Source organism: Oryx dammah, unplaced genomic scaffold (genome assembly GCF_014754425.2).
Source record: "Oryx dammah isolate SB20612 unplaced genomic scaffold, SCBI_Odam_1.1 HiC_scaffold_3, whole genome shotgun sequence".
Taxonomy (NCBI): domain Eukaryota; kingdom Metazoa; phylum Chordata; class Mammalia; order Artiodactyla; family Bovidae; genus Oryx; species Oryx dammah.
In genome coordinates this window covers 96,820,292-96,888,129 of record NW_024070187.1, presented here as the reverse complement: position 1 = coordinate 96,888,129, position 67,838 = coordinate 96,820,292, and the positions used below count along the sequence as shown (strand labels likewise).

Genomic DNA, 67,838 nt, shown 5'->3' with positions numbered 1-67,838 from the left:
GAAAGTGAAGAGGATCTCAAAAGCCTCTTGATGAAAGTGAAAGAGGAATGTGAAAAAGTTGGCTTAAAGCTCAACATTCAGAAAACGAAGATCATGGCATCCGGTCCCATCACTTCATGGGAAATAGATGGGGAAACAGTGGAAACAGTGTCAGACTTTATTTTTTAGGGCTCCAAAATCACTGCAGATGGTGACTGCAGCCATGCAGTCGCATGGTGACACTTACTCCTTGGAAGAAAAGTTATGACCAACCTAGATAGCATATTCAAAAGCAGAGACATTACTTTGCTGACTAAGGTCCGTCTAGTCAAGGCTATGGTTTCTCCTGTGGTCATATATGGATGTGAGAGTTGGACTGTGAAGAAGGCTGAGCACCAAAGAATGGATGCTTTTGAACTGTGGTGTTGGAGAAGACTCTTGAGAGTCCCTTGGACTGCAAGGAGATCCAACCAGTCCATTGTGAAGGAGATCAGCCCTGGGATTTCTTTGGAAGGAATGATGCTAAGCTGAAGCTCCAGTACTTTGGCCACCTCATGTGAAGAGTTGACTCATTGGAAAAGACTCTGATGCTGGAAGGGATTGGGGGCAGGAGGAGAAGGGGACGACCCAGGATGAGATGGCTGGATGGCATCACTGACTCGATGGACATAAGTGTGAGTGAACTCCGGGAGATGGTGATGGACAGGGAGGCCTGGCGTGCTGCAATTCATGGGGTCGCAAAGAGTCCGACACAACTGAGCGACTGAACTGAGCTGAAGCACACTTACACACATATGAGTACTTATTGGAGGAGAAATTCTTTCTATCAAAGGACACTTTAGAGATTCCTGATCCTCAGTTATTATTCTCTTACCGTTTCCTTGCAATGCTTAGTCCAGAGGTAGGTCTGGGTTCCTATGATGGCAGGATATTCACATCACTCAAGATGGTTCATCGTGTCCTCATTGATACATTAACCACACGCTTCAAGTCAGAGGGGACAGTGAAATAAGAAAATCATGTCTCCTGATCTCAAAATAGACTCGAGACACTTAACAGTGGTGACACTTTTATGAATTTCTGCTCGGTGTCTGTTTATTTTTCTCCTTCAAGGAGAGTCCTCTCATTGATATGCTATAACTTGGATAGAATATTTGGAAATTCCTGAATCTTGTACTTGAAGATATTTTGACTTTTTTGATAGCAAATCCTTTATGAGGCCTGTGGTCCTGAGATCAGAGCCAGCTGTCGCAGGGAGGGTCCCTGCTCCACCACACAGGATAATAGCAGTTATTTTTGCTGAATCCCACATTGACAATCTTTGAAGTCTATTAGGGAGGTCCAAGGTCTTTTGCTACCTCAGCCAGCATCACCAGGGCTGATTATATCTTGGTTTTCTCAACTCTAAGAGTCCTTACTCTCAGAGCAGGGGACAAGATTTCTTTCCAACTTCTTAGAACACACTCATAGCAAAATAATGTCCACATTCAATTGCAGTTGATTTGGTCAAGTAGTGTAGACAAAAAAAGGAAAACGGAACAAGTCAGATCTTGAAGTCTAGTGAATCTTAGGCAGCCATCTTCCTTCTATGATGTCTATAGCCAAAGCTCTCAAACCAACCCTCCAATGCCAACTTTAGTAGTTCCACCTTGTCTTTTATATAAATAATCTCTTACTTCCCCCTCCCTCCCCTTTATCATGAAGTTTATGGAGCAGAGACCATAGGCTAATGATGTGTTAAGAGGTTGAACACACTGGTCACCAGTTTTAAGGTCTATGGGCTTTGCCCACATGGTTCCAAAAGTCAACATTCATTGCAGAGCATTCTAGCCTATCACAGAGGAATTCCACATTCACTCATTATTGATTTACTCAGGATCCTTCAGCTCAAGGGGCAAATTCTACTCTTTCTTTGCTCGTAGTTCTTTTACATTATTCTAAGAAAACAGGGATGCATGCAGACTGGGTTTTTTTTTATTAATTTTTTACTGGAGTATCATTGCTTCACAATACTGTTAGTCTCTACTGTACAACACAATGAATGACCCATACATATACATATATCCTCTCCCTTTTGGACTTCCTTCCATTCCAGTCACCCCAGTGCATTAAGTAGAATTTCCTGTGCTATACAGTACATTCTCATTAGTTATCTATTTTATCTCAGTATGAATAGAGAATCTCCCAGTTCCTTCCACCCCCCTTTCCTCCTTGGTATCCATGTGTTTGTTCACTACATCTATGTCTTTATTTCTGCTTTGCAAATAAGATGACCTATACCATTTCAGACTGTTTGATTCTATGTATATTGAATTCTAGAATCAGCAAAATGAATCTATAATAAAAATCAGATCCATGGACACCTAAGGCAGGGTCGAGGATGACTGCCATGGGGCACAAGGATACTTCTGAGGTTGTTGAAAATATTCTATATCTTGACAGGTGTGTACATTTGTTGAAGTTCATCAAGCTGTCCAATTAAATAATATGCTTTTTTTGTATGTAGTATCTCAATAAATTTGATTTTTAATTCCTTCCCATTGCCTTTGGAAATTTTCCCAAGTATCATATCATTCTGAAGATTGAGCTTCCTGAAACTTGGCTTTCAAAAAGGCCACACTTTAAATTTAATCCTCTTCCATCTTTTGTGCATGTCCTTTGATATCTGAATTAAACTCAGATTTTTATAGAGAATTTACTAGACTGCCAAGTTTGTCTCTTCAGATAACTCTCCCTTTTCTTCCTATCCAAGATCATCCATGTTTGCAAGATTTAGAATTGGATGTCAAAGTACTTCTCCCAAACATTTGTCATCTTCCTTTTGGGGGTCTCTATCCAAGAAGTCCTACCATTTATCAAAAAAACTTTAGATCTGCCTTACCAAAGTCTAGAGTATCTATCTGATCACATCCAACTCTCCCTGACTATCATGAACTCAAGATAACTTGGTCATTCTCTTCCCATGAATTCATATCACTTCCACTTCTCTGCCCAGTTCTTTCTTGTGGCAAGCATTTGATACTTACTTCCTCTACTCTGAGAAAACTCCCACTTGAAAACAATTGGTGGCCCCTGGAGCATGGCATTTTTAAATAAAAAGGACCTTATAGATCAGTAATGACCCATTCATGTGTTATATGAGACATCCAAGCTTTTAAGGACTGATGTGTTTGCCCAAGTCAGGCAGTTAATAAAACTCTGCATTGAAATAGCATCTCTCTCATCTCCTGTACTGTTGAGCAGGATGTTCATTTCATGAAAGCAACCAGCTGCTGGATGGATAGGGGCTGAATTTAACCTGTGCAATGGCAACCCACTCCTGTACTCTTGCCTGAAGAATCCCATGGATGGAGGAGCCTGGTGGGCTGCAGTCCATGGGGTCGCTAAGAGTCAGACATGACTGAGCTACTTCCCTTTCACTTTTCACTTTCCACTTTCATGCATTGGAGAAGGAAATGGCAACCCACTCCAGTGTTCTTGCCTGGAGAATCCCAGAGATGGGGGAGCCTGGTGGGCTGCCGTCTATGAGGTCACACAGAGTTGGACACGATTGAAGCGACTTAGCAGCAGCAGCTGCTTACTTTGCCAAGAGGAGTCCTGCTTAGGGCCATACCCCTCCATAGAAGAAAGGACTTCTCTCTAATTTTCATAAAAGTATCATTTGGCTAATAGTAGCTCTGACCTATGATTACATTTTCTTCCAAATTATTTCAAATTTAAACTTTCATTAGAAAAAAATTTTTATTAGGAAGAAATTTTTATTTTGAAAGAATTATTACCTGTAACTTTCATGTTCCTAACAATTCTTATTGAATCATTTTCAAAAGCTATTGTGTGAATTCTTAAGCAATCCAGAACATTCCCAGATTGGATGTCTTTCACTTCAACTTCTTGAGAAACAGGGGCCCAGCTGCAGACCCAGTCCAGAATCTCAGGGCCCAAGACAGCTGGAAACAAGAAGGGCTGACCCAGGGCAACAGCAGGGGAGCCAAGGAAGAATTAAGTCCCTCACCACATAAGGCAGCTTTCAGTTTGACAAAAAGAGCCTAGTCCAAGGAGACCAGAGCTTGATCCTAAGGGAGAGGTCTTGAGTAAAAGACAAGCAGGACAGACAGAGCAGTTCAGAAGCAGAGCCTGGAAAAGCTCCCTGAGACCATGAAATGTATCCTTGGGTAAGGTGCCTCCTTGTGCCTTGGATGAGTCAGGAATAGTATGGAAGACCTAATAGACTAGTAAGGTCAATGCAAAAATGCCGCTGGAGGCCAGGAGGATTCAGTGTGAGCAGATGCCCATGTCTTGGGCTAAGTGGGACAAGACCCTGCAACCAGAGCCCAGGAAGGGCCCACTGGGCCAGACAGAAGCTTGCTGTGGGCCTATCACCACTCCACTCAATGCTATGTGGATGCATACAGCTTCCTTCTCCCAAGCACCATTTTGGCTAGGGGAAGAGGGAGAGAGGAGCATGACTGAAAACCTGAGCTCTTACTCAAAAGAGACTGGATGAACACAAAGTTGCCTCTGGTTACCTTTAAATGGCGAGCTGATGTTTGGTGATCTACCCTCATTCCATCACACCATCTCTCAGAACGAGAGAGAATAGTTATAGAAAAGAAGAATGCCGTGTTTTTCTGACCCTTGAGTGCAATTTACCCCAATACACTGGTCCTTCTGATTCTAGAGGACGTGCTGTGCACAATATCCAGGGATCACAGAGTCAAATTATAAGTTGTCAGTGAGTCTGTAGATGCTCTTGAGGTTGTTTTTTGTGCGTAAAAAAAATTCAGAGGTTACATTTTTTTTTAATATGCATGATCTATGGTGATCTTTATTTATTTATCGCCATGCCACACGTGGGATCGAACCAGCGCCTGTTGCATTAGAAGCTCAGAGTCTTAACCACTGAACTGCCAGGGAAGTCCCTACATCTGTTTATAAAATTAATAGTTGATTTACTAAAGTTGAGTCTAAGAACTTAGTTTGCCTTAGGATTTTAAGTTCAACTGAAAATTTGTATTTTTATTTTATAAATATAGCAAATTTTAAAAACCACTATGAAAGGCCTTAAATGTTATTTGATATTTCTGCTGCTGCTGCTAAGTCACTTCAGTCGTGTCCGACTCTGTGTGACCCCATAGACGGCAGCCCACCAGGCTCCCCCGTCCCTGGGATTCTCCAGGCAAGAACACTGGAGTGGGTTGCCATCTCCTTCTCCAATGCATGAAAGTGAAAAGTGAAAGGGAAGTCGCTCAGTCGTATCCAACTCTTAGCGACCCCATGGACTGCAGCCTACCAGGCTCCTCCGTCCATAGGATTTTCCAGGCAAGAGTACTGGAGTAGGGTGCCATTGCCTTCTCCGGAAATGGCAACCTACTGCAGTGTTCTTGCCTGGAGAATCCCAGGGATGGTGGAGCCTGGTGGGCTGCCATCTATGGGGTCGCACAGAGTCGGACACGACTGAAGCGACTTAGCAGCAGCAGCAGCAGGTTGGTCATAACTTTCCTTCCAAGGAGTAAGCATCTTTGAATTTCATGGCTGCAATCACCATCTGCAGTGATTTTGGAGCCCCCAAAAATAAAGTCTGACACTGTTTCCACTGTTTCCCCATCTATTTGCCATGAAGTGATGGGACCAGATGCCATGATCTTCGTTTTCTGAATGTTGAGCTTTAAGCCAACTTTTTCACTCTCCTCTTTCACTTTCATCAAGAGGCTTTTTAGTTCCTCTTCACTTTCTGCCATAAGGGTGTCACTAGGTCCACCCTAAACATAAGGGGAGGGGGCATGAAATACCAAGGGCAGGATCACTGAGGATTGCCCTAACGGATAGCTACCATAATTGATAACTATGAAAGTGAAAGTGAGCTGCTCAGTCATGTCCAACTCTTGGCGACTCTGTGGACTATAGCCCACCAGGCACCTCTGTCCATGGAACTGTCTAGGCAAGAATACTGGAGTGGGTTGCCACTTTTTTCTTCTCCAGGGGATATTCCCCACTCAGGGATCAAATCCTGGGTCTCCTGCATTGCAGGTAGATTCTTTACCATCTGAGCCAGCAGGGAAGCCCTTGAACCTAACATAATTGATAACTATATTTCAACACAATTGTTTTTCTTTGTAATTCAGTGTGTTTTATTTTTAGTATTAAAATATTTACTCTAAGAAAGGGTCCAAAGCCTTCTCCAGCTATATGTAGCATGTATATAGGCTAAGAGATCCTACTCTAATGCCAGACAGATCAGGGTTCAATCCCTGCCTCACCTACCAGCCATGCAGACCTTCAGCAATTATTTCACCTTTGCAAGCATTGGTTGATCCAACAATAAGATAAAGATAATAATAGTGTAGGCTTCCCAGGTGGTAGTAGTGGTAAAGATCTTCCCACCAACACAGGAGATGTGAGAGACGTAGGTTCAATCCCTGGGTTAGGAAAATCCGTTGGAGGAGGGCATGGCAACCCACTCCAGTATTTTTGCCTGAAGAATCCCATGGACAGAGGAGTCTGCTGGGCTACCACCCATGGGGTCACAAAGAGTTGGACATGACTGAAGTGACTTAGCAGGCACACAGTAATAGTAAGTATCACAGACATGTTGTGGGGATTAAATGAGATCCTGCATATATAACATTAACATTCTGCTTGGGTCTTTTCAGTTCAGTTCAGTTCAGTCGCTCAGTCATGTTTGACTCTTCAACCCCGTGAACTGCAGCATGCCAGGCCTCTCTGTCCACCACCATCTCCCGGAGTCCACCCAAACTCATGTCCATTGAGTCGGTGATGCCATCCAAACATCTCATCCTCTGTCATCCCCTTCTCCTCCTGCCTTCAATCTTTCCCAGCATCAGGGTCTTTTCAAATGAGTCAGTTCTTTACATCAGGTGGCCAAAGTATTGGAGTTTCAGCTTCAACATCAGTCCTTCCAATGAACACCCGAGACTGATCTCCTTTAGGATAGACTAATTGGATCTCCTTGTAGTCCAAAGGACTGTCAAGAGTCTTCTCCAATAGATTAAGATCCAATAAATGATAGCTATTATCAGTATAGAAAACAATGTGTCTAAATCTCACACATATGCGTAGTCTTCTATTTCACATAATTACAAAGCCCAGGTCATGTTTATTAATGATTGTGATCCACTCTTTCCCCCTGTTATAGTCTTTAAATATCTTAAGAAACATATGTGATGAAGACCAATGTCTGTACCTGCTCCTGCACCAAGAAGGCCATGTATTAATAAAACGAAGTATTATTGCACCCAGAAGTGTGAATACAAATGACATCAGTGTAAGAACCAAAAGCTGGGCCTTTGGTTCTTCCATTGGGTGAGGATGTATAACTCAGAAGCTTCTTGCTGACAGAATCTCAAGCCTGACAATTTGCATTTTCAATCAGTAGAACTCCTGCTATGCAGGACATGGGTAAATAGTGGAAGGAGAATTGAGGGAAGATGAGTCTTTCTAACCCACTTCAGTATCCTTGCCTGGAGAATCCCATGGACAGAGGAGCCTGGCAGGTACAGTCCATAGGGTCTCAAAGAGTCGGACACGACTGAAGCAACTTAGCACCCACAATTTTGCCAACTAGCTGTTCATCCCTGCCATTGCAGTTCAGAGAGGAAGAGGCCAGGAAAGGATCGCAGCTACACTGTTATCATATCACCTGTTTGTAAAAGTCCTTTAACAGAGGATACTGGAACCCCGAGAGAAAGTCAGGAATGGTTCTCCGTGTGTTCACTCTTGGGATCTAAAAACCAGGAAGGTGAGTTTTGAAAGAAGCAGTCCCAGTGCTCTTGCAAGTTCCAACCTAGAGAACCTGGTCTAGAAATTGCTGGGCTGCACTAAAGGAGTCTCTGTTCCACCTGGTGTTCTCACCTGACGTGGCCCTGATTCACCAGCATTCACTCTGATCAAGAAGGGGTGTGTGTCACCACGGAGAAGAAAGCACATTTAGATGTTAAGTTTCAATTTCCCAGCAACCAAGAGGGCAAACTAAAAATACTTTGTTCCTCTCTACTCACCACCCATCCCCTGCAAGCTTGCTCTCATTTCCTGGGTACAGTTTTTTCAAAACCATAAGAGAATTGGATTTGAAGTACCTTGATTAATACTGGAATTAAAATTAAACCACTCAGGCAAAGGGTACATGGGATCTCTCTGTATTATTTCCTACAACTGATGTGAATCAACAGTTATCTCAAAATAAAAAGTGTGATTTAAAACACCAAGCTTCTCAGAATGTACTGTGACAGGAAGAAAGAACAATCTCCACTCCTCAAAAAAAAAAAAAGAAAAGAAAACCATTCTGCACCTTTATGTTATTTTGTTAGATGGTCTTCCTCAATCAAGCTACACATAGATGCCATTCTGCACCAGGTGGAAACCTGTGCAACAGAAAATGACATCTGGACTTCCCTAGAGTCCAGTGGTTAAGACGCCATGCTTCCAATGCAAGGAGTGTGGGTTCAATCCCTGGTTGGGGAACTTAGATCTTGTATGCCATGTGGCTAGACACCCCCCTAAAAAAAGAAAAGAAAACAACACCTGCACCTCTATTCTCCTTCCCACTTACCAAACCAACAAGTTCCTTATCAACAACTGTGTGGACTATCTCTGGTGGTATAAACAAGAACTGCTAAGAGTATTTGCCCCAGAGAGGAGGACAGGGGAGGGGCCCAGGAGGAAAAGGAAGATAAGCCTGTCAAGAGAGATCCTTTTAAACTTTTGAATTTTATTTCATGTGTACATAACTACTCCAAAGATGATCCCCCAATCTCACACAGCCTCCGAAGGTCCAGCACAAACATGACCAGCTCTGTGAGCCTCTCCCATCCTACTGGTTTGAACTCAGCATCCCCTTCTGTGTGTTTCATGGCGCAGTAGCTCTCCAGCTGGCTGTTGGCTGAAAAACCTGAGAACTTTTAAAACAAGTGCCCCTGTTTGGGCCACTCCCCAGACCAACTGAATGAGAAGCCCGGTGGAGGGAAAGTCAGTAGGGATGTTTAAAAAAAAAATTCCCCAGGAACAGCGATGCAGATGTAGAGAATGATATGTGATGCAGTGTGGGAAGGGGAGTGCGGGACGAGTTGAGAGAGTACCATGTGTAAACCAGCTAGCTAGTGGGCACCTGGCATATAGCACACGGAGCTCAGCTTGCTGCTTTCTGATGACTTGGAGGGGTGGGATAGGGACGTGGGGAGTGGTGGTAGGAGGGAGGCTCAAGAAGGAGGGAGCATATGCCTACATATAGCTGATTCACTTTGTTGTTCAGCAGGAACTAAAGCAATATCGTAAAGCAATTATACTCCAATAAAAATAATAATAAAAAGAAAAAAAATGTAAAAAAAAAACTTCCCAGGTAATGGTAATGCCTAGGATTAAGAACTTCTGCCCTGTTGCTTTATGGAGCCAAGATGCAAGCACTCGCCCTAAGAGTAAACAGTGAATAAATGGTTACAAAAATGAAAAACACTCACACACGTTTTATTTCATTTCTGTCTCCAGAGCAACTCTGTGAGCTGGGCATCATTGCCCCACTGCTCAGAAGAGGACGGGAAGAGTCACAGGGCTGCAAGTTGCCAAGGATCTCTGTTTCTTTGTACTTCCCCTGTGTCTGACAGTCTTCCCTGAGTCTGAAACTGGATTTCATATTCTACACCCAAATCCTAGCACAGCACCTCACACACTGGTGGTGTTCAACCAGTTTCTCAGCAAAGGGAAAGGGAACAGTCCAGCAGCAGGAAGCGTCTCAGCCATGCAGGGCTCCACCGGCAGCTCACCTGAGAGGCTTCCCAGAATTGGAATAAGTGTGGATTTTCCTGTACCTTACCTGTTTGTGTGTGTCTGTGCTAAGTTGCTTCAGTCGTGTCCGACTCTATAAGACCGTATGGACCGCAGCCCACTAGGCTCCTCTGTCCAAGGGATTCTCCAGGCAAGAATACAGGAGAGGGTTGCCATGTCCTCCTCCAGGGGATCTTCCCGACCCAGGGATTGAACCCGTGTCTCTTACATCTAACCTGCAGTGACAGGAGGGTTCTTTACTGCCAGCGCCACCTGGGAATCCCAGCAGCTTGTTGCTGCTAAGTAGCTTCAGTCATGTCCGACTCTGTGTGACCCCATAGACGGCAGCCCACCAGGCTCCCCCGTCCTTGGGATTCTCCAGGCAAGAACACTGGAGTGGGTTGCCATTTCCTTCTCCAATGCATGAAAGTGAAAAGTGAAAGTGAAGTCGCTCAGTCATGTCCGACTCTTGGCGACCCCATGGACTGCAGCCCACCAGACTCCTCCGTCCATGGGATACTCCAGGCAAGAGTACTGGAGTGGGGTGCCTTGCTTGTTAACATGTATCAAATCACCACAGTTGCATGTTCAAAATGTGTATTCCTGGGCCCTGGATTTACTGAACCAGGATTTCTCAGGATGATATTTAAGGATATCTAATTTTTCAAATATATATTTCTGTTTGTGTGTGCATTGTTTAAATACACATAAAATTCATCACTGTCACCATTTTTAAGTGCACGGTTCAGTGGCATTAAGTATATCCATCCTTACCATCCTTACCATCTATCTCTCAGAATTGTCCATCTTCCTAGGCGGAAATTCTGTACCCATTAAACAGTAATTTCCCAAGCCCCTGGTGACCTCCATTCTACTTTCTGTCTCTGTGGATTTGGCCACATTAGATACCTCATCGACTCAATGGACACGAGTTTGACTAAACTCTGGGAGATAGCGAAGGACAGGGAAGCCTGGCGTGTGCAGTCCATGGGGTCACAAAGAGTCAGACGTGACTTAGCAACGGAACAACAACAAAAAAGTAGAATGACACAGGATTTGTCTTTTTGTGGCTGGTCTATTTCACTTAGCATAATATCTTTAAGGCTCATCCACACTGTATCATATGACAGAAGTTACTTTTTTTAAGGCTGAGTAATATTTCATTTTACATATATTTTCTTTATGTCTTCACCCCTCAGAGGACATTGTGACTGCTTCTCCTTCCACTTCTTGGCTATTGTAAATACTCCACAATGAACATGGATGTGTAAATATCTCTTTGAGTTCCTGTTTTCAGTTTTTTTTGATATATATATATATACACAGAAGTAGAATTGCTGAGTTACATAGTACTTCTATTTTTAATTTTTTGAGGAACTTCCATACTGGTTTCCATAGTGGCTGGACCATTTTAGATTCCCATCAACAACAGGCAAGGATTCCAATTTCTCTACATCCTGGCCAGCACTTGTTATGTCCTTTTTTTTTTTCTTTTGGTAGTGGCCCTCCTAATAGATGAGAGGTGATATCTCATCATGGTTTATATTTGCGTTTCCATGATGGTTAGTAATCTTGAGTATCTTTTCATACGCTTGGCTGTCTATACATCTTCTTTGGAGAAATGTCTATTGAAGTCCTTTGCCCATTTTTGAATTGGGTTTGCGGGGGTTGTTGTTGTTGTTGAGTCTTTTTTTTTTCCCCCTGTTTTTATTTATTTATTTTTTTTAACTTTACAATATTGTATTGGTTTTGCCATACATCAACATGAATCCACCATGGGTATACACGTGTTCCCCATCCTGAACCCCCCTCCCACCTCCCTCCTTGTACCATCCCTCTGGGTCACCAGCCCCAAGCATCCTGTATCCTGCATCGAACCTGGACTGGTGATTCATTTCATATATGATATTATACATGTTTCAATGCCATTGTCCCAAATCATCCCACCCTCTCCCTCTCCCACAGAGTCCAAAAGACTGTTCTATATATCTGTGTCTTTTTTGCTGTCTCGCATACAGGGTTATTGTTACCATTTTTCTAAATTCCATATATATGCGTTAGTATACTGTATTGGTGTTTTTCTTTCTGGCTTACTTCATTCTGTATAATAGGCTCCAGTTTCATCCACCTCATTAGAACTGATTCAAATGTATTCTTTTTCGTGGCTGAGTAATACTCCATTGTGTATATGTACCACAGCTTTCTTATCCATTCATCTGCCGATGGACATCTAGGTTGCTTCCATGTCCTGGCTATTAAAAACAGTGCTGCGATGAACATTGGGGTACACGTGTCTCTTTCAATTCTGGTTTCTTCGGTGTGTATGCCCAGCAGTGGGGTTGCTGGGTCATAAGGCAGTTCTATTTTGTTGTTGAGTCTTAATATTCTAAATATTAACCACTTATCAGATATATGATTTGCAAATGTTTTCTCCCAACCCTGTACGTTGCCTTTTCACTCTGCTGATTGTTGTCTCTGCTGAACAGAACCAAACAGACATTTTAACACTCGATGTATTTGCATTTGTCTATCTTTACTTTTGTTGCCTGTGCTTTTGGAAATCATTCTGAATACAATATCATAACGTATGACAGGTTTTCTTCTAGGATACTTATAGCTTTAAGTCTTATATCTAGGTCTTTAATACACTTTGAGTTACTTTTTGTATATAGCATAATGTTAGGGTCCAATTTCATTTTTGTGCCTGTGGGTATCCAGTTTTCTCAGTATCATTTACTGAAGAGACTCTCCTTTTCCCATTGTGGTTTTGAAGATAATTTGACCATATATTATATATGATGGTTTATTTCTGGGCTGTCTATTCTATTCCACTGGTCTATGTGCCTATTTTTATGCCAGTACTATATGATTTTGTTTAATATAGCTTTGTAATATATTTTGAAATCAGAAAGTATAAGGCCTACAGCTTTATTTTTCCTTCTCAGGAATGTTTTGAATACAAGGTGCTGAGATTTTATATGAATTTTAGGATGGACTTTTCTATTTCTACCATTGGGGTTTTGATGAGGATTACATTAAATCTGTGGATTGATTTGGACAGTGTTCAGTTTTAACAATGTTAAGTCTTCCAGTCTAAGAACATGGGATATCTTCTTATTTACTTACGTATTTTTAAGTTTGTTTCACAGTGTTTTGTAGTTTACAGTGCATGTCTTTTGACTCTTTCAGTTCAGTTCAGTTCAATCACTCAATCCTGTCTGACTCTTTGCGAACCCATGGGCTGTGGCATGCCAGGCTTCCCTGTCCTTCACCAACTCCCTGAGTTTGCTCAAATTCATGTCCATCGAGTCAGTGATGCCATCCAACCATCTCATACTCTGTCATCCCCTGCTCCTCCTGCCTTCAGTCTTGCCCAGCATCAGGGTCTTTTCCAATGAGTCAGTTCTTCACATCAGGTGGCCAAAGACTGGAGCTTCAGCTTCAGCATTAGTCCTTCCAATGAATACTCAGGATTGATTTCCTTTAGGATGGACTAGTTTGATCTCCTTGCAGTCCAAGGGACTCTCAAGAATCTTCTCCAACACCACAGTTCAAAGGCATCAATTCTTTAGAGCTCAGCCTTCTTTATGTTCCAGCTCTTACCTCCATACATGACTACTGAAAAAACCATAGCTTTGACTAGATGGACTTTTGTTGGCAAAGTAATGTCTGCTTTTTAATACGCTGTCTAGGTTTGTCACAGCTTTTCTTCCAAGGAGCAAGTGTCTTTTAATTTCATGTCTGCACTCACCATCAGCAGTGATTTTGGAGCCTTAGTTAAATTTTGACTCCTTTAGTTAAATTTATTTCCAAGTATTTTAATATTTTTGATACTATTAATATTTCAGTGGAATTCCTTTTTAAATTTTATTTTCAGATTGTTTATTGTTGGTACATAGAAATGCAACTGATATTTGTGTGTTAATTTTGTATCCTACAATTCTGTTTGTTTTTTTATTGGAATACAGTTGCTTTACAATGTTGTGTTAGTTTCCATTGTACAGTGAAGTGATTCACTTCACATTCACAGTGAAGTGATTCACTTCACATTCACAGTGAAGTGAATATATGTATACATATATTCCCTCCCTGGTGGAGTCTTTAGAGTTTTCTACATATAAGATAATTACGGTGAATAGAAATATTTTATTTCTTCCTTTCCAATTTGAATGCCTTTTATTTCTTTATCTTGCTTAATTGTCCGGCCAGGACATCTTGTATTTTTTAAATAGAAATGGTTAGAATGGGCATTTTTGCCTTGTTTCTGATTTTAGAGGAAAGGCTTTCAGTTTTTCACCATTGGGGTGTGATCTTAGCTATGGACTTTTCACATATAGCCTTTATTACGTTCAGGTAATTTCCGTCTAAGCCTGACTTGTTGAGTTCATGAAACGGTATTGCTACTGCTGCTGCTGATGCTAAGTCGCTTCAGTCATGCTCAACTCTGTGCAACACCATAGATGGCAGCCCACCATGCTCCCCTGTCCCTGGGATTCTCCAGACAAGAATACTGGAGCTGCCATTTCCTTCTCCGATGCATGAAAGTGAAAAGTGAAAGTGAAGTTGCTCAGTCATGTCCGACTCTTAGTGACCCCATGGACTGTAGCCCACCAGGCTCCTCCATCCATGGGATTCTCCTGGCAAGAGTACTGGAATGGGTTGCCATTTCCTTCTCCAAAAAAAGGTATTGGATTTTGTCAAATACTTTTCCTGCATCAGTTGAGGTAATCTTGTGAGTTTTTCCTTCTTCTGTTAATATAGTGTATTGGATTGACCGATTTGTGTATGTTTAACTATCCTTGCATTCCAGAGACAAATCTCACTTAGACATGGTGTATAATCCTTTCAGTGTGCTGTTTAATTCAGTTTGCTGGTATGTTGCTGAGAATTCTTACCTCAATATTCATCAGAGGTATCAGTCTGTAATTTTTTTTTCTTTTAGTGTGTTGTGTAATTTTGGCATCTGGGTAATGCTAAACTCATAAGGTGAATTTGGAAGGGTTCCCTTCTCTTTCTTTTGGGGAAGAATTTGAAAACTAGTGTTAATTCTTCTTTAAATATTCGATAGCATTCTCCAGCCATTTAGTCCTGAGCTTTTCTTTGTTGGGAGGTTTATGATTGCTAATTCAATTCTCATACTAATTATAAGTCTGTTTAGGTTTTTTATTTCTCCATGATTCAGTCTTTCTGGGTTGTATGTTTCCAGAAGCTGATCTCCTTTCTTAGATTATCCAATTTGTTAGCATATAATTGTTGCAAGTAGTCTCATATAATCCATTTTATTTCTGTGATACCAGTTATAGTGTCTCCTTTTTCATTTCTGTTCTTGTGTTTTGAGTCTTCTCTTTTTTCTCTTAGTCTAACTAAAGGTTTGACAATTTAATGGGCTTAAAAAAAAACCCAACTCTTAATTTTGTCATTTTTTTCTTTTGTTTTTCTATTTTCTATTTCATTTATTTTTGCTCTAGTCTTTATTAGTCATTCCTTCTGGTAATTTGGGGTTTTGCTTTTTCTTATTATTCTAGTTTCTTGAGGTATAAATTTAGGTTTTTGATTTGAGATTTTTCTACCCATGCCAGTATTCTTGGGCTTCCCTTATGGCTCAGCTGGTAAAGAATCTGCCTGCAATGTGGGAGACCTGGGTTCGATCCCTGGGTTAGGAAGATCCCCTGGAGAAGGGAAAGGCTACCCACCCCAGTATTCTGGCCTGGAGAATTCCATGGACTGTATAGTCCATGGGGTCGCAAAGAGTCGGACATGACTGAGTGACTTTCACTTTCACTTTATTTTTAGCAGATAGGCATTTCCCTCTCAGTTGTGTTTGCTGTATCCCATAGGTTTTGCAATGCTGTGCTTTTGTTTTCATTTGTCTCAGTATATTTCCTAATGTCTCTTGTGATTTACTCTTTGACCCATTGGTTCAGTGCTAACTTCCTAGTTTTATGGGGGAAATTTTCTATCTGAGTGAGATCAGGAACAAGGCAGGGCAGAGCTCTGCTTATACGTGGCACAGACTTGGAAGACTCAGGCACTGAGATGCCTACAATCTGGGGAAGGGTCATTAGAACCAGCCATGGAGACCATGTGGCTTGTTGAGCATCTTGACATTATGTGTGTATTTCTGGCTCTGTCCAGACAAATCTTTGGTTTGTGGTACAGTGGCTATTCCCAGAGCCCAACACAGCTGTGTTGGTACCTAATTTTGTTCCCACACTCAGAGAGAATCAACCGTAGGCAGAGAGATGGTCTAGAGACAAGCGCATCAAACAAGTCACAGTCTTTAGTGGTTTCTGATGCTGGTAAATTATCCATCTGGTATTCTTATCACTTCCTCTATCCACCTCTTCTTTAGAAATCACTGTTCACCTTTCTTCTCTCTCCTCTCATTCAAACAGGATGAGAGAAAGAGTGAATAATACACCACGTGTTTTATAGGCATCACCTCACTGATATCTCACTAAGTATTACTATCCTCATTTTATAGCTGAGAGAACAGAAGCTCACAAAGGTTTAGTAATTTCCTCAATCAATGCTGAATAAGTAGACAGTAAGAGGAAGAGATTGGATCTCAAAATAGGTCTTTTTGGATCTAACACTCAGACTCTTCTCTCTCTTATTTATTCAACAGATACCTAGTATGTGTTTCCCTGTACTAGGCACTCAGAAAGCTACAAAGAAAAACAAAATATGATTCCTGGAACCCAAGAAAACCACTGCCAGTAGAAGAGATAGATACCAAACCTGTAATTACAAGAGGCTTTTTAAAAAAGTGCTGCGATGGGTAAATACTATGGGAGCACAGAGAAGCAGGCATTATAGGGTGTAAATAGAGAGACATCTCACATTAGGGCAGGGTTTTACAAGGGAAAAATGAGGAGGAAGAATTTTTTTTAATTTAATAAAATGCCAGAGAGTAAACATTTTAGGCTCTGCAGGCCAGACAATTTCTGCTGCAGCTACTGAACTCTGCTACGGCAGCACGAAAGCAGACAAAGTCCAAATGAAAATGAATGAATGCGGTTGTATTCCAGAAACCTAATTTACAAAAACAAGAAGGCAGCTGGATTTTGCCTGGGTCAGAGTTTGCAGATCCCTACAAAATCAATGATTAAAGCAGGGAAAGGATCAAATCTTTGATCTAGAAAGAACACTCTGGGCAAGGTAAAAGAAAGAGTTAATGTTGTCATTATCTTTTTCCTTGGAGTAGTTCAGGAAAATTTGCACCGTGATTGACCTAAAGGAGGCATCTCTGGTAGCTTAGCTGATAAAGAATCCGCCTGCAATGCAGGAGATCCCAGTTCGATTCCTGGGCCAGAAAGATCTCCTGGAGAAGGGATAGGCTACTGACTCCAGTATTCTTGGACTTCCCTGGTGGCTCAGATGGTAAAGAATCTGCCTGCAATGTGGGAGGCCTGGGTTCCATCCCTGGATTGGGAAGATTCCCTGGAGGAGGACATGGCAACCCACTCCAGTATTCTGGCCTGGAGAATCCCATGGACAGAGGAGCCTGATGGGCTACCATCCATGGAGTCGGAATTGCAAAGAGTCTGACATGACTGAGTGACTAAGCACAACACAGACCTGAGGGATTTTGTGAGATGAGGAAAGTAGTATTTAGGGTGTTTTCACACAGTTCTCTCACTCCCTTCTCACTTGCCCTCCCGGTCCCATTTCCTCCTGTATATTTTTACCTGTTCCCCTTTTGAAGGGGTGTAGAGTTGCTAGATTTAGCAAATAAAAATACAGGACACCTAGTTAAATTTGAATTTCAGATATACAAAACATAATTTATAGTGTGAGTATGTCTCGTGCAATATTTGGGACATACTTTTACTAAACGTGTATTCATTGTTTATCCAAAATTCAGACTTAACTAGGGACCCTGTATTTGTTTTATTCTTCTCACTTTATGTTTTTATTTTTTTTTTGGCTATGCTGGGTCTTCATTGCTGCAGGGGGTCTTCATTGCAGTACACGGGCTTCTCAAGTTATGCCACACGGGGGGCTCCAGAGCACATGGGTTCAGTAGTTGCAGAACAAGGGTTTCTCTTGTTGCAGCATATAGGCTTAGTTACCCCACCTCATGTGGGATCTTAGTTCCCAGTGAAGTGAAGTACAAGTTGCTCAGGCATGTCCAAGCAACCCTATGGACTATACAGTCCATGGAATTCTCCAGGCCAGAATACTGGAGTGGGTAGCATTTCCCTTCTCCAGGGGATCTTCCCAACCCAGGGATCGAACCCAGGTCTCCCACATTGCAGGCAGATTCTTCACCAGGCAAGCCACAAGGGCCCAAGAATCCTGGAATGGGTAGCCTATCCCTTCTCCAGGAGATCTTCCTGACCCAGGAATCAAACCGGGGTCTCCTTCATTGCAGGTGGATTCTTTACCAACTGAGGTATCAGGGAAGCCCCTAGTTCCCAGACCAGGGATCAAACCCATGTCCCATGCATTAAAAGACAGATTCTTATCTACTGGATCACCAGGGAAGTCCCGGGACCCTGTATTTTATCTGGCAATGCTCCTTCAGTCAGAGTTCCTCAAAATTTTAAAGAAATGTAAGAGGACAGGCTCAGCATAACGTGATGTCTAGATTGGGTTGTGACTGATGGGGACATGTGAACAGCAGGTAGGTGTGGGTAGGACAGTAGAGTGAAGCCTTGTAAAGTGAGTATTAAGTGGATTCCAGCAAAGTCCAAAGGTTGAAGGAAGTGGGTGGGGGGAATGCTCATGAGAGGTTTCTGAGAAGCCTGTGAAACACAGCCTGGGCTCAGAAGTGGAGCAAGGGTAAGAGTAGTGCGTTTTAGAATTCCTTCCGTCTGAACAGAGCTTTACAACTTCACACCGGTTATCTCCATTGACTCTTACAGGAACCTTTCAGAGAGAGTGCATGACTCATTGATCTCAGTGAAAAATGAGGAAACAAAAGACTCAATATAGGTCAGGCAAGTTCCCTTGGATAACCTTGGTGAATGGCCCTGCTGAGACTCAAACAAGGCCTTTGACTACACTTCACTTCCTCTGCTTTCTGAATGTTTGTTCTACGGTCAAAGGAGTTAATCAGAGTGGTAAGAAGAAGCAACACCAGCATCAGCAGCTAACTTTTATTGACCACTTACCTGGCGCCAGTTCTAAGCGCCTTGTATATTTAATCACTTCTCACAGTATCCTGATGACACAGTATCCTGATGAGGTAGGTATTATTACCATCATCAATGTATAACTGGCACAGAGAGAGAGAGCAAATCGTTCAAGATGATACAGAATGAGAATTCAAGTCCAGTTATTCTAGTTCAAGAGCCCAAGTAGTTGATGGGTTGCCATTTCCTTCTCCGAGGGATCTTCCCAACCCAGAGATTGAACCCAGGTCTCCCACATTGCAGGCAGACGCTTTAACCTCTGAGCCACCAGGGAAGCCTGATGAAGACTCAGTTCTCCTTAACCAAACTTCGGTCAGGCTCCTCTGAGACATCTTCCCCACCAGGTCTCAACCTTGTCCCTGACCTGTCCTTGCTGAGGCCAATGCAGCAAGAATCTTGCTAAGTCCGTTTAGAGAGAATTCCTCACCCTTAATATATATGACTTTTGACTACACTGTGTGGCATGTGACATTTTAGTTCTCTGACAACCCATGCCCCTTGCAGTGGAGGCTCAGAATCTTAACCACTGGACTACCAGGGAATTCCTCCCTGACCTTTATATCTGATCAAATTCCTCATCCCCCACCTCTCCCACAGTTATCTCATCACTCTGATCTGTCTTTAGCAAGAATCTTATTAAGTCAGTTTAGCAAGAATCCCCCTACCTGTAATGTCTTCCCTTACTACCTCTCCATTTACTACTGACCTCCTTAGACTGCTTGTCAGCTGTAAATTCCCAGCTGTGTTTTCTGTGTTCAGAATTTTTGTTGTTTAGTTGTAAAGTCATGTCCGACTCTTTTGTGACCTGATGGACTGTAGCTTCCTCTGTCCATGGGATTTCCCAAGCAAGAATACTGGAGTGCGTTGCCATTTGCTTCTCCAGGAGATCTTCCTGACCCAGGGATCAAACTCAGGTCTCCTGCATTGGCAGGTGGATTCTTTACCACTAAGCCACCAGGAAGCCCAAGAGATAATTCTTATCTGAACTGTGTGGCAGGACAGACACCTAATAACAAGAATATCTGCTTTTCTTACCATTCCATAAATCACCACCTCTTTTTGAAGTCCCAGGGCCATCCCATTTCTTGGCCATAATTACCTAACTTGTCCTTGGATCTCATTGTCTTTGTGGGGCTCCCGTACAAACATAACTAGCTTTGTTTTTCTCCTGTTAATTATCTTATGTCAATTTCATTAACAGACCAGCTACAAGAACCTAGAAGGGTAGAGGAAAATATTTCCTCTCCTACACAAGTAATCCATTGATCTTGTACAATATGCAAGCACTCTATTGGAAACAGATATACAATAACAGATAAGACAAGGGAGTCCCTTGTCTCCAAGGAGCTGTGGTTTGACCAGGAACTGAATAATCTGAAATTGGGACAGGTCCAGAAAGTCCAGAAAGCAAGATTCCTGTAGTCTTAGACTATAATCTATAGAAGAGCAGCAAGAATAAAGTCTTTGGTGCATCTTTATAACCCAGGGACCAACGCAATGATCCACTCAGTTTGTTGAGTCTAGTATATTCAGAGCTCTGCAACGTCCAATGACAGTGGTTAAGTTCATACAGTGTGTTAAAATGAATGTTATTTACACGAATGCAAGTAACTGAAGAAACATGTTCTTTTTTTTTTTTTTTAAGCAGAAGTGAGTTCTTTCAAATGTTACTGTTAATTTTTGCAATTGTGTCTTGAAAGCACTTTCCTGTCAACTTTTTCCATGATTGTGTCAACTTGGGGGAAGAGAGCAATGCAGCAGTCTCTTTTTCAAAATTTGTATCAAGTCAAACAACACTTTTCATCCCCACAAAGATGAGAGGCTCCTCCCTTGATTAAAGTAGAGTAGGTGATGAGCCCGGGGCTACTTTCTCACTCAGGATCTAATTTTAGTTTTTGCTCCAAAATAGTGTATTTAAACAAAATTTTTCATAGAGTGTGTATTTCACAGGATGTGAAAACCCAAACCAGCTTCACTGGTCTGGGTGGGGTTGAACCTTCTACCCATAATTCAATTGAACCCACCTGTGCAGTAACTGAATCATCCCACAAGGCAAAACAAGCATGAATGTGTTTGGCTGTATAGGCAATAGAAATCAAGGGCTGGGTCCTGAAGCTTTGTTTTCAGAAGGAAAATACTTGTTTGTGATTCCCTTCCTACTATGATTCTTCCACCCCCTCCCTCACTTCAGCCCAGGTGGGATTTCCTTGTTTTACTCTCCCAAAGCCCTGTTTTCCAACGCATTTGTGATCTTCTGTGATTTTCTATCTTCTTACAGTGCAACCTCAGCTAACAAAGGACTGGTTCACTTGGATCTCATTTACTACAGGGTCCTGGATGCCTGGCAGAGTAAATGCTCAACAAATATGTGTGTTGATGACCAATCGACTGGGGCTTCCCAGGTGGCTCCATGATCAAGAATCTGCCTGCCAATTCAGGAGATGCAGGTTCAATCCCTGGGTCAGGGAAGGTCCCCTGGAGGAGGTAATGGCAACACACTCCAGTATTCTTGCCTGAAAAGTCCCATGGACAGAGGAGTCTGGCAGGCTACAGTCCATGGGGCTGCAAAAGAGTCAGACACAACTGAGTGACTTAGCACAGATGCACGACCCATTGACTGTTCGCTTTCTAGCTGTGGTTAACATATGCGGAAATCAAGAGAGCTCCGCTTTTACTCAGAGCCACCTAGTCCATCTTGACTCTACCTTTTCTAGTTTTGTGACTCTGGAAAATTCACCCAGCCTTTCTGAACTTCATTTTTTCATCTGCAAAATAAAGATGGTAATAATAACATCCGCCTCTGGGGCATTTCTAAGGAGTTAATATGATGATGGACTTGGAAAGACTTAGTAGACATTCCAAGTACATCAGCCAAATTTAGTTAAGTGGTGAATATATCAGTGTGGATGCTATAAAAGATGGTAGAAAATGAGTGACTTAAAAATTACAGAGACTTCCCTGGTAGCCCAGTGCTTGAGAGTCCGCCTCCCAGTGCAGGGGACTTGGGTTTGATCCCTGGTCAGGGAACTAAGATCCCACACGGATTTTAATGTCTATGAATCCACCCCTGAATTTTGTTTCCTCTTGGCATAGAATTGTACCTAATCACTAATCCTCTGGATTAGTCAAATGACACACTAATTTCTATGGGTACCTACCAATTCTGGTTTCCCAGGGATGTCATAAGGACACCCACCCAGGCAGAACTTCCAGGAAACTGACCCAAAAAGAATAGTTACCATCAGAGTGGTTGCCAGGGGTGGGATGGGGAGGGAAATAGGGAGTTTTTGTTTAATGAATATAGAGTTTCAGTTTTGCAAGATGAAAAATTTTGGAGATTAGTGGAACAAAAATGTGAGTATATTTAGTTTTACTGAATTGTGCACTTAAAAATGGGTGATCAGTGTGGTGACCCAAGGACAAAAGAGCAGATAAAACCCAGGAGGGTCTTGGAATGCAGGAATGGAAAAACCAGACCCTTATCATCCTTCCCTCCCCCGTGTTGTAACTATTAATGGATTTCAGGTTCTTCTGAGCAGTATAACCTGTCTCCCCTGCTACCCCATAGGGAGAAGGTATTTGCTTTACTCTTCCCCTACCCAGTATACATGCCTCATCCAATCAGCAAATGACCCGCAAGACCCCTATCCCACTCCTTGTACCATGGCTATCAAAGTGGACCCTGTTCACTAAGGGTTTACTAAGAACCCCTGTTCAACATCAGCTCTCCCTTGAGCTGGCCCACTGTTCTAACAGTGTCTCCCACTCTAATAAACTTTATTTCCCTCTCATTCTGTCTCATGTCTTGAAATTCTTTTCCAACCCGTGCCTGGACCATGAAAAATCAGTAAGTTTTATGTTATGCTATTTTTACCACAGTATTTAAAAATGTAATCACTGGAAGTCTCCACCATACACTCAAGAAAAAGGATGAGATCTCCAAGGTTTAAGGATACTACATTTTATTTTATGACAGATTATATTTAAAGCTTAGGTGTTCTTATCACCTCCTGGAATTTTTATAGCTACAGAGAAACATCGATCTGTAGGGTCAAACAGGAATAAAACATCATCCAAATATTTCACATTCCCAGACAAAAATGGAGCTTAGGAAAATTAGTGTCCACCCTATAAAACAGCATGTGAAAGTTATTAAATGCACAAAATACATGGACCCAAATTAGCTATAATGTTGTAGCCACGCGTTCCGGGAAACACTCACCTAGAAAAATAATGCAGATAGTGGAGTGCAGTTTATTACACCGGTGGGCCCAAGGCAGAGTCTCCTCTTAACCAAGGACCCCGACAGTTTTTGTGAAAACCTTATATACCCTAAGTGTATGTGCTCAGACCCACCTCCCCAAATTCCTTGAAACTAGTCCGGACAAAGTAAGAGATGCAATCAAAGTTAACCCATGATTCATGTGTCATAAGCCTAGATAATTAAACAGTGGACATTTATCAATAAGCCTGTGGTCATACCCCATAAGCATAAGGGGATTTACAACTTTGTTCTGCTACAGAGATAATTAGCACATTCTTCTAGGCGTAGGAGAGTCTAGGTACAAGTCCTAAGGCTCCTTCATCAGGGGATCTGGTTTTCCAGTTAGTATCTCATTCCCATAGATACCGGGCATAGAGCTCAAAGTCCACAGTCCAGCCCAAGATGGAGTCCTGCTTTCAAGATGGAACCTGTTGTGTCTGTTTCCTCCTTCAAGTAACACTTATGGGATTTTCCCCAGCCTTATTGACATATCACTGACATATAACATTGAGTGAATGTAAGGTGTGCAAACTGTTGAGTTGATACACTTACCTATTGGCAAAGATTACCAGCTGCCACTAACACTTCCATCAAGTCACACAATTACAGCTTCTTTTCTGTGCTGAAAACATATAAGAGAGTACTCTTAACAGCTTTGAAGTGTGTCACCCAGTATTAACAGTGTTTGGGTTTTGAACAAAAGTTGGTTAACTGGAAACTTCTCTAGCAACAACTACAGACCTGTGGGGTAGAATATACACACCTGGTTTTCCAGCGTTACTATTCAATATCTCCATTCAAGTCTCTCTGCTGAATTTGCATGCCTTTCGTCTTCTTGCTTCACAGAGCAAGGTTACCTAGAGCTAACGGAAATAGGAAAAGTTTCAGTGTTTACATTTCCCTTCTTTAGAAACCCAAAGACTTTCATCCATCAGCTTTGCCACTTTTCATAGTTACACAATTGTTTCAGTGGCAGCCACACTGTAACCAGAGCAATTTACAGTTAATCCAGGGCTTTCTCGCATTCCTCTCTCAGTTTTGCTTCTTAAAGCATACAGCACCATTGCCCTGCCTCCTTTACAAAAATGTTCTCTACAGCTTGTCTCCAGCTGCAGTTTGTTTTTTTGGAGGGGGTTTCCTCCTCCTTCTCTGGCTCTATCCTTCCTGTTACCTTTCTCACTTGGTTTTCTCCTCTATTCACTCAGTGAATATTTCCAGAGGGGCTGCAATGTGCTCCCAAGAGGGAGCAAAATGGATGTACAGCCTGCTCCCTTGGGGGTGCCCCTGAGACCAGAGAGACAGGTGTGGATCAAATCAACACAGGAACAAAGGTGGGCTTGCAATGGCAGTTAATGATGGGGCACTGGGTCAAGGGGAGATCAGGGAAGGCCACTGGGTCTGAGATCTGAAGGATGGGTAGGTGTCTGTGGACCAGGTGAAAGGGCGAGGCCAGAACCCCAGTGCTCAGCTTCAGGCAGCACCACCTTCACCCACATCCTTAATTTGCATAGTGCTTGCTGGTTTACAACCACGACCACAGCCACTCAGACATCACGCTTATGTTCTGTGCAGTGGAGGGCAGGCGTTCATGTTAACAGCTCTTCGTGTAACTGAGGACACATACAAGGTTCATCAAAGCCACTGAATGATGTACCCAGAATGACGTGGTCTGGAGGTAGCACTGGAGTGACCACTGGACTAGCCTCAGGTCTCCAACCATAACTCCTGGGAATATCATTTTCTCTTCGTTGGTGACTCAGCCATTCATAAGATCTCGATAGAAAGTTCTCAGACCCACTTCTCTGGTCCTACCAGGGAATGAAAATCGCATTTTCTCACATTAGCAGCTGGATATTTCTACATGAGCATCCCCCCCCCAAAATGTCACTTAAATAAAACATCAAAAATTATTTGTTGTTGTTCAGTTGCTAAGTCGTGTCTGACTCTGTGATTCCATGGACTGCAGCATTCCAGGCTTCCCTGTCCTTCACTGTCTCCTGGAATTTCCTCAAACTCATGCCCATTGAGACGCTGATGCCATCCAACCATCTCATCCTGTCGTCCCCTTCTCCTCCTGCCTTCAATCTTTCCTAGCATCAGGGTCTTTTCCAATGAGTTGGCTCTTCACATTAGGTAGCCAAAGTACTGGAGCTTCAGCTTTAGATACTATTTCCCTTTTTCATAGTTTTCTTAACCTAATATTGGACATTTATCTTCCCTAATGAACTATATGATTATTTTATCTAATTCTAAGAAAAAAAAAAACCTTGTTTTCATTCTAATGGAACTGCATGAAATCAATTTTAAAAGAATTGACTTTATTATAAGATTTCTCATCCAAAAACATGAAAATCTTCCAGCTGTTTAGATTTTTTTGTTGTTGTTTTAACAAGACAGTAAGATTTTTTTCTCTATATTTTCTCTTACTTTCTTATTAGAATTATTCCTAAGTAGTTTATAGTTTTCATCACTATTATAAATGGAAAAAATACATTCCCATTTTTACTTTTTGCTGGTTCTTGTTAGAGCAGAAACCTAAAGGAGATCAGTCCTGGGTGTTCATTGGAAGGACTGATGCTGTAGCTGAAATTCCAATACTTTGGCCACCTCATGTGAAGAGTTTCATTGGAAAAGACCGATGCTGGGAGGGATTGGGGGCAGGAGGAGAAGGGGACGACAGAGGATGAGATGGCTAGATGGCATCACCAACTCAATGGACATGAGTTTGGGTTAACTCTGGGAGTTGGTGATGGACAGGGAGGCCTGGCGTGCTGCGACTCATGGGGTCGCAAAGAGTCGGACACGACTGAGTGACTGAACTGAACCGATTAGAGCAGAAAAAGACCTTTTGATTTCTGTATGTTTATCTAGTATATATCCATCTTATCATATTCTCTTAAGATAATATTTGCTATTGGTTTGGAATAAATAGTCTTTTGCCTGTTTAAATAATTTTCTTTTATACCTACCTGCTTAGAATTTTTATTCAGATTGAATGGTTGTTGAATTTAAGCAAGTGTTGTTAGAATATCTACTGATGTTTTCTCTTAGTTTATCAGTGTAATAAATTATGGATGGATTTAGAGACTGACCCACTCATGCAGTTGTGGAATAAAACTTGCTTATTTATTGCCTTTTATTCTTTTGATATAATGGATAAAGGAGTCTTCTATAATTTTCCTCTCTAAATCATCAGTGATATTAATCTATAATTATAATTAGTACTTAAAAATAATCTATACATTTTTTTCTTTCTTCAATTTTGGCGTTAAAATTACATTGGCTTCAAAACATCATTTTAAAAGACTTTTCTATGGCTTGGAGGAGTGGCTGAATTTCCATTTCTAACCAGCTCCCAAGTGACACTAATGAACACACACAGTCCATGAACACACTTTGAGGAGCAAGGGTCTAAATTACTTGGCACTGGAATTGTCAGCATTTAGAGGTAGATTAAAGCCCAACTCTGAGGCCATCGGGCCCTAGAATCTTTTCAGTATTGACCTCCAAGCACATTATTGTTGTTCTGCTTTTGTTTTTTCTGTCTTCTTGGGTCTGTTTTAATAGCTTTTGTTTTGCCAGGAAATCACACGTTTCTGTTGGCTTCCATAATCATTGCTGTAGAGTTGCCTATAATGAGTCTCTCAAATTTTTAAATGTCTCACATACCTATCGTCATGCCTTTTTTTCTCATTCCTACCCTCTTTTATTTCCTTCTCTTTTTTGACCTCGTCAACTTTGTGCATTTTTTTGGTCTGTTTTATATATAGTTGATTAGTCTATTCACTAACTTTTGGAGTTTTTTCCAGCAGATTCTAATTCGTCCTTCTTACTAATACTATTTTAATGTATTATTTTTCTATATCATTAATTTCAACTTTTACCTTTGTTGATTGATTTCAGTTTCATGTTTTCTTTTTCTATCTTTTTTAAGATGAATATTTAGTTCCTTTTTTTTTGGTTTTACTTTTAAATTATGAAGGCATTTTAGAGCTCTAAATGTTCCTTTTAGTACTGTTTTCAGGGTCCTATTAATCTCAATAAAAGTGGATTCTTTTTCATTGGTTTCTAGAGAGTTTTTCCTACCTACATCATTCTTGTGAAAATTACAAGTGTCAATATATATAAAAAGAGTAGTTGCCCTGCTCTTTTTGGTGTAAGCAAATGTGGGTGTTAACTACTGTTATTATTTACCTATTTATTATAGACGATCCAAGAGGACAAGTCTGGAGCTGTTGGTGGCCCCTGTACCTCCATGTGAAGTTTGAGAAGGAAGGAAGCTGGCATGAAACAGAGCAGAACTAAAACCACTGGGCCTTGATCACACAGTTGGACCTGGAGCAAGTTGGTCCCAAAACTGGTTGCACCCAAGATTTTTCAGATATGAGGCAATAAATTTCCTTTTTTGCTTAATATGGTCTTCTCTGGTAGCTCAGGGATAAAGAATCTGCCTGCAATTCAGGAGACCCCGGTTCAATCCCAGGGTCAGGAAGATCCCCTGGAGAAGGGACAGGCTACCCACTCCAGGATTCTTGGGCTCCCTGGTGGCTGAGACAGTAAAGAATCCACCTCATGTTGGACTTTTGTGACTCCATGAACTGTAGTCTGCCAGGCTCCTCTGTCCATGGGATTCTCCAGGCAAGAATACTGGAATGGGTTGCAATTTCCTTCTCCAGGGGATCTTCCTGACCCCAAAATCAACCCTGGGTCTCCTGCATTGCAAGCAGATTCTCTATCAACTGAGCTATGAGGGAAACCCATGACTGACACTTAATATTTACAGTTAATATTCTGTGACTGGAGTCAGAAAGAGTCTTAAACAATACAACTGCCAAGCAGTGTCCCAGGATAGAAACTAGAGATCCATTTCAGTTTTGCTGTCTCACTGTCCACATTCCATATAGCAAGTGTGCAGATTCTACTTCTTAAATTTCTTTTCGTTATGATTCCTTTTCCCTACTTCTTTAATTCAAGGGAGAGGGGGGAAAAAAGCAGTATTTGCTGAATACTAACCTGCCTCTTGAGAAATCTGTATGCAGGTCAGGAAGCAACAGTTAGAACTGGACATGGAACAACAGACTGGTTCCAAATAGGAAAAGGAGTACGTCAAGGCTGTATATTGTCACCATGCTTATTTAACTTCTATGCAGAGTACATCATGAGAAACGCCGGACTGGAAGAAACACAAGCTGGAATCAAGATTGCCAGGAGAAATATCAATAACCTCAGATATGCAGATGACACCACCCTAATGGCAGAAAGTGAAGAGGAGCTAAAAAGCCTCTTGATGAAAGTGAAAGAGGAGAGTGAAAAAGTTGGCTTAAAGCTCAACATTCAGAAAACAAAGATCATGGCATCTGGTCCCATCACTTCATGGGAAATAGATGGGGAAACAGTAGAAATAGTGTCAGACTTTATTTTTGGGGGCTCCAAAATCACTGCAGATGGTGACTGTAGCCATGAAGTTAAAAGACGCTTACTCCTTGGAAGAAAAGTTATGACCAACCTAGATAGCATATTCAAAAGCAGAGACATTACTTTGCTGACTAAGGTCCGTCTAATCAAGGCTATGGTTTTTCCAGTGGTCATATATGGATGTGAGAGTTGGACTGTGAAGAAGGCTGAGCGCTGAAGAATTGATGCTTTTGAACTGTGGTGTTGGAGAAGACTTTTGAGAGTCCCTTGGACTGCAAGGAGATCCAACCAGTCCATTCTGAAGATCAACCCTGGGATTTCTTTGGAAGGAATGATGCTAAAGCTGAAGCTCCAGTACTTTGGCCACCTCATGCAAAGAGTTGACTGATTGGAAAAGACTCTGATGCTGGGAGGGATTGGGGGCAGGAGGAGAAAGGGACGACAGAGGATGAATGAGATGGCTGGATGGCATCACGGACTCGATGGATGTGAGTCTGAGTGAACTCCAGGAGATGGTGATGAACAGGGAGGCCTGGCATGCTGCGATTCATGGGGTCGGAAAGAGTCGGACATGACTGAGCGACTGAACTGAACTGAACTATAGACATACTTATAGACTGCTAGATAGTGGCAGTATGACTACATGACTTTAGTCACAAAGTCAAGTCTGACCCTTGTGACCCTTCAGACTGTAGCCCACCAGGCTCCTCTGTCTATAGGATTTCCCAGCAAGAATACTGGAGTGGGTTGCCATTTCTTTCTCCAGGGATCTGACTCAAGGATTGAACCCAAGTCTCCTGCATTGGCAAGCGGATTCTTTACCACTGAGCCACCAGGGAAGCTCAGACTGCTAGGACACGTTCACTATTTAATCCCAACAATAACCCTATGAAGAATTTGAAGAATTTGAAGCAGAGATGGTGACTAACTAGACCGAGGTCACACAGTGAGCCAGCAGTGATTCTAACTCCAGAAGCCATACTGGACACCCCTATGCCAGAGTGTCTTGATAAACATTTACTCAGTGACTAATCCCAGAAGCAATAGTTATAGAACTCCACCCCAGGCAGTGCCCATATGACACAGGCCAGCGGCTACTTAGTCCTTTTTGAAAATGGCAATGACTCTCCAAAGCAGTCTAGTCAATACCCAACCTGATCACTTTTCTCAGAGAATTTGTTATCAACCACTAAATCTCCACATTCTCAGCCCCAGAGCTTATGGAACCTGTTTGCAAAGAAAAGAGTAACACCAGCCAGGTTGTGGCCATGCCACATCTTTTGATCAAAGAAAGACCAAAAAAAAAAAAAAAGGCCTGGTGATTTTCTCAGCAGGAGTTCACACACACACACACACACATACACACACACACATACACACCCCTATTCACAAGTCTGTCTCCTTGAAAATATAGTTCTTGGACTTCCCTGGTTGTCCAGTGCTTAAGAAGCTTTCTGTCAATGCAGGGGACATGGGTTCAAGTCCTGGTCCGGGAAGATTCCACATGCTGCAGGTCAACTAAGCCTGTACATTGCAAATACTGAAGCCCAAGCACCCTAGATCCCATGCTGTGCAACAAGAGAAGCCACGGCAATGAGAAGCCCATGCACCACAGCTAGGGAGTAGCCCCCGCTTGCTGCCACTAGAGAAAACCTACACAGGAATGAAACCCAGCACAGCCATAAATAAATAAACAAGTTTTAATATATATATAGTTCTTCATGGAGTCTTTTCTGTTGTTTTTGTTCTTAATTTTTTTAGTGTTTGGCCACACAGCGCGTAGGATCCCTGACCAGGGATCAAACCCACACCCCCTGCAGTGGGAACTCGGCGTCTTAACCACTGGACCACCACAGAAGTCCCTGTGGAGCCTTTCCTGAATAGTCCTATAAACCTCTCCCTGCTGCCATTCCAGGACTCCTCACATAGACCATCTGAATACTTCCTACTTCTACAGATGCTCCTTTCACTTCCTCAAATCCACTGAGCTCACGCAGGGACTTTTGCCTCCTCTTGGAATGCTCCTCCCACCCATCCACACAGGCACTCCCGATCCTCCTCGGGTGTCTGCTCCAGGGAGGCCTCCCCTGCCCATCCTGTCTGAGGTAGGTCCTGCCTTCCCTGACTCCCTCTTTCAGAACCACAGCCCCTTGATGACTATCTTTGCAACCCTTAGAACAATACACAGCAGTTTTATTCACTTGGACGTTGGCTTGGGGTTTGTTTGTGTTTGCGTGTGTTTTTCTTCCCTCTTTCTCCTTTACTAGGATAAAACCAAAAGGGCATCTTGAGAGCAGGAACCCTGTTTGTTGCTCTTATATCGCTGGTACCTCACACAGTCCTGTTGTATAGCAAGGACTCAGTATATATGTATACGTTTGTTGAGTGAATGAATAAAAGAATCAGAGACTAGAATATAGAACCTGGGGGGCCTGATTTAACTCCAATCACAGATGACCTGGTAAAGTGTTCAATTGGTATAAATGGGCAGAACGCATGAAGTTCTCAAATCCTGGATCTTTCCCCACTTGATGGAATTCAACTAATCCCTGGGTGATTCTTTTCCTATTTCTGTGTGACTGGCTCAGTGAGTGAGTGAGTGAGTGCTCAGTCATGTCTACCTCTGTGACCCCATGGACTATAGCCCACCAGGCTCCTCTGTCCCTGGGATTTTCCAGGCAAGAATGATGGAGTTGGTTGCCATCTCCTCCACCAGGGGTTCTTCCTGATCCAGGGATTGAACCTACGTCTCCTGAATTGGCAGGTGGATTCTTTACTACTGTGACACCTGTGGCTGGCTCGGACCATAACTCTAAAGACATTTCAATGTGACCCCAAGGGTCCCTGAATTTCACTCATGCCAGTGACAGAGGCCTCCCCCTGTCCTTCAAAGAGCTCAGTGTCCAGCTGGAGAATGGGGCAGGTGAGATGTCCTACTGTGGAGGAGAGGGGCACACAGAGGGCTTTGAAAGAACCTTAAAAAAGGGCCTCATCTTGGGAAAGGGTTGGGGTGAGAGGGGAGGGAAACACAACTCTATTGCATATCGTTCATGTATCCAGGCTCTCCCATATTATCTTATTTAATACTCACCAGGGTCCTGTGTTGTGGATGTTTTCACCACTGTTTTGTAGTTGAGAGTCATAGTGGAAAAATACAGACTTTTATGTCAGATAAGCCTGGATTCACATTCCACCCTTTCAGATTAGCTGCTGTAGGGTCCTTGGAAACTACTTGACTTCTCTGGACTTAGTTTTCTTATTAGTGGTAGTAGTAGTAGTAACAACGACAGCTGCTATGAATGTCAAATGATGAAGATATATGACACATTAGTTGAAATGATTTTGTGCTTTAAGCACATGCTGGAGATTTAATACATTACAGCCTTTTTTGTGAAGAGATTTGCCAAAGATCCACAGAATAAGTGGCCTAGAACTTGATGACCTCTTGCTTTGACTCTTGGGAGTCACTTGGACAGCAAGGAGATCAAACTAGTCAATTCTAAAGGAAATCAACCCTGAATAGTCATTGGAAGGAATGATGCTGAAGCTGAAATTCTACTACTTAGGCCACCTGATGCGAAGAGTCAACTCACTGGGAGAAACCCTGATGCTGGGAAAGATTGAAGGCAGGAGGAGAAGGGGGTGACGGAGGACGAGATGGTTGGATAGCATCACCAACTCAATGGACATGAGTTTGAGAAAACTCTGAGAGATACTGAAGGACAGGGTAGCCTGGTGTGCTGCAGTCCATGGGGTCCCAAAGAGTCGGACATGACTGATCGTCTGAACTGAACTGAACTGAAGGAACAACAAAAGGATATTTTCTTTCTTTCTTTCTTTTTTAACTCTGGAGTAGGTTGCCATTTCCTCCTCCACGGGGTCTTCCTCCTCACCCAGGGGTGGGACCTGTGTCTCCTGCACTGGCAGGCAGATTCTTTACCACTGAGCCACCAGGGAAGGATATTTTCTATATGGGCCATACGGTGTGTCTCACCTCCCAGCTCATAAACTCTTCTAGGACGGGAATGATATCCCCGCCCATTTTGGCTGAGTGCTATGGTTTCGGCTCACACTCCAGTCTTCTACAATAAGGTCATATCAATTGTGTTGATACCTGGGTTTTCTACTCAGTGGTATGTGTGAATGTCAGTAGACTCAATGAAGGTCTCCCTAAAATCAGTGAGCACCCAGGTATTCCTTTCCCCTTATCTTTCACCTCCAAGAACAACTTCTGTACATACAACTAACCAAGGAGAACATAAAGTAGTTTCAGTGATATAATTCATTCAAGTTTTATATTCAAACACCATGGGAAAAACTCTACAACTTAGAGTCACATCGAAAAGGATAATGTGTTAACCTCCGCTAAATGAACACATTTTAAATCAGCAACCAGGAAACAATTGAAGTTTTCAAATTCAATATTGCGTATCTGTGTACCTATCTTCTGATTCATGAAGGGATTCAGCTCCCTCATCGCTGTGCCCGTTCTCTAAGAACTGCCCATTCCTGTTGTGATTAAACAATAGGAATGCTGGCTTCCGTTAAAGCTACGCTTCTGTTTTCCATCCTTGCTGAGGTCCTCTGCATTCTTCATTGTTGTTGTTTAGTCACTAAGTCGTGTCCAACTCTTTGCGACCCCATGGGTTATAGCCCACCAGGCTCCTCTGTCCGTGAGATTTTGCAGGCAAGAATACCAGAGTGGGTAGCCATGCTGTTCTCCAGGGGATCTTCCTGACCAGGGATGGAACCTGAGTCTCCTGCTTTGCAGGCAGTCTTTACTGCTGAGCCACCAGGGACACCCTGCACCTTCTCTTTCTGTGAAATTGTCCCTGCAGTGATCTCCATGACGACAGTCTTGTCTTCTAGAATCCAGGCTCCACACCAGCACCAGATGGGTGACTCCAAAATTGCCACTGTCCCTCTCTGCACTCTTAACCTTCAATATCTTCTCTTGTCTCTCATTGGCCAAACAGCACTTTAGCTTAGAAAACAGTCTGACAAGAAGGAAATCAAATATGTCTTTAGCATTTTTGAATCATAAGGCCAGCTGCTCAATTCTCACTTTTAAACATGTGTCAAGACCCTTAAATGCCTTAGGAAATAGATGAATTCTAAAAATTCTAAGTAAATAAAACTTGGACCTTCATAAGATGTGTTGTTTGCCCAATCATAGATAAATCTTGCTGTCTAAGGAAGCAATATTATCAGGCAAATGTCACATAAAATTAATGGAATCAGATGAACGGAGTGTCCACTTTCTTAAACGGAGAAACACTGACCACCCCACCCCACCCCACCCCACCCCAAGCAGTAAAGACAGGCTTGCTTTCTTTCCTCCAGTCCCACCTCCTAACTTTCCATACCTCCCTCCCACCCAACCCCGCCTTAACTGATGACAGCCCTTGGCTGCACAACAAAACAGTCATGTTCCAGAGGTTTTTCCTGCTGATCTGAGCTGCTGTCCTCTGTAGTCAGCCTGTGTGTGGTGAGTATTTTTGCAATAACTTTAATGTTGCAAACTTCTTGTCTTTCTCTTTCATAAGAAAATTATTTTAATAAATTATTGAACCAGTAAATTCTTATCATATAACTAATATAAGATAAGGTAGAATTGAATAATAAGTGAATTTTTGTTAAAACCCACATGTCTGCAACATGTAATTGTCTTTTAAATTAAATTTGACAGGGGCAATTCATAAGATCCTCTGTATAGACTGTTTCCTAAACATGAAGAGATATTTTTTAAGTGAAAAAATATTCTTAGTTATAAAGAAGAAATTAAGACTGGTGTGTTTAAGCAGATTATTCTAAATTCCTTCTAGAAACTTTGTTATTTTGTAATTAGTTTCAAGATTTGCTGTGGAAATTACCATTGCTAGATTTTGCAGTTTATTATCACTTTACTGTCTGAAGTTAATTCTGTCTGTTTTTATAAAACAAAAACAAATTTTTGAGATCATCACAGTCTGGCCATTTGTCACCTTTCCTGGTTTGCATTATTGTTATTATGGACAATATTACCAAGGCAAATCTTAGTATTTTCACTGTTGAAGGAATGATTCATTCTTCTCACGTGTATGATTTAAAGAAAGGAGTCAGGGAGAAAAGTTTTTTTTTTCTTTTTTATTTCTTAAAGATGGTTGATAAAAGGCATGACATCTAGAAGGATGTCTGGTCTCAAGACATGTGCATATGAGACTTACTGTTTCTGTATTCATACAGAATTTGTTCATTGAGCCTCTACTCTGTTCCAGGCATCATGTTAGGATAAAAAGATGAGTGGCCAGAATCCATAGAGCTCAGACTCCAGTAGAGGCAAGGGACCTGAAAACAGCTGATCTTAAAATATCAGGTCAGACGCTCACATTCAGCCACACAGTCGTGTCTGACTCTTTGTGGCCCCATGGACTGCAGCCCGCCAGGCTCCTCTGTCCATGGGATTCTCTAGCAAGAACACTGGAGCAGGTTGCCATTTCCTTTTTCAGGGCATCTTCCCAACCCAGGGATTGAAACAGCATCTCCTGCTTCTCCTGCATTCGCAGGCAGATTCTTTACCATTTGAGCTACTTGGGAAGCCTTGAGAGGCCTTGTGTGTGTGTGTGAGTCACACAGTCATGTCTGACTGCTTGCGACCTCATGGATTATAACCCACCAGGCTCCTCTGACAATAGAATTCTCCAGGCAAGAATACAGAAGTGGGTTGCCATTCCCTTCTCCAGGGGATCTTCCCCACCCAGGGATTGAGCCCAGTTCCCCTGCACCGTGGGCAGATTCTTTACTGTCTGAGCCACCAGGGAAGCCCTCTGAGCGGCCTTTTGTTGTCATTCAGCCACTCAGTAATGTCCGACTCTGCGACCCCATGGACCACAGCACACCTGAACTGAAGACTTCCATGTCCTTCATCATCTCCTGGAGTTTGCTCAGACTCATGTCCACTGAGTCAGTGATGAGGTCTTAAACACACTGAAAAACGTGTGGTATGCTATTCATCTACATTCCTCCATATGTAAAGAAGTCCAGTGTAATTGTGATTATTTCCCTCAAAGATTACCTTTATTTGAGGAAGGAAAATAAATATTTTTCCTTTATTTTAGTTCACTTTATTGCCCAAACTTTATTGCAGCCCTGAGGATATGCTTAGTTTAGCTCTTTCGAAGCCATCCAAAGCAATCCATCGGAAGTGCACTTCCACGTATTAGCAAAATGCAGAGGAAGCCAAGAGTACTGAGCAAGCATCATTGTTTAGCCATCAGCTTTATTGAGAAATTAGCACTTAACACTACTTTTAAACTCATTTGGATTTATGGGGGTGGGATGGGAGGCAGTGAGAATAGAGATAAATGTACATGCGCATTTTTAGCATCTGCCCCTCTTAGTGCACAGATTGTGTAGGAAGGTAAGAACAAAGATAAATGTGTGCACGCAGATAAATGTGTGGGTCTGTTTAATGGCTGCCCCTCCTAGTGCATAGATCATTTTCTGGAAGAACACATCCAGAGGCTTTTAGGAGAACAAAAGTTTGGTAATTAAGTGTATTGGTTCCTGCTTTCTTTCCTGAGTTAAATTTGTCAACATTTAAGTGTTTCGTGGCCACCAGCTAATCATATTTTCACTGAAGTTTTGAGATCCATTTATATTGACTAGAGCACTCAGAAATGGTTTTAGTTATCATTGTAGAAAGTATTGGATAGGACTTGCTCAAGTTTTGGATTACAGCTGTTGCTGCTGTTGTTTGGCTGCTAAGTCATGTCCAACTCTTTGGAAAACCCACTGTAGCCCATCAGGCTCCTCTGTCCATGGGATTTTCCAGGCAAGAATACTGGAGTGGGTTGCCATTTCCTTCTCCAGGGGATCTTCCCAACCCAGGGATCGAACCTATGTCCCCTGCATTGGCAGGTAGATTCTTTACCACTGAGCCACCAGGGAAGCCCTTGGATTACGGACACCACCCAAATTCACCATTCTGTAACTTTTGACCTTTGATTTTATGGCTAATGACCAGCACTATCTTAACCCTCTTTTCTTCCTTCACCAATGCAATCTGTGGGCATTGTGTGGGGTGGAGGGCTCTTCCTGCCGCCTCCCCCCACAACCCCATCCCTTGCTAATAGCACAAAATCTAAAATTATTTAGCAAAGTTGATTGTTGACCAAAAAAGACTTTTTAAAAAATCAGCTAAGTCCCTTCAAGATGTTTGTGCTGAAGTGAATGGAGCTATTAGCTGTAAGTGATCTTCAACCCACATGACTCAAAGGACAGATGATTCCAGTTCTAATTTAAGTTGCAGCAAGTTTTAAATTATAGTCCTGTACTTCTTAGGTCTTCTGGTTCTTTTAGCCAAGATATTAAATCTGAGACAGTTACAGGTTTGCTATGCTGATAAGACTAGATAATAGATATTCCAAACATGGGTGGAGATGAGCCCTCTGCAAGTCCAGGGACTGGTGGTCCCCTCTTCTCTTCCTGGGATTCTCCCCTGCTGAGTTCCTATTGGAGACAAAGATTTCCAAGAAAGAAGTGAAGAAACAACAGATAGAATAAAGGCAAGACATGAGTCTGGGAAAACAATAGCCTAAGGGAGGAATCTGATTTTAGTTGAGAGTTTTCATAGCTGTATATGACTTAAAACTTCTAACTCAAGGGTTCATTCACTCAACCAATAATATTTCAGCCTTTTATTCTGCAGACAGAAATAAATTGGGGGATGAGCTGGAAGAACACAAACTCTTTCTTGGAAAGATTTTCTTTCCTTTACACCAACTCAAGAGTCACGGTTAAAGTTTTAACTAATTAGATAATAATTCTGAGCTAGAGCCCAATGATTGGATCCCAATTCTAAAAAAGATAAATGTTCACTCCCCAATTATAACAAAAAAGAAAACAGCCTTCTTTTCCCTGTAGGAAAAATGTTTTACTGCCACATTTGGGAGTAAACACATTAAAACCTGTTCCTACACACACAAAACAAATTTTTATTGGATTAAATGGAAGGACATACATCACAGATGTCAACAGTAGTTAATCTTTGGACTTCCCTGGCAGTCCAGTGGTTAAGACTCCGTGCTTTCACTGCCAGGGTACAGGTTTGATCCTTGGTCAGGGAACTAAAGATCCCGCATGCCATGTGCCCCCCTAAAAAAAATAGTGGTTAGCCTTGTCTGCTGGATTTAAAAGAAACATTTTCTTTTGACATTTTCGTGATATTTAGATTTATGTTCATTGATTGTACTATTTGAACTAAGTTTTAAAATTATACATGTTTGGGGTGAAAAATTAAGTGGGAGGGGAATTTGAAATTAGAGGGGAAATGCGTGTTTTATCTTTGTGTAAAAGACGTACGTTCCATTACTTCAGTACTCAAATCATCATTTTGGATAGACTTCCTTTAATAATTATGATAATTTAATTATCAGCCCTCCCTGTACCCTGGAATCACCTAGGAAGCTTTAAAAAGATCAATTCCAAAGCCTCCTTCACTTAGACCAATGGGGCCAGAATCAGAATGAAGCCAAGTGGCCAACTTATTATATAATCTAAGGGTCCATGTTGTAATTTTTGTCTTCATAGCATTGACCGGGAAGTTTGTTGTTGTTGGCTAGTCACTAAGTCATATTGACTCTTTTGAGACCCCATAGACTGTAACCTGCCAGGCTTCTCTGTCTGTGGGATTTCCCGAGCAAGTATACTGGAGTGGGTTGTCATTTCCTTCTCCAAGTAATCGTCCCAAACCAGGGATCGAATCTGTGTCTCCTGCATCGGCCGGTGGATTCTTTACCACTGAGCCATCAGGGAAGCCCAACCAGGAAGTCATATTACGTAAGATGAGAGTCCATGAACATTTTACTGCTTTCTTCTATCATTACAGTGGGTGGGTTTTGGTAACACCCGGTGTAAAAGTTTTCCAGCTCTCTGGTGTAGAACTTGGACTTTGATCAGGTGTACAGTCAGATGTGATTCATTGGTGTGTGCGAAAGATGCACTGCTCAATAGAACACCAGCTTGTTTTAAATGGATGTTTAAATGCCAGTCGTAGCCCATGTTGGCCAAGTCTCCTTTCTAAGCTTCCCCACTGGTCACTTGCTAAAGCAGTTTTATTAATAGAATGGATTTATAAGGAAAACACATTCTTTCCTGCAGGTATGCCTTTAGCTTATCTCCATGTTGAATTAGGATGGCCATCAACTGACCACACTTCTATTCAGGTGCACGTCCTGTTTGCATCTTTTAATTTTTATAACGCTACATCTGCTTTATATGCCTTTTCTTCTGCATACCTGTTGCTACATGTAATAGGCAGCCCTCGATGGGTATCTGAACTCAGACTCTTGGCAAAGACTTCTAATTTAGCCTCGAGTGCTGCACAAATCTTAACAAACCCCAGGTGGTGAAAATACTATTCATGGAGGAATATTCAAGAATATCCATCCATGTTTTTCACTGAACAATCTAAAATATCTGATTTTTAATCTTGAATCATTGCAGAATATCAGAGAGGTAGATACTCGGATGGAATCATTTTAGCTTCTTGCTTTCACTGATTCTACCCCAGAATTGCGCTAAAACTGTGTATTAGGGAATAGATTTGGGAAAGTCATTGCTCTTTCTATTGTAGAGTTATTGATATAGGCTTTGCCCACACCATTTTTCGTATCATCTCCTTGTTGAGGAAATTGAGAAATCTGTCTAGATCTCAATCTCTTTTTATTTTTATGGGCATGATCAATCTCCTAAATGTTTGTATTCCCTCTTTGTTTTGCCTAGTGGGAAGCTCAGAGACTAATTTTCAGCCCATACCAAGCACTGTACAGGAACCTTAGAGTAAGTGCCAAATTTACTCCCAGCTTTATTTTTCCTGATCTCTTTATTTTTGTGTCTAGTTTTGTATGTAATTTAGTAAATGTTTCAAATCTTTTTAAAAACAGGGAAAGACTATGAATCAAAATTTCTCAGCCTTAATGCTAGTGAGTCAAATAATTTCTTGTTTGTGGGAATGGGTACGAAATGGAAGAGAAGGGAAGGGACAGAGAGAGAGGACGAGCCTCCCTGGCATCTACCTACCAGGTGCCAATAAGCCGTTGTCACCCTGAGCTGTGACAACCAAAATAACACCAGACATTGCCAAATGTCCCCTGTGGGCAAAATCACCCCTGATTGAAACTCATTGGTATAAATGAATCAATAAACTTAATACTGAATATGTAGGGGAAGAAAAGCTTTCCTCGACCCTCTTAGGGTCCCTGGCTGGGTCTGAAAATTAAACTAAGTTTGACAGGGGAAATCCAGGCAGATTTTATTAAATTTTAACATGTTCATGGGAACTTTTGCAAGAAGATTAGACTAAAAAAGTGACCAGAGCAGGAAATTTTGTACTTTTAGACAAAGAAACCATAAATTTGTGGAGTTGACAAGATAAGAGGGTTTGCCCGAGGGGTACTAAATGGTGAAAAAGTAACAAGATTTGCTTATTCTTAGCCCTAAATTCCATCTCTGGTGCTAAGGATGTCTGCCTTCCTTCTGGTTCAGAGAAGGTACCTTTCTTTTACTTACCTCTTGCTTTCTGGGAAGACATGTGAAGGGAGAGACCTTCCTGCTTTTGCTATTTTCTCAAACCCCTTCAGGAGCTTCCCCGAAGGTGGCGCTAGTGGTAAAGAACCTGCCTGCCAATGCAGGAGACTCAGGAGACCCAGGTTCAATCCCTGGGTCGGGAAGATGCCCTGGAGAAGGAAATAGCTACCCATTCTAGTATTCTTGCTGTGATAATCCCATGGACAGAGGAGCCTGGGGGGCTACGGTCCATGGGGTTGCAAAGAGTCAGACGTGACTGAGGCAACTTAACATGCCTGCAAACTCCTTCAGCTTCAGTATGCCAAGGTGTCATATTTTAGGCTACTGGGTCCTGAACCCCACCAAGAACTTAGTAATTTCTAAGCTATGTGGAGGCCACTGTCTTTGAGGGACACAAAGTTCACTGAAACCCACTGACCACACTCAGAAAAGCCAGAAATAAGCCAAAAAAAAAAGAAAACGGAAGTTCTCAGAGTACGCATAATTAGATATAGCTTATATCTGAAGTTATTATAGCTACTGTATCTCTCCTAATGACTCTGGGGAGAAGGAAATGAAGGTACTATCATTGTCATTTAGAGAAAAGGCACAGAGGTAGCCAAGTATCGATGGTTAGAGCCCAGCATCCTGACCCCCAAGTCCAGGGGGCTCTTCACCACACCACCAAAGTGTTGTTGAGCAAGTTCAAAGGAGGGAGAGAGGCAAACCCAACTTGGAGGATTTGGAGTGGCTTCCTGGAGGAGATAGCATTTGTGATGAGATGTTGACTGGTCAATAGAGAAAGTGGAGGCATGAACTCACAGCAGGAATGGCATAGATGGAAAGCTTGCAGAGTGGTGAGGAAGCTGACCAGATACGGAAAAGAAAGGGTCGAGGAAGGACTAGGAAAACAGAGTGTGTTGTGCTGTAAAGAGCTTCTGAAGGCAGGCTTTTGGGGTTTTGGCTGTGAAAAGGCAGTCGTTCCCTAGAACCATATATGCCTGCCAACCCTTCATAACTTAGATAAAAGTAGAAAAGAAGCTTAATGAGTTAGGTCACCAAAGAGATTGCTAATGGTAGAATGATAGTGGGGGCCCGGAGGGATCCAATTTTTCAAGTGATCATTATTCTCTACCCTGCCCCAAATTAAAGGCTTTAGTGAGCCACGTCCCCTTCACCATCTTGATGAAAGGAGGGTAACTGAACTTTCCTGGTGTCCGAAAATTTCCCAGTCTTGCACTATCAAAAACGCAAGAGGTGGATGGGACAGAGAGGGGAGTGGAGGGAGGCTGCAGAGGAAGGGGCCATATGTATACTTAAGGTTGACCCACGTTGTTGTATGGCAGAAACCAGCACAACATTGTAAAGCAGTTATCCTCCAGTTAACAAAAAAATACACGAGGGCTCCTCATTTAAGCATTAACAGGCATGAGCATCATTTTAACCATGAGGAGAAATGTTTTCGAGTGACCTTTTAAAAATAAAAAGACTTAGCTTCCATTAGAAAATGCCATACCATCAATTGCACATAATCATTTTTAAATTACCTTATGACTGAGAGTTCTCATTGTTCTGGCTAAGATTTCAGAAATGACATAATCGGTGGGACATTAGGCAGCATCCTTCTAGGATACAGACAACAGCGAATTCTTATGAGATCCAGATAATTGGCTCCAGATGCAGATTCGGGCCTGCCATGGGGGGCTGGGTGCTGGAAAAGATCAAGAAAAGAGATGTCTTCCTAGGTGCAGGGGCTGACGGTTTCTGGGGCCGGCTACAGGGGGTTGGAGGTCAGAAAGCGATGTGAGACTAATCATCTCTCTTCACTCCCAGTCTATAAACCAAAAGGGACCATTTCCTCCTCTGTCTCCTAACATCACAGTCCAGTGGTTAAGACTCTGCTTCTGATGCAGGGGGCATAGGTTCAATCCTTGGTCAGGGAACTACAATTCCACATGCCATGCAGCACAGCCAAAAAAAAAAAAAAAAATGTTTAAAGAAAAGAAATGACACTGTAGGGGGAGAAAAATAATTTTCCCTCTAACCATCTATCTCCTCCTGGGCCCTGTAACAGAAGATAAAGAGAAAAGCAGAAGTTGATTAACACCTATATCTCATATACATGGGAGAAAAGAAGGAAAACTGTAACTCTCAGCAGTGGCTTAGACTTCAGGCTTAAATATCATCTTCTGCTAAAAGCAAAAGAGAAGCTGGGAATGGACCAGTTATGGGGAGGAGGCTAGGTCAACAAGAATAAGGTCTGTTATGCGGAAAAGGGCCTGGTCTGTCCAAGAGTTTCTTATGATTTATTTCTTATTAGAGTCATTCTTCTTTTCTTGGTAGGGCAGGGAGACCACCTTACAAATGGTGATCTTCTTTCTAAATATACATTTCCCTTAAAGCATGACTTCTACGCTGTTTCCTATCTTCTCCCGAGTCTGCTGTTTCTCAAAATAATCAGCTCAAAATAACTTCCCTGGTGGCTCAGACAGTAACCTGCCTGTAGTGTGGGAGACCCAGGTTCAAGCCCTGGGTCAGGGAAGACCCCCTGGAGAAAGAACTGGCACCCCACTCCAGTATTCTTGCCTGGAGAATCCCATGGACAGAGGAGTCTGGTGGGCTACAGTCCATAGGGTCACAAAGAGACTCTTTGTGACCGACTCTTTGTGACCCCATGAATTCACAGACACGACTGAGCAACTCACACACACACACACACACACACACACACACGTAATCCTAACAAGGCCACAATGGCATTTGGGGATGCCATTTTCTGGTTAACACTATAACTGGTCCAGTGTGACGTGGAGGCTGCAGAATTCTGCTTAAGACACATTGGAGCTGGGGGGATGGTGTGGGACACAGACTTAGACCAGGGACTAGAAGACAGGCCTGCTGTGGGTTGCTAGGTGCTGCAGAATCTCAAAGTGATCAAAAGCAAGGCCTTCTCAACTGCCTTTATGTAACTTCCTTGTTCCAGAAATGGGTGGCATAGAACCCATGGAATGATCTGGCAGGAAGCTGAAAGCCAGAAGGAGGTGGACAGAGGAGAAAAGAGGGGTAAATCAGGGAATGAAGAGCCCTGGGAAGCCCTAGTGAATGAATGATAAGCAACAATCACCCAACCCCATCAAGATAGATCAGACTGGCTGAGAGAAATAGAGCCCATGTGAGACCCAGGCAAGTCAATGAAACTCCTTCCACTAGACAGAGGGCTTGATGGAATAGAAGAACTCTGACTTTGGCTTTAGCTCGCCTGGCATTGAACCAGGCTGAGCCACTTATCTTCTCGAAGTATCAGATTTCAACACAGGAAGCAAGATTGTTGCAAGGCCAATATCACATATCAGATTGCCAAACATGGAAACTGGCAATAGAAACTGCTCAATAAATTTCAGTTTTCCTTCCTCTATCCATGAATAAACAATTATATGTTCCCAGAGGAAATGCTCTTAAATAATTAAGCTAGAAATCAAATAAACCATTGTCCTTTGGGACATTATGACAGGGGCGGCAGGGGTGGGGCGGGTGGTAGTGGAGAAAAGGGCCTACTGCACAACCTAGAAAAGCCCACTATTTTCACCTCCTCACCATCACTTCCCATTCCTGTAAGTGTGGGGGGCAGTAACTGCCCCTACACTGGTCTTCAGTTCAGTTCAGTCGCTCAGTCATGTCCGACTCTTTGCAACCCCGTGAATCGCAGCACGCCAGGCCTCCCTGTCCATCACCAACTCCCGGAGTTTACTCAAACTCATGTCCATTGAGTTGGTGATGCCATCTAGCCATCTCATCCTCTGTCGTCCCCTTTTCCTTCTGCCCCCAATCCCTCCCAGCATCAGAGTCTTTTCCAATGAGTCAACTCTTCGCATGAGGTGGCCAAAGTATTGGAGTTTCAGCTTTAGCATCAATCCTGCCAATGAACACCCAGAACTGATCTCCTTTAGAATGGACTGGTTGGATCTCCTTGCAGTCCAAGGTACTCTCAAGAGTCTTCTCCAACACCACAGTTCAATGTTGCTTGGGTCATAATTTTCAAATTTAACTGAATAATCTGCATTTTTTTCATAAATGTGATGACTTTATTTAATCATTTAACCCTAGTTTCTGTTTTTCTCAATTTTAAACCTAGGTGTCTGCTTCCCAGATTCTTTAGAAGCCTATGAGTAAAAAGAAAGATAGTGGCATTTCCAGATATGGGCTAGGATGTGGAGCAACTGGAACTCTCATACTGATTACTGATTACTGATGAGTAATCAGTTCTCATACTGGAACTCATTACTGATGGAAGTAGTGCCACTACTTTGGAATACTGTTTGGCACTATTTTACAAACCTTGGGACCTAACAATTCCACTCCTAGATATAGATATAACAGAGATGCATACATAGTTCCCCTAAAGATATGTACAGGAATGTTCATAGTAGTATTGTATTATCGGTAACAGTCCAGACTGGAAACAATACAATGGTAGCATGGATCAAGAAATTGTGGTATGTCTATAAAATGGGATATTATACAGCAATGAGCAAAAGAAGCAAGAAATAGAAGAATAAATAATGTTTATAATTCAATAAATATAAGGCTCAGACACAGGCAGAATGAGCTTCTGATGTTAGAAGAAAGGATAGAGGTTGCCTCTGGGTGGAGGGTTAGACTCCCTGTAAGAGTAAGGAGGGCTTCTGGGGTTCCATAATATCCTAGTTCTCAATTCAGGCTGTGGTTTCAAGAATTCACTTGATGAAAATTCATCAGTCATGTTTATAATTTTTATTCTTTACTGTATATATATGCCCTGGAGAGGGGAACGGCTACCCACTCCAGTATCCTGGCCTGGAGAATTTCATGGACAGAGAAGGCTCACAGGCTACAGTCCATGTGGTCACAAAGATTAGGACATGACTGAGCAACTTCATATTACATTTCAATTAAAGGGCTATTTAAAGAAAAAAGAAAACAGTAGAACTGGAAAGGTTAAACTGTCAACTAGGAACAATAAGCAGAAGGAAGAGACAAGAGGCAGGTTTGGGGGCAAGTCCCAACATAACTTGCCACACGGAAGAAGCATTACTGAATAGGATGTAAACACACCTGTGAGGGGACCAAGATCCTGTCCTGATCCTTGAGTTCCAGCACGTGCATTTTGAACATTTTTTTAAAAAATATTTATTTATTTGGCTGCACAGTGTCTTAGTTGCGGCTTATGGGACCTAGCTCCCAGACCAGGGATGGAACCCAGGCCCCCTGTACAGGAGCGCTAGACCACTGGGGGAGTCCCCACTTTGGACATTTCTGAACTTAGAAGCAAGGAGCAAGGTTTCATTCCTCATGAGGACTGCTTCTCAGTGTCTGCTAGGAGACTGCATTCAACAGGCTTCAGGCTCATGTTTCTGCCCCATTTTTCTTAAAAAAAAATGTGCTTTCAGGATGTTTAGAAATATCCTTGGCCTCTATACACTTGTCCCCCAGTTGGGACAACCCAAAATGTCTCCAGACGTTGCCCAATGTCCCCCAGGAGTTGAAATAATCTCTGGTTGAGAACCAGTTCTGTACACATGTATTGTAAACTCCAGGTCAAGTTTTCATTGACTGATTTCAAGATATTAAAAATACATACATATATACATGCATACATTAAAAAGTAAAAAAGCAGTTAGTCACAAACTGTCTAGCTTCCTGAGACCCCAAAATTCACCTGAGAAGGGACCCTTTAGGAAAATACTGAACAGGTTTTGCTCATTTCCACTGGTCCCTGATTGACAGAGGTCAAAGCAAAGAAGAATGAAGTTTCTGGAATCCCTTAGAACCGAATTCAAATCGCAGCCCCGCCAATCTGTCACTTTGGACATGTGGCTTCTTTCCCTCTTTAAGACCAATTTTTAAAAATATTTATTTATTCATTTGGCTGTGTCGGGTCTTAGTTGAGGCTCATGAGATCTTTTTAGTTGCAGCGTGTGGGATCTAGTTCCCTGACTGGGGATCAAACCTGGGTCTCTTACTTTGGGAGGATGTGCTTTTGGCCACTGGACCACCAGGGCTTATTTTCTGTATCCTCTATCAGTGCTCTTTCTTCTGCAGCCTTGTGGGAAAACTACACACACTTTGCAATTCCTACAAGTATAAAAGAAGCATGGGACAGGGGAAGTATTGTCTCCTCCAGGGCCATGAAGTATTTACTCTGCCAAGATTCCTTCGAAGGACTTTTCAAACATCAGCTCATTTAATCTTCATGACAACTTTGTAACCTTGGTGCTATTGATATCCCCCATTTCACAGATGAGGAAACTGAGGCACAGAGAGGCGAAGTAACTCACCCAAAGTCATGTAGCTAGTCACTGGGAGAGCTGGAGCCTGGGGCCAGAATCCATGACCTTAACCACTTGATCATGCTTCTTGGTCCAATTTCTCATCTTTTGGTTCCTATAACATTTCCCATAAGATGCTCCCCATATCTTCTCCCTGAAGAGGCTAAGAAGAGCATGCGGAGCCAACATGCAGTCTTTGAGACAAGCTACATTTTCTCATCTATAAATTAAAGAAGTTCGACTAGAGATCACGATTTTTCCTTGGCCTTGGCACTTACTCTCCTTGCTTCAGTTTTCTTGTCTGCAGTGAAGAGAGTCTTAACAGCCTAATCCCCTGAGTGCTCTGGCCTGCTGTGAATATTAAATAGAGACCGATGTGAAGCAGGAGCCAAACATGAGAAGCATAGCACTCTATATAAGCATCAGCTATGACTGAAGTGACTTAGCAGTAGCAGCTGCATGGTCGCATCTACAACATGCCACAAGCAGCTTTTTTCCATCAACGTTCACTGGCACTTAGATGCTCTCCCATGGGTATGGTGATTTGCAGCTTTCAAAATGTCTTCACATATGTATTCTTATTTGAGCTTCCCAAACACTAGCAATGACTAAAATCCAAGCTTTCTGACTTCTAACCCATTGATCCCAGGTGCTTTTCTGTATCAATAAGTCATGCATGGACACTGCTACTTGGCAGCATTTAGTTTAAAAGTGTCAGGTCATTGACACACAGGGAACAGGGGGCTTAATAGACATAGTCTCATCACATTAACACAACAAAGAAGAAAGTCAGATTATACTCATTTTAAAGATGCTAAAACTGATGCTCAGAGAATTTAGTTTAATTGTCTGAGAACACAGAGCAGATGGAAAATAGATTTGAATCCAGTTTCATTTGTCTCCACCGGTTCCTAACCATGATCGAGGCCCTAGCAAGTCAGAGTGTGGGCCAGATGCCGATAGCATAGATGCCACCCATGAACTTGTTAAAAAGGCAAATCTTGGGTCTCACTCTGGATCTACTGAATAAGGATCTGCTTTCTAAAAGGACTCCTTGGTGAGTCCTGTGCACATCATAATTTAAGAATCACTGATCTCTATTTCCCCTCAGTGAAGGTCTATCTCTGATATTCAGAAGTGCAAAATCTATAAATAAGCACATATATGCACACATACACATCCATACACCCATACACACATATATTGTAGGGTGTTTTTAAAATATACCTCTTCCCCGGTAGCTCAGACTGTAAAGAATCTGACTCCAATGCAGGAGACCCAGGTTCGATTCCTGGGTTGGGAAAATCCCCTGGAGAAGGGTATGGCAACCCACTCCAGTATTCTTGCCTAGAGAATTCTATGGACAGAGGAGCCTGGTGGGCTACAGTCCATGGGGTCGCAAAGAGTTGGACATGACTAAGAAGCTAACACTTTCACTTTTTCTAAAAATTTTACTTTAAGAAAGGGAATTTAGGGATTTTAAAGCAAGTGGCATGAGTCCCTGTGTTAGACTGGGAATTGAATTAATAGATACTTAATACATACCAGGAGAGATGTTTTCATATATAGCAATGGCAGCATTTGCCCATTCCTGGTGTTTTTTTTTTTTTTTAATCAATACTTCTTATTTAGGAAATTATTCACTCTTTTTTTTTTAATCAAACTCAGAAAATTTTATCCTTACCCTAAACAACTCAACACAACAAATATATGAAGCACTAGAAGAATATTTAAGATACAATTTTTGCCCTGGAGTAATTTTTAGCTTTGGGGTCTCTAGGGAAGTACTTAAGGACAGTTTTCCTTTTTGATATATTGGCTAAACTGATTTTGGTTACCTACACTGATAACTAAAACATTGTTTTTTTTATTATAAAGCAGTTTTCTGTCAAGAACATAGTCTTACTGGTACATTGCTATTTCTTTAATAGTATTTGCACACCCCGTAGCAGAAGCAGCTTTCTGTATATGTTAACTATACTGATTTTCCCAGTAAATAATTTTTAAAGTAATGGATAATTCTTTCGTGAGGCCAGGGGTATATCTGTAACATTCAGAGCTGAACCACACATTACCTATACAACTTACTCTTCTTTGTTAACTATTTCTTACATATTATGTGCCAACTCTGGTCAAACAGTAGGAGCATCTGATACCCTGTCTTGTGAAGATATGTCCAGCAGGAACATTCTAGGATTTATTAACAATGTCCTGCGAGTATAAGAAAGAGAGCTTGAAGTACCCTTGTCATGCACTCTGACCCTGTTTTCCTGCTCCAAAAAGCAAATGTCTTTACTGTTCCTCATGCCTTCCACACTCTTTTTGCCCCCTAGGCATTTGCTCACATTATTTTCACTGTCTAGAATGTCTACTATCTTGCCTACACAAGAATCACATACTCTCCAGTCAGTCTTCCCAAGTTTCTCCAGTACAAATGATAAAAAAACAAAAAAAACAAGAAACCTGTTCCCAAATCATATGTTTAGACTTCAGCTCAGGTCCCTGGGTCAGATGTTTATCTTACACCCGCCACGGGATCAAAGAAATTCACAAAATAGACTTGTTTTTTTTGCCTTTTTTTTTTTTACACTTTTATTTGTTATAATAATTTCAGGCGAACAGTGAAGGGACTCAGCCATACATATACATATATCCATTCTCCCCCAAACTCCCCTCTGTCCAGGTTGCTACGTAACATTGAGCAGAGTTCCCTGTGCTATATAGTAGGACCTTACTTGTACCCATTTTAAATATCACAGTGTGTACATGTCCATCCCAACTCCCTAACTGTCCTTTCCCCCACCTTTCCTCCTCCCCCCACCTTTCCTCCTCCCCCCACCCCCACCCCCTGGGCAACCACACGTTCATTCTCTAATTCTGTGAATCTTTTTCTAGAACAGACTTGTTTTGATTGAAGATAAATGTCACCACTTCCTCTGTGAATTATTATACCTGTCCTTCCGGGGCTATGAAAGTGTCTCTGCAGTTTCAGGTCTTCTATTTCACTACTGGAGAGTCCTACCTGATGAGTTCTCTTCTTCGTTTCTCCTCCTTATTCAAAGTTCTGATATCTCCCATCTGGCTTTGTACCTACACCCAATACCAAAACAAGGCCAGACTTGCTGGATAAAAAGATTTTGAATGAATTATTCTTTTCTCTTCTTATACTCTTTTGATTTGGTTTTCAGAAGAATCAGTGGCTGGGAAAGCAGTCAAACAAATATGATGTAGATTTAAAAGCAGTCAGATTAGGCAATAAAACAGCTGGTTCCCTTCATCACGCTTACATTTTTTTTATCAGCCCCTCTCCCTTAAGAAGCACTTTGGGACTTATTGAATACATAGATTCCTCAATCCCTTTCTAGACTTTTTAAGTTAAATCCAAATTTCTAGGAATGTATAATTTTAAAACCCCCTCAACTGGTTCTTACCCACAGTAAATTTTTAAAAAATAAAAGAAAACTTTGTCAATTATAAACAAGTTTTCTATTGTATTTAAGTAAGTTATATCACAAATGTTAGCTAACAAGGTGACAGTGATTTTCTAAGACAGAATATCTGTAAACAAACCAGTGGAAAATAACTTCTACGGAGAATATTTTAATTAATAAGACTCCTTTAAACTGAAACGTTGTGTCTTACCCTTCATGAATTTAAATTTACTTGGTTAGACAAGGGAATATTATCCATTCTCATGACTTTTAACCATCACCTCTCTGCTAATTAGTTCAGCAGTATCCTATTGCATATCTACTGTATCTGTCTGTAACCGAGCATGAGGATGAACGTGGAGCACAGCCAGGACTGGGAAGCACAGCAGTAGAATCTTTGACTGGAGACTTCCTTAGCAACATGGGGGAGGAAGACTGAAGAGAGTCAAGCAGCGGGAAATGTGGGTAGAGGCTGCCCTCCAACTAGTCAAGGGAAGTATTGAAAGTGACCCAGGACCAAACCACAGAGCCCGCGGACTTCCCTGGTGATTCAGTGGCTAAAACTCCTTCCTCCCAAGGCAGGGGCCCGAGGTTTGATCCCTGGTCAGGGAACTAGATCCCACATGCGCATCTAAAAATTCTGTATTCTGCAACGAAGATCAAAGATCCCGTGTGCCTCAACTAAACCCAGTACAGCCAAATAAATAAATAAATACTAAAAAATAAAATCAAAAACTATAGAGCACGGCATAGTTAGATTCAATACAAGAAAAGAGAAAGTTTTAGCATTAGTCATTAATGAAATCAAAGACTTTTTCTCTCTTGAGAGCTCTTACTGGGTAACAGCTCACAAGACTTACCTTGATCACTGGATGAAATATGAAAAGTATAGGGGGGACACCCTTTCCTAGTGGTTTTGCAACCACTGGGTTTTTCTGCGGGACTTAAAGCCTCTTTTTTCGGAGAAACATTCACAAAGAGAGATTCATCTTTTTACAGGTAAACTTTAGCTGTCAGGATACCACTAGTGATTAGTTAGCTAACGCTGACATTAGCCAGAAACATCTGCTTTCATAACACCAATTTTATGGAGAAGTAAACAACTTTATCTCACAGAGTTCTCCTACAGAGCAACTGAGAGAATGCCTGTGAACTTGCTTTGTAAAAACTGATTATAATGACCATTGAATGAAAATACTTCAAATGCAAAATAGTTGTCTTGAAAACAGCACACACACAAAAAAATCATCTTGCTGATAAAAGAGGAATCGGTGAATCGGGAAAACACACACACATACACAACCAGATAACCTGAGAATGGAATCCTCATCCCTTCTCCTTTATGCTGCTTTTCTATCTTTTATATTTTTAATTCTCAAATATCAGCAATAGTCTGGAAATGTTATGCTAGGTTAGTTGAATGTGACTGACTCCAACCAAAGGAGGAGTGAAATGCTTTCTGAATTGAATGTTATATCCAACCAATATAGCTAGGTGTTAAATAGTTTTTTGGTTTTGTTTTCACAGGCAGTACCCTTTTGAACTCAGTCTTGAAAATGAACCCAGTTGTTTCGCAGCCAGGATATGGCTCGGCGGTCTCGGGGTCTAGTGACTGGCAAACCGGCACCTTTGACTGCTTTGATGACATAGGGATCTGTAAGTAAATGTAGCTGTTGCTTTCTCCTGGGTTACAATCACGCGGTCACTGCCATAACAAAAATCGCTTGCTTATCCTCTCACTGAGATACATGTGTTATTCTAGAGATCAGCGGTCACAAGGTGGAACACCTGGGCAGACTTTACCACTGGGTGTGACCCCTCTTGCTGTATTAACTTTAAGACAGTAGAAACCATACAAAAGTCAGATTCCGGGGACTTCCTTGGCAGTCCAGTGGTTAGGACTCTTCACTTCCAGTACAGGGGGCCCCGGTCAGGGAACTAAGATCCCTCATGCCACAGGACATGGTGCCCTCCCCCTCAGATTCCACATAAAACTGTAGCTTTCTAATCTAGATTTCCAGCTTCTCTTGAAAATTTGGAAAATCTGGAAAGAGGAGTCCTCATTCTCAACTGGCAGAAGTAGCTGCTGCCAAGCTGACTTGTTGTTCAGTCGCAAAGTCATGTCTGACTCTTTGGAACTCCATGAACTGCAGCACACCAGGCTTCCCTGTCCTTCACTATCTCCCGGAGTTTGCTCAAACTCATGTCCATTGAGTTTGTGATGCTATGCAATCATCTCAGTCTCTGCAACCCCCTTCTTTTGCCTTCAATCTTTCCCAGCCTCAGGGTCATTTACAATGAGTCAGCTCTTCACATCAGGTGACCAAAGTTCTGGAGCTTCAGCTTCAGCATCAGTCCTTCCAATAAATATTCAGGACTGATTTCCTTTAGGATTGAATGGTTTGATCTTGCAGTCCAGGGGACTCTTAAGAGTCTTCTAACCCCCTTAGTTAACCCTATTCAAAGGGACCTTCACTCTACAGTTTGCCATATTCATGTCCATCATCCACTGTTGGCTAGTTTGTGTTTTTTTCAACCAGTTTTATTCATTCATTTTACCTGCCTGCCTTGAATTTATTATCCTTATCCAGATCGATCATCTGGCTTTATATTTCCCACCTCATTAGCACCCCGTGTTCTTGACATGTTTCTCCACTCTTCCCTTTACCTCCTCTTTTCCCTACAGGGCTGAGTCTGTGTTTCCAGATTTCAATATCCTTGTGACTCTTGTGGTCGGTCCATTTCAGGAAGCTTTCAGGTTTTTAGCTTTCCTAACCTTAAATTCTTTCGCAGCACCAAACACACCTTGGTGTAAGACAATTTCCTGTTTCAGAGTCTATTGCCCAAGGGAATGTAGGCATTCTCTGTGTGGCTAGTCTTTCCACTGTCTTGAGAAAGAGCCTCTTTTGTGTGTGTGTATATGATGGAAGTTCCAAGTTCTGTGGAGATAGCCTTTTGTTGAAAACCATCAATCAAAAAATAAGAGTTTTCTTATCTAGGGTACAGCCATGACAAAACTCCACCCTAGAGTTTCTCAAGCTTGAACTCAGCACGTTTGAGAACAGTTTCCTGTTTGTCACTGTTTTCTTAGGTCCTTTTTTGTCTCACACAGACTCTTAAAAGTGAAATTTCAGTATGTTTTTTAAGTTTTTATGTCAATATCCCTTAACTTTTACTTGCTTCAATCCTCACAACAATAATAAAACTTTCCTCTTTGCCAGAATGAGCATCTAGAATCTGTTTCCTACCGCTTTTCTTGTTTTTCCAATTATTTCTTTACTCAGTGCTTTCTGATCCTAAGCATTCTCCCACAGTTTCCAGAGGGTCGCTCAGACATTCCGACGCCACAAACTTCCTATGCCAGTATGCTCCATATATAAACAAAGATAAGGAAGAAAGATACTTTGGACATGCTCAGATCAACAAGGCAGGAACTTTTTTTTTGGATGACTATTTTGATGATTTAATGAGTTAAGGTTGTCGGGGGAGAAGTTAGCAATTATTTTTAAAGCAAATTTTTTTCTAAACTTTTTATTTTGTATTGGGGTATAGCCGATTAACAAACAATGTTGTGATAGTTTTCAGGTGAACAGCGAAGGGACTCAGCCATATGTGTACATGTATCCATTCTCCCCCAGACTCCCCTCCCATCCTGGCAAGGCAGGCATTTTTGCCATTAAATCTGACCTGGCATATGATGAGCAAATTTCCCCAGTGTGTGTAGGATCTAGAATCAAGACATAAAGAGCCAGGTGACCCCATTGTTTTCACCAAGTGTCCATTAAGGCCATTTCCTGAGTGTGTATTTTCTTGAAAGCCGGGTGTGTGTGTTTGTGGGCTCAGTTGTGTTTGACTCTGCAACTCCATTGACTGTAGCCCACCAGGCTCCTCGGTCCATGGGATTCTCCAGCAAGAATACTGGAGTGGGTTGCCATGACCTCCTCCAGGAGATCTTCCCAACCCAGGGATCGAACCCATATCTCTTATGTCTTCTGCACTGGCAGATGGGTTCTTTACCACTGAGCCCCCCGGGAAGCCCGTGGAAGAGGTATGATTAAGTTAACCTCCTTACAGTCTTGACTGATTTCTGTGATTTCACCCTGCACTCAGGTCTCTGTGGGGCTTTCTTTCCCCTGTGCCTTTCATGTCAGATTGCCTCTGACATGAACGAATTCTGCCTGTGCGGATCAAGTGTTGCCATGAGGACAATGTATCGGACCCGATACGGCATCCCGGTGAGTCACCCACGTCCACCAGGAAGTAATCACCCAGACAGCCCAAAGGCCTTCGTTCAGCCTGAGCAAATCTCCATGATTGCCCTCCTCATCATCATGACTTGACCCTAGCCTTTTCTCCACTGCCATCCTAAACATTTTCCCTTTAAACTTTAAACTTTTTATTTTGTATTGGGGTATAAGTGATAATATTGTGACAATTTCAGGTGTGCAGTGAATGGACTCAGTCATACATATAAAAGTATCCATTCTCTCCCAAACCCTGCTCCCATCCAGGCTGCCACATAACACTGAGCAGAACTCCATGTGCTGCACAGTTATCGGTGTGTACATGACTTTCTTAAACTCCCTAACTATACCTTACCCCTGCATCTTAAACTTTTTAAATGATTTACAGAGACTATCTATCTATCCCTTGGGATATATTCACAATAAAACTTTTTATTGAACCAATAGATGTGTCTCTGAAAAAGCTGCTGGAGATGAGCAGGTCAGCACAGAATCTCTCCTGGCTTTACTCAGAGTCAGACAGTGGACTCTGCAGGGTGGGTGGCTGTTGCTTAGAAAGCCTTAGGTGAATAATGGGTGTATATAGATCCCCCCAGAGCTGGCACATTTTTGAGCCAGTTACCTCACTGATAACTCGTAAAACAGTGTTCATTCACTCAAAAGATATTATTGAGCACCTAGAACCTTGTTAAGTCATAAGCTAGTGTTCACTCATTCAACGGGGATTTATTGAATATGCAGAACATACCAAGGACTATTACAGATGCTAAAGACACACCAGTAAACAAAGGAAATAAAAATTCCTGTCTTCATGGAGCTCACTTCAATTTTTTTGAGATTTTTATTTTAACATAATTTCAGACTTAAAGTCACAGAAATGGTACAAAGACTTCCTAAACACTCTTTACCCAGATTCCCCCAATATTTAAAAACGTACCAGATTTGATTGATTTTCTCTCTTTCTTGTCTCTATTTATCTATTCTAATTTTTTTGTGAATCATTTGAGAGTAAATTATATACTTGATACCCTATTATCTCTATTTCAGTGTGTATTTCCTAAAAACAAGGACATTCTCTTATTTTATCACAATGTGATTATCAAAAGGAATTTAACATTGATATAGTACTATTAGCTAATCCGTGGGTATTATTTAAACTTTACCAACTATCCCAATAACTTTCTTTAGATGAAAAAAAAAAAAAATCAGTTGTCTGGACCAGCTTCTGCCAGCCCTTGGCCTTCACTTTCTTTCTTGACTATCCAGGGCAACAAAAATGTGAAATTCTGCCCTCAGCTGAGCTGAGTAAGGGCCCCTGGGGGTTGAATGGAGAAGCCTGTGGCATCTGTCTGTCCCTAGAACTGCCCCAAGGGAGTGGTGGCAAAGCTGCAGAGATGAGATGGAGATACTGAGGAGTTAAGCCAGCTGTTTGCCCTCTCTTGAAGAAGATAGGGTAACGTGGGTGTGGGTGCCCATATCACTTGAGGCACAGAGTGCCTGTGGACAGTATTAGAGGGCGTGGGTGGGGAATAATCTGGAGGGAGTTCTAATGATGGAAGCAAGCAGAGCCTGGCAAGTGATTCTGTCAATGGAAAATTGCAGTCATGCAGGGGCTGGGAGGGTTAAGATGAACGGGGGCCGCTGGAACTGAATGACAACTGTTTGTCTTCTATAACATGGAAGATTTCCTCAGTCTTTGCCTTTTTTTTTTAATGAATACAGATCAGTTATTTCGTAGACTCAGTGTGGTTTGTCAAATGTTTCTTCATGATAAGACTTTGGTTATATACTTTTGGTATCAACTCTACAAAAGTGACGCTATAGTCATCTTGTACCACATGACATCAAGTTATCTCATTGTGTGTAATGCTTACTTTGATTCCTTAATTAAGATAGTGTCTGTCAAGATTCTCCACCACAAAGTTGCTATTTTCCCCTTTATAATGGATAAGGATCTTGTAGAGAGATGTAAATCAAACTTTCACCCACTAGTTCTAACATCTGTGATAGATTCTCGCCTCCATCAGTTATTACTGTGATGGTTGTCAATGGGATAGCTTAGACACTAATGGAAGAAAATAGTTGCAGTATAACTAAAAATGCTGCTGCTGCTGCCGCTGCTAAGTCACTTCAGTCTTGTCCAACTTTGTGCGACCCCATAGACGGCAGCCCACCAGGCTCCCCCGTCCCTGGGATTCTCCAGGCAAGAACACTGGAGTGGGTTGCCATTTCCTTCTCCAATGCATGAAAGTGAAAAGGGAAAGTGAAATCACTCAGTCGTGTCCGGCTCCTAGCGACCCCATGGAGTGCAGCCTACCAGGCTCCTCCATCCATGGGAGTTTCCAGGCAAGAGTACTGGAGTGGGTCGCCATTGCCTTCTCTAGTAACTATGAATAAGTAAGAATATAATGTATAGGTTGGTGATACGTACAACAGAGAAAAATGAAGCAAGGAAGAGGAATTTAGTGTTGAAAGGTTCTAATTTTAAATCGCATTATCAGGAAATACTCAGTAAGAAGATAAAGACCTAGTCTATGCCTCAGTTCAGTCGCTCAGTCGTGTCCAACTCTTTGCAACCCCATGAATTGCAGCACATCAGGCCTCCCTGTCCACCATCAACTCCCGGAGTTCACTCAAATTCATGTCCATCGAGTCCATGATGCCATCCAGCCATCTTCTCCTCTGTCATCCCCTTCTCCTCCTGCCCCCAATCCCTCCCAGCATCAGAGTCTTTTCCAATCAGTCAACTCTTTGCATGAGGTGGCCAAAGTACTGGAGTTTCAGCTTTAGCATCAGTCCTTCCAAAGAACACCCAGGACTGATCTCCTTTAAGATGGACTGGTTGGATCTCCTTGCAGTCCAAGGGACCCTCAAGAGTCTTCTCCAACACCACAGTTCGAAAGCATCAATTCTTCGGCGCTCAGCCTTCTTCACAGTCCAACTCTCACATCCATACATGACCACTGGAAAAACCATAGCCTTGACCAGATGGACCTTTGTTGGGAAAGTAATGTCTCTGCTTTTGAATATGCTATCTAGGTTGGTCATAACTTTCCTTTCAAGGAGTAAGCGTCTTTTAATTTCATGGCTGCAGTCACCATCTGCAGCAATTTTGGGGCCTAGAAAAATAAAGTCAGCCACTGTTTCTGCCTATACCACCCTAAATATGCTCAGTATCTAAACAGTGTCAGGCCTGGTTAGTGCTTGGATGGGGGAGAAAGTAAAGACCTAAAAGGATGCGAGGATGACTCATCTGTGAAAGGTCCAGGCAGAGGAATGAGCTAGAGCTAAGGTCCAGAAGTAGAGCTTACCTGGAAGGTCCAAGACATAGCAAGTAGCCAGAGAGATGGAAAGACTGGAGGTGGGGTGGGAAATGGGGAGTGGTAATAGAAGAAGATGATATCGCAGCAAGACCTTGCAGACCATTTTAAGAAATCTAGCTTTCATTTTCAGAGAAGGCAATGGCACCCCACTCCAGTACTCTTGCCTGGAAAATCCCATGGATGGAGGAGCCTGGTAGGCTGCACTCCATGAGGTCGCTAGGAGTCGGACACGGCTGAGCGACTTCACTTTCCCTTTTCACTTTCATGCATTGGAGAAGGAAATGGCAACCCACTCCAGTGTTCTTGCCTGGAGGATCCCAGGGACGGGGGAGCCTGGTGGGCTGCTGTTTCTGGGGTCGCACAGAGTCGGACACAACTGAGGCAACTTAGCAGTAGCAGCTTTCATTTTAAGTGATCTGGAAAGCGTTTAAAATGCTTTTAAACGCAGAAGTGACCTGAAAACAGCCTCTCACTCACTGTAACCAATAACAATTCATCTCCCTAAGCCTTGGCTCTCTGATAAAATGGCAACAATGATACCTCCCCTAAGGTGGTGCAGTAAGAATCACAGCAGATAATGCAGGAAAAGGACTTAGCACAGCATCTGGCAAGTAATAAGTGCTCAGTGAGTAACTATTATAATTTTTGTTCTTAGCTCAGCTGTCTTCGAGCAGCCTGCATTCCTCCCGTGGGCTTGCTCAGCTGCCTCAGCACTCCCTGTGCTCTCATTTACATCCCTCAAAAGGCAGCAGAACTTAACACGAGGGTTCTTAACTTAGTGACTGTTCCATAAACTTCCCAAAACCATACGCTAAGTGTCGGGTGTATGTGCTTATGTACATAGTTGTGTACATGGATGTATGTAGTTGTGAGTATGGGAGTGCGATTCTCAAAGTGGTCCCTAAGGGGGTAGAGGAAGGAGAGCTTAGCTGAATTCTGGAGATAAGTTTCTGGACGTGAAGTGAAGTCGCTCAGTCGTGTCCGACTCTTTGCGACCCCATGGACTATAGCCTACCAGGCTCCTCCCTCCATGGGATTCTCCAGGCAAGAGTACTGGAGTGGGTTGCCATTTCCTTCTCCAGGGGATTTGAACCCTGGTCTCCTGCATTCCAGGCAGACACTTTAACCTCTGAGCCACCAGGGAAGTTCCAAGTTTCTGGAAACAGCTCAGCAAATAGCTCACTCTTACAAGCCATTTGTTAGCATCAATTTTCTCATCTTTGATGAGGAATTTGTTCAAGATGATTTCTAAGGTCTTCCTAGGGTCTAGGATTCTATAATAAGTTTTCTTGGTGTCTATTATATAAGTGTATTTATAGACAGTGTATCTCTAGCTTCTTTCTTAGAACAGAACTCTACAATGGCTAATAAACCCTAGGACTGATTTGCATAGTTCAGGTTCTCTGCTTTGTTCCCCCTTCACATCTAAGCAAACATTTATAAGGCTGCCCCAGCACAGCCTCTCTGACCTCCCCCTCCCTTCATGGACACAGACAGGCAAGAGAGCATCCCCTTGGCCAGGGCCACAACCTGCACAGCAGAGGAGAAAGAGAAGAAACAACCAACTGAACTCCTATGTGCTGGAATACTGCCTGGACATATATTTGCTCACATACTACTTCAAACGCTCTGCGGTACAGGCAGTGGTATCTCCACTTCGTGGACATGAAAAGCAGGAATGAGAAAGCCTTAAGGTCATAGAACATGGAAGTGCTGAAATTTGGGCTCAAGGTTTTTTTTCTATTACTTTATTTTTTAAAACGGAAATGTAAACAAAATTCACAATGTTGTGTTCATTTCTGTACAGCAACATGAATCAGTTCTGTGTATATATATAAAAAATCCCTCCCTCTTGGACCTCCCACCCACCATGCTTCCTCCCACACCTCCAGGTCATCACAGAGCACTGAGCTGACCTCCCAGTGCTGTACAGCAGCTTCCCACTAGCTATTTTATACATGGTAGTGTATATACGTCTATGCCACTCTCTCAATCCACCCCACCCCATGGGCTCATGTTTATTCTGACTTACAGTCAGGCCTGGTTCTTCCCACTTGACTATCTTGTCTTCTCAAGTCCATGTGTATTGAGTCATGTACCACCACTCATTCATTTGCTCAGCGATTCTGTAACCAGTCCTCATGACCAGATTTCTTTCTTTTTTTTTTTTTTTTAAACAGCTTCCAAACGAGTGAAGCACCAGTCCCCTTTTCCAAACAAAATGAAAGCAAAAATCTTTGTTTCTGGTACCATTTCCCAAGAAGCTGTTCTGGGCAAGGCATTTATGTCCCTTGCTAACTTCAGCATGGTTTAAACCCATAGTTCATGTCCTCTCATTTGAAAGAGGAATTTTTTTCTTCTCAATATTCTTTATATCTGTATTATGAAACAGACTTAGAATTAGGGTGTGTTTTCTAAAGGTTTCCCTAGGTTTCTCAGCAAATAATAGTAGGACTTTTTCTCCCACAAACTTCCTGAGATAAAGACAGGCATAGACATGCTGGAACAGAAAACTAGTTACATCCTTGATGAATATTTTATTTTTTGTATTAATAACGTATTACGTATATTCAATAAATGTTGGTTTAATGAAGGCTTAAAAGATGAATAAATATAAATAATGAATTGAAGCATGGAAAAAAAGCGAGCACTTTGAGGAAGGGTTAAAGGATTTGGATGATTTTTCAGGGAAAAAGAAATGGCCAAGGGACCAAATTATCTTCAAACTGAGTATCCACTCCTCTATCTGATGAGGGTCAAGACATTAGATTTCTAACATGGTTATCTCATTTGTCCAGTCTTTGTCCCACACACTTTCTCTGTTAGATAAAAACCAAAATCACTACAGCAAGGAAAAAAATTTATGAAAAGTAAATCACTTTTCTCACCACTTAGGAACTCCCAAACTTTATAGGCGAAATCTACTCTCTTTCTCTTTCCTGCTCTCTCTCTGGGTCTTTCTGTTCACACTGGAAATTGGGAATTGTACTAAATTTTTAAAAAAATTTAAATTTTTAAATTTTAAAAAATAAGTGATATCCAAATATGGAGTGCAAAATATTTCAGTCGGTCAAGACACACAGTCACATAACCTGCTCATCAGATTAGACCCCTCGGATCAGCCAGTGCTGACTATACAGAGCAGGAGTCCCTTCTGAGGCATCTCTACCCATAGGTCATCGAAGACTCAACTGGACCTCCCATGGAGAGGGCCTTCAAAACTCTGCAAAGCAGCTCATTCTACAGGTTTTCTAGCCACTCTTCATTCTCTGATTTCTTCTTTTGCCCGTAAGGTTTATGTCCTCTCTCACTATGGACTGCCTCCCTTGCAGAACATGAGGGATGTCAATGAAAAAGATTAGAGGGATACAGGGTAGTGTGTGATCTAGCACTCCACTCACAATCAATTGGAAACATTGGTGCATTACACAACTGGCTTTAAAGGGAAACTTTCCATATCAGTAAAAATAGTAAGTAAATCAAAAGGTTTTTAAAAAGGAAAAAAAAAATAGAGAGCTCTTCTAGAACAGATAACAGAGAACTGTGGCTATGATTGTAATCTGCAGATCATTTGAAACGGCGTGTTATTATGAAAAGAGTACTGGCTTAAGAGGAGAAAGACCAGTCGCTGCCACCAGTCTATGTGATTTAGGTAGCAAGTCAGTTAACTTCACTTGGTCATAAAAAAAAAAAAAAATAGGGATGGGCTTCCCTAATGGCTCAGTGGTGAAGAATCCACACGCCAATGCAGGAGACATGGGTTCTATCCCTGATCCGGGAAGATCCCACACGCCATGGAGCAACTAAGCCCGTGCATCACAACTATTGAGCCTGTGCTCTAGAGCCCAGGAGCCGAAACTACTGAAGCGCACACACTTAGAGCCCAGGCTCTGCAACAAGAGAAGCCACTGAAATGAGAAGCCTGCACGCCACAGCTAGAGAGTAGTCGCCGCTCACCACAACTAAAGAGAAGCCCGAGCAATGACAAAGGACCAGCCCAGCCAAAAATAAATGAATGAATAAATAAATGATTTTTTTATTAAAAGAAAAATAGAGATAACGTGATAAACAAGTGACATAAAATGCATGTTTTAAAGAGGTTTGAAAAGTGAAACAAGTGCAGGGAATTGTGTGACTATTCACAGGCTACCTGTTCATCCATTTGTTTGTTTTTTAACAGGGATCCATTTGCAAGGATTTCCTGTGTATGGCATTTTTACCGCACTGTGCCCTTTGTCAACTCAAGCGAGATATTGAAAAGAGAAAAGCAATGAATGCTTTATAAAAGATGCTTGGTAAGTTGGCGGGACTTCTTTGATTTGTGAGTAGCAAAAGAAAGTCTCAAAGGTATCTTTGATTTCTTTGGTTCTCTATCTCACAGATCCATGAGATGGCCCTTGACAAAGGGAGGGCAAATGACTTTCAATGGCCAGCCTGCACCAATCAGTTGGGACTCAGCTTTCCAGAGAGCCTGGGTAGAGAGGGCTAGCCCTGATTGGATGGGAAAGAATTCTGGGATTTCTTAGGATGTCTGCCACAGGTGGAGTGGCCGTATGATGTACCAGATAAACGTGCCATATATCCTCCATGTGTATCTTCACAGCATCATGATTGAAGGTACCAAAGATATGTGTACAACTGAACATTCATTTCCCAAAGCCTACAGCTCAGGCCCACTGCTGTCAACAGTAACCCACTGAGACGTCACACTAACCGTGACTGTGTAATGTATCTAGTGATATATTCTTGTCACCACCACAATATTAAAAGAGTAATTCATTCTCCAAAGTGGTAGAAAGCTACCTTAGTCTCTATGAATGAAGTGTGGACAATTCAACCAGTTATCTAAAATGCCCAAAGCTCCCGTTTAGGAAGAAGAGTACTGCCTTTTGTTGGTGGTATCGTCAAAGCTGGGCAACTGCTCATATGCCTAGTTTCCTAAGCTCTCCTGGTCACATTTTTAATCTTCTTAGTTCTTCCTATTTTTCTTAGGCAAGAGGACGATGGCTTACTCAGTCCTGTCTTTCCATCTCTTATTGCAAATCCCATGGAATTTATCATCCAAGTTTTATTTTCACCTGGAAAAGGCTATTCTCTAAAAGTCCTATCTCCCGAGAGGTCTTTGAGAGCGTTTGATCAGGATGCTGCATTCATCTGTGTGAACAGTTGGCACGGGCACAATCTGTGTCTCTCTCAGCTCTTTTGCCACAGGCAGCACAAAATTATGTCCTCTTCCTGAACGTTTTAGCTCATTTCTTTTACTGCCATTTTAGTGTCTTAGTATTTGTCTTCTGACTGCTTTCCTCAGTGACTGATGTGCTTAACCCATTTACAAAGCAGACGGTGAGTTTTCTTGTTCTTTTTCTTCCTTGTACCCCTGCCTCCTGAGACACAACTGTTGTTTCTCTTCCCAAGCAGTGATGTTTCTTTAAAGCCGTTTGTTACCCATGCAATTCAGAATTTTTCCAAAGTAACCCTAGTCCCCTACATCAGTTCAGTTCAGTCGCTCAGTCGTATCTGACTCTGCGACCCCATGGACTGCAGCGTGCCAGGCTTCCTGTCCATCACCAACTCCCAAAGCTTGCTCAAACCCATGTCCATCAAGTCGGTGATGCCATCCCATTGTGTCATCCTCTGTCGTCCCCTTCTCCTCCTGCCTTCAATCTTTCCCAACATCAGGGCCTTTTCTAGTGAGTCAGTTCTTCACAGCAGGTGGCCAAATTATTAGAGCTTCAGCTTCAGCATCAGTCCTTCCAATGAATATGTATGTAGTCCCCTACATAGAATGTGGTAATTGACTGGTCCAGTCATCCAGTTAATGACAAAGATTGTTCTGGGGTCTCTGCCTTTTAGAGTCTCTTACCTTAGTGTGAACGATGATTCACTGACATTTGATAAGAGAAATTATCTCTGGCAATCTACAGAGCACTCTGTGGGTTTACCTAACAATGTAGCAACAGTACCTGACATAATAACTTTTGTGGATGAATAAATAGATGCGACTTTCAAGCAAGGAAGCATAGTAAGCTCTAACCTAGACGACTCATTGAATCTTAGCCAGTGGTTGTGACTCATTCAAATATTGGGTTGACCAAAATGTTCATAAAATCTTATGGAAAAACCTGAATTAACTTCTTGACCAACTGAGTAAATTGTACTGAACCAGGGGTCATGATTTGATATAGATTTTAAGTATGTAGCCATTTGGAGGCTTCCCTGGAAGTCCAGTGGTTAAGACTCTGCACTTACATTGCAGAGGGAGTGGGTTCAATCCCTGGTTGGAGAAGCAAGAGTCCATATGCCATGTGGCCTCATAAATAAATATTTAAAATAAATAAATATGTAGCAATTTGGTGGTAAGATAGCAGTGGGATGAAAGTTTTGATACTTGGAACAGGGATAATGTAAAGATGGAATTCTTTCATTGATTTGGTCTTTCTTTTTCTGATTTCTACAGGTCAAATTCACCTGGTAGTGAAAGAAAATGCTGCAATGAAATACTGCATCTATTCAGTGCTATCTCACCTTAAATCTTAGAAACTAATTCAGCTAATCATATGGCTTTAAATGGCTTCAAAACATTTTTAATTTTTGATTTGCTTTGAAAGAAATATATTTCTAGTACTCTTCTCTAAGATGACTGCCATTAAAAATTAATTTCTTCAACAATTCTTGTGTCTTTAAGTACTTCATCATGGAATTAACATTCCCGTATGCTTCTGTTTTTGTTGTTATTGTTGTTGTTTGTATTAGGGTATAGCCAATTAGGGACTTCCCAGGTGACATGAGTTTGATCCCTGGATTGGGAAGGTCCCCTGGAGGAGGGCATAGCAACCCACTCCTGTACTTTTGCCTAGAGAATCCCATGGACAGAGGAGCCTGGCAGGATACAGTCCATAGAGTTGCAAAGAATCAGACACAACTGAAGTGACTTACATGCACGCAGGTGACTCAATGGTAAAGAATCCACCTGCCAATTTAGGAGATACAAGAGACACAGGTTTGATCCCTGGGATGGGAAGATTCTCTGGAGGAGGAAATGGCAACTCACTCCAGTATTCTTGCTGTGATAATCCCATGGACAGTGTAGCCTGGTGGGCTATAGTCCATGGGTCCCCGAGGTCAGACATGACTGAGCAACTGAGCCTGTCATAGCTGATTAACAATGTTGTGACGGTACCAGGTGAACAGCAAAAGGACTTACCCACACATGTACATGTAACTATTCTCCCCCAGACTGCCCTGTCATCCAGGCTGCCACATAGCATACAATAAGTTTCTTTTAAAAAATGAGCCCTTTGTCAAAATGTCAAAGTTGAATGATGAGTATATACAGATGCTTCATTCTACTTTTCTACTTTTACACAAGTTTGAAAATGTCCAGTACAAAAAGTGTTTTAAGTGTTGTCAAAATGCTTTTGTTATTTTGGATTTTCCTTGCACCTGGAGACCAGGTGTTACCTTGCAAGGCTCCTCACCCCAGGAAAGTGTGGTTTCCTCCCCCGGGGAGTTTCATCGGCCTTGGCAGGTCTTCACAGTAAATCATTTCCAGGAATTAATTGCCTAACAATGCAGAGTTTACTGTAGATCTTATACACACAGGGAGGATTTGTGCTATAAACCCCACAGCAAACCACCTAATTAAAATTCCCATTGCACATCTCTGTCCTCTCCCAAGTTGTCTCTGGTAGCAAGCCAGCCACAGGGACTCCACTTTTTATTTTTCTTTTATTTTTTCCCCAGGTTAACTTGGCATTTTATTTCATTTTGTAATTGAGATATAGTTGACATATAACATTGCATTAGGGGTGTGTGTGTGTGTGTGTGTGTGTGCACTTAGTCGCTCAATCATGTCCAACTCCTGGCGACCCATGGACTGTGTAGCCCCCCAGGCTCCTCTGTCCATGGGTATACAACATAACAATTTGATACATGTGTATATCGCAAAATGGTCACCACAATCATTTTAGTTCACATCCATCACGGCACAGTTACAAGATTTTTTTCTTGTGATGAGAACTTTCAAAATCTACTCTCTCAGCAACTTTCAAATATGCAATAAAGAGAAGTGAAATGGCATTTACAAGGTCACCAGTATATACAGAATGGCAGTGCTGGGTCCAGAGAGCAGGGTTTTGAGTCCTATTTTGTGGTTCATGACAGTACACTAAAGTGTTTTTTTTTTTTCTTATAAAAATTAACCCTAGGACTTCCCTGGTGGTCCAGTGGTTAAGAATTCGCCTGCAATGCAGGAAATACAGGTTCTATACCTGGTCAGGGAACTAAGAGATGCAGAATGGGTCTCGTTGTTGTTCCGTCTCTAAGTTGTGTCCAGTTCTTTGCAACCCCATGGACTGCAGCACACCAGGCTTCCCTGTCCTTCACTATCTTCCCGGAGCTTTCTCAAACTCATGTCCATTGAGTCAGTGATGCCATCCAACCATCTCATCCTCTGTTGCCCCCTTCTCCTCCTGCCTTCAATCTTTCCCAGCATCAGAATATTTTCCAATGAGCTGACTCTTTGCATCAGGTGGCCAAAGTATTGGAGCTTCAGCATCAATCCTTCCAATAATACTCAGGGTTGATTGGAATGGGTGTGGAACTCTGCTATTAAGCAAAATGATGTGCTTCCCATGTAGCTTATTTTAAAATTACTTTAAAGTTATGATAAATTAAAAAAAAATTTAAATCTTTGCTGTAGCTGTTGACAGTTTTTAGTAGTCTCAGTTTCCCACTCTTGATATTATGCTGTATCCAATATATTCCCAGGGGCTAAGGTTCCCTCACACCAGGCCAGTTCCCTTGTGTGTTAGTTGCTCAGTCATGTCTGACTCTTCGTGAGCACCACCAGGCTCCTCTGTCCCTGGGGTTTCCCAGGGACTAGAATACTAGAGTGGGTAGCCATTGACTTCTCCAAGGAATCTTCCCAACCCAGGGATCAAACCCTGGTCTTCTGCATTGCAAGCAGATTGCCATCTGAGTCACCAGGGAAACCTCATGAAATCAAAGCCTCCTTACATGCTACTCCATGCTAGAAGCAAATTGCCAGAGACAAGAAGGAGCAACTCTTCAGAGGAGGCTGAGGTTGGGGAGAAGACAAGTATTAATAGATTTACAAATTGACAAAGCCAAAGACAGCAGAAGAGAATTCATTTCACTTTTCCAGGGTATGTAATGATTATCCACGGAGCAGGCAATGGCACCCCACTCCAGTACTCTTGCCTGGAAAATCCCATGGACGGAGGAGCCTGGTGGGCTGCAGTCCATGGGGTCACTAAGAGTCAGACATGACTGAGTGACTTCACTTTCACTTTTCACTTTCATGCCTTGGAGAAGGAAATGGCAACCCACTCCAGTGTTCTTGCCTGGAGAATCCCAGGGACGGGGGAGCCTGGTGGGCTGTCGTCTGTGGGGTCGCACAGAGTCAGACACAACTGAGGCGACTTAGCAGCAGCAGCAGCAGCAGCAGCAATGATTATCCACACATTCTATCTGCCGTGGCTGCTCTATCAGAGTCAGCTGTTGCTGCTTAGTGGCTTAAACAACAGCCATTTCTTCTACTCAAGAGTCAATAATTTGAGGTACTTCCCTGGTGGTGCAGTGGATAGGAATTCACCCGCCAATGCAGAGGACACAGGTTCAATCCTTGGTCTAGGAGGATCCCACATGCCGCAAGGCAACTAAGCCTGTGCACCAAACTACTGAGCCCATGTTCCACAACAAGAGAAGCCACCACAATGAGAAGCAACTAGAGAGTAGCCCTTGCTAGCCGCGTCTAGAGAAAGCCCATGTGCACCAACAAAGACCCAGTGCAGCCAAAAATAATTACTTAAAAAAAAAAAAAAAAGAGTTTATACTTTGGCACTTCCCTGGTGGCTCAGATTGTAAAGAATCCACCTGCCAATGCAGGAGACTTGGGTTCGATCCCTGGGTCGGGAAGATCCCCTGGAGAAGGAAATGGCTACTCACTCTGGTATTCTTGCCTAGAGAATTCTGTAGACAGAGGCGCCTGGTGGGCTACAGTCCAGGGAGTCGAAAAGAGTCAGCCACAACTGAGTGACTTGCATACTTTGGGTAGGATACTCTGCCTCTGCTCATGAAGTGTGAACTGGGGAAGCTCAGCCAGGGCTGGGAAACAGTGCTGCCTCTTGGCTGTGGTTCAGCCAGGCCCAAGTCTAAGGGGTTGGGTTCCTCTCCACATTAGCCACGCCACCAGCTGCTCGGACTATCTCACCGTGGGGTTGTTGGGTGTCCAGGGCAAGCATCTTGAGAAAACCATACGGAAGTGAGTGATATTTTTATGATCTAGTTTTAGGAGTCACACAGCTTCACTTCTGCTGAACTCTCTTTTATTGAGGAAGTGGCAAAGGTTCGCCTGGTTTCAAGAGAGAGTGGACACAGACTCTTACTTTAAAA

At 42.3% G+C, this 67,838-nt stretch overlaps 1 protein-coding gene across 3 annotated transcripts; it reads left to right on the top strand.

Moving 5' to 3' along the window:
• The first annotated feature begins 30,575 nt into the window (after positions 1-30,575).
• LOC120861518 (placenta-specific gene 8 protein-like) lies at positions 30,576-64,091 on the top strand. Of its 3 annotated transcripts, none has more exons than XM_040237240.1 (5): positions 30,576-30,677; positions 51,383-51,511; positions 53,966-54,090; positions 61,603-61,717; positions 63,880-64,091. In XM_040237240.1, the coding sequence occupies exons 2-4, from the start codon at positions 51,412-51,414 to the stop codon at positions 61,705-61,707; spliced, it is 330 nt and encodes a 109-aa protein (XP_040093174.1). In that variant the 5' UTR covers positions 30,576-30,677; positions 51,383-51,411; the 3' UTR covers positions 61,708-61,717; positions 63,880-64,091. The 3 variants fall into 3 exon arrangements, with proteins under 3 accessions (XP_040093174.1, XP_040093173.1, XP_040093175.1); XM_040237239.1 differs by lacking the exon at positions 30,576-30,677 and adding an exon at positions 33,955-34,060; XM_040237241.1 differs by lacking the exon at positions 30,576-30,677 and adding an exon at positions 39,374-39,393.
• Positions 64,092-67,838: the final 3,747 nt, after the last annotated feature.

Bases quoted from the DNA above. Each gene is read 5' to 3' on its own strand.
- LOC120861518 (XM_040237240.1), top strand. From the start codon at position 51,412: ATGAACCCAGTTGTTTCGCAGCCAGGATATGGCTCGGCGGTCTCGGGG. The intron at 51,512-53,965 runs GTAAGTAAATGT...CCCTGCACTCAG, and splicing joins CTTTGATGACATAGGGATCT to GTCTCTGTGGGGCTTTCTTT. The intron at 54,091-61,602 runs GTGAGTCACCCA...GTTTTTTAACAG, and splicing joins GGACCCGATACGGCATCCCG to GGATCCATTTGCAAGGATTT.